Source organism: Pezoporus occidentalis, unplaced genomic scaffold, assembly GCF_034315485.1.
Source record: "Pezoporus occidentalis ecotype Australia unplaced genomic scaffold, CSIRO_AGI_Poc_V1 ctg20, whole genome shotgun sequence".
In the NCBI taxonomy this organism is placed as follows: domain Eukaryota; kingdom Metazoa; phylum Chordata; class Aves; order Psittaciformes; family Psittacidae; genus Pezoporus; species Pezoporus occidentalis.
The window spans coordinates 3,614,059-3,675,006 of record NW_026913856.1 but is presented as its reverse complement, the minus strand read 5'-3'; the positions used below and the strand labels follow the sequence as shown (position 1 = coordinate 3,675,006).

Genomic DNA, 60,948 nt, shown 5'->3' with positions numbered 1-60,948 from the left:
GTTATGGATGTAATTATGAGAAGCTAAAATAAAAATCTAATAATTGGGTTTTCTAGAAAATCATAATTAGCTATTCAGGCCATACTTGGGAAACACTTGTTTGTAAAAAGGATAAATTTTCTGAAGTCATGGCCAATTTCAAGCATATTACAGAAGCTGTTTAATGTAAAAATCTGACTGCTGCTCAATTACAGCACAGTTCATGGCAATTGCCAGCAACTTTTTTATCACACTTGCATCTGTTAGTGAATGGGGGGGAAGCACAAACTGCAAACACCCAAAAGAACAAGTGAGTGGGGTATTTTTTTCACCCGATTCAATACTAACACTAGAGCATGTGATCCTGAGGGACACCAAATACTTTCAGCTCATACATGCTACTCAGAGAAGACCAACTATTTAAGGACCATAACTTATTTAATTCCAAACTACACCTCAGATCCAGCCAATTTTGCTTTTAAAAACTTAACCATTTGGCAATGAGATCATGACCACTGTGAATAAGCTTCTAGTTCACCAGCAATGTGGAAGCAAGGATTCACAGCACAAAGAACCCCATGTATCTTACATTGCCACAGTGACTTCTAAACGCTCAGCTACAGAGAAACATTTTAGTCCTTATGAACAGTCAACTCCACATTTCTTTCCTTAAGATTACTTCCTCTAGGAGCTGGGTGGGTGATGCTAACAAGGTGTTGAGGAGCAAATTCAGTACTGTTACCTGTACACTGTCTTCCATAGCCTACAGAATCTCCTCGAGCAAAGCTAACAAAACCCCATTAAATCTTCCTCTTCCATGAGCCCAACCAAAACAAAACAAGATTGTGAAAGCATGTGCCACCTTTTAGATTTTTATTGTGTTTTGTAAGTGCTTAAAGATACCACACAAGACTGTGCATTGTTGTCGTATGTAGTATGCCACAGATAAACCTCCAAGTCCTCATATTCTAATTCAAACACACAAAAAATAGATAGAATAGTATTATCTCATTATACAGAAGGCAAACCACAGAGAGTGTCTTAGGTCCCATAAAACAAAGGCAGAAAGTGAAACACATCTTCCAAAACTGTATATTAAGTCCATCAAAAAAACCATGGTTTTGGCAGCTCTAAACCAAATCAATAGTTGTATTAATCTAGCTAGGGATTGTCAACTTAAGATGTTATTTAAAAGTCATTTTTAATCAGTTCCTAATTCAGAGGAAATTCAAACTAAGAACTGGTATAAAGGGGATAAACAAAACCTTTTTTCCTCCTTTAATATAAATCAATTGCCAGACTAATTTGTTATATATTACTCTTCTTTCTTTCATACACAGATGCATATAAATTCATGAAGTAATTCTCAGAGGATGAAGTTAAGTTGTCCAGATCATAATCAACTTCAAAGGTAGGTCTCCTTCTAAAAATTACAAGAGCAAGAAATACAGCAAAGTGGGCAGTAAGTCCCCATATCCTGAATGACATTTTATGTTCCGGGTCATCATATGTAAAGGAGTGCATCCGACCGTGGTAACCAGATGAGGTTTTATAAGGCACAGTCTGGTAATTTAAGGGCTTGATAAAGTATTCCAATGGTATGACAAAAACATTGCTCACTTCATCAGGATTAGGAGAGGGCTGGAATGTATCCTCTATAAATCCTACGACTGGTGTTACCAAGTAATTCATCTAAAAGGAAAAACAAAAAAATAACAAAAAAAAAAGCCAAACACTGAGTTTGTAACAAGTAAAAGAATGTTCTTTATTTTAAAAACATTTCAGAATTATAAAATGAGTGTAAGAAACCTAAGAAATATGCAGTTAAACATAAATAAACTCCATGCATTCTCTCTCATGAGTCTTCCTTACTTTGGTGATTTCTGATTTTAATTCAGATTTTCTAATTCATCTATGCTTTATCATATCTGTGTCTATTTTCCCAGTATATGTAGCTATATAAGTAAACTTTTTCTAATAGCTCATTTATAGACATTTTTATTTTAAATACAATCCCTTTTTCCACAGGGAGGCAGAATCTATTGAAATGATAGCCTGCACAAAGAGGGCATCAACAGTTTTAACATACATTCCTAGTTCTGCTTATTCTTACCAAAAAAGCATCACTGTTAAATAGAAAGCAGTAACACTCTGCATTTGGGCTATTTGATGCAAGTCTGGACACACTACACCCAAGTCAGAATCACCTGGAATGTATGTACAGAGAAGAAAGTAAAATCTACAGGTAAAATTTCTGTGGTCCAAAACCACACAATTTTTTCTATTAATTGAGGCAATTTGCTGGAAAACACTGAAGAGAGTTATAAAAACTAAACTGATTCTTTTTACATATAGCCTCTGAACTATGTGGCTTTAATGTTATCTCTACAGAAATTACAATTGAAGGATTAAATAAAGCATATGCAGTACAAGTTTAAAACTTTTCTTTTGTTTTTTAATGGGGGCGGATGATGTTACTGAGTAGCTACGACATACAAAACCAAGCCTTAGGCATATTAACAAAGAGAAACTGTTACCTGAAAAATAAAAATAAAGTCTTCTGAAACAGTAACCTCTCTGTGCCATGGGAGAACTGACCCCATGAAATATTGTTACTGAAACTGGCAGCCAGCCAATTTAGTTACTTACACTCCAAAGACACCCCCAGAAGAGAAGTCTCCTTGCTAGAGTTCCATACAGAATCACAGTCCACATAACCTCCAGAAGTCCCTTTTCACCTGAATTAACCCTGCCTTTAGCAGGATATTGAACGAGAAGACTTTTGAGGTTACATCAGGCTTCTGAGGGGCTTGTCTGATTGAATTCTGCAAATCTCCAAGGACAGAGATTATACAGCCTGACAGGAAAATCAGTCCCAGTGTTAAGCTAACCTTATGGTGAAGACACTTTCTTGCATCTCATCAAAATTTCATTTGTTGTTGCCTGTGTCCACTGTCTCAAGAAGAGTCTGGTATTATCCTCTCTAAAGCCACCAGGAGGTACTTGAAGTGAGCAACTAGATCCCCTGCTACCTTTCTCATCTTCAGGCTGGGCAAACACACTTCTCCCAGCCTCTCCTCATATTCCACATGCTCCAACCTCCCTTATTTATCTCTGTGGCTCTTGGCTACACTATCACCAGCTTGGCACTCTTTCTGTGCTCTAGAGTGTCCGTAACTGCACATAATACACCAAACATGCTTTCATAAATACTAAATACAGAACAAGAATTTCCTCCCTTCTCTGCTGGCAATGTGGGCTGTACACTTTAAGAAGCAGTGGTTATTTACAGTTACAGGTTTTAAGAGGTCATTATCAACCCCACAAAAAATAACCCAAGCTTATTTTCTAACCATATGCTGACTTACTCAGTTTATTCCTTACTTTATCAATTCCAGGGACAAGCCTACAGATGACTTCCACCTTCTCTGGCTGGAGTCCCACTTCTTCCTTAGCTTCTCGAAGAGCAGTATCGATTTCATCTTTATCAGTTGAATCACTTTTACCTCCTGGAAAACACACTTCCCCTGGTGATCTTCTCAGCTAGAATTTAAAGGAGTACTGCTGTTAAATATAACAAATTTACATTTCTTCTTGGATACACACAAATGCTTGATCTTACTGCAGATTCACTTTACATTTACCAGTCAAAGAAGCTGGGAGTGGTGGTGAAGAGGTTTCTGCAACCTGAAGAAGTGTGCCTTATCAAGAGCTACACAAGAGAAAGCTGGGCTTATACCCAACTAATCCATAAACCCTCACTATCAGGATTACATATATCACTTGTGCAGTACTGTGTAATTCCTACTATACATTCTAAATCTAGACTTTTCATCATCCTGCTAGCATGAGAGATTGACAGATTAATCTAGGCAGACAACCTGAATACTGAGATTGAAGTACTTAAGGTGAGAGAGAGAGAACTTATAAAACACACAGAATAGCCTGGGTTGGAAAGGACCTTAAGATCATCCAGTTCCAACCCCCCAGCCACAGGCAATGATGCTTCACACTAGACCATGCTGCCCAAGACTGTCCAAACTGTCCTTGAACACTGCCAAGCATGGAGCATTTACTGCTTCTTTGGGCAATCTGTGCCAGTGCCTCACCACCCTTACGGTAAAGAACTTCTTCCTTATATCCATCCTGAACTTCCCTGTTGAAGTTTGAACCCATTACCTCTTGTCCTATCCCTTTAAATATATCATAGTAATAGGCCTGCATATGAAACATGAGTAAAAAGACCCTTTACAATCAATTTATCAGCTAAGTGACTGCAATTATTACGGTCTTAAAATTTCTAAGACCCCAAAAACATCCACTTTTAAGCCACAGAAAAACAGGCAAGTAAATAGCCCCTGGATAGAGGTAACTGATCAGGGAGGGGGTGGGGAAAACACTGGCAGAAATCTTCTGGGGACTTAGGTTGTTGCCTTTCACACATGAATAGGAGAGAAGAGTAACAGCAAATGCAGACTGAAAGTCACATTAATAAAAGCTGGACTGCACTGTGTTTAAGTCATAGGAAACAATAACAATTTCCTTTTCTGATCCAGAAGTCATCTTTTACTGTCATACTCTTCTTGGTATCCAGCATTTTTGTGGCATCTAAATACCAGAATCATCAGCATAGAACCACAGAACAGTTAGGGTTGGAAAGGACCACAAGATCATCTAGTTCCAACCCTCCTGCCCATGGGCAGAGACACCTTGCAACTAAACCATGTCACCCAAGGCTCTGTCCAACCTGGCCTTCAACACTGTAGGGATGGAGCATTCACAACTTCCTTGGGCAACCCATTCCAGTGCCTCACCACCCTCACATTAAAGAACTTCCTCCTTACATCCAATCTAAACTTCCCCTGTTTAAGTTTTAACCCATTACCCCTTGTCCTATCACTACAGTCCCTGTACACTACAGCACAGGAATATCTGATTGTAACCTCAGGCACACTGCCTGGCATTAGAGAAGCAGACACCGCGGGAGGCAGCACACAGGGAGCGAGACTCCAGCAGCCATGTCGCTCCCCGGCACCGGCCCACCTACCTGCATGGACCGCACCGTGAGCAGCAGGTGCAGCTTCCCCGCCCTCACCATCAGCGGAAGGAGAACAGCGGCTCTGGCCAGCGGCAAGTGGGAGAACCTATCCCGCACATCGAAGTCCCTCAAGCGCAACCTGGCCTTCTCTTTGATACTGTTTCTAGGAGCAAAGAGAAAGGACCGCCATGACACAGGGCTGGTGTCTGTCAGCCGCGCTGAACCCAACAGCCGCGGTGCCTAGGCCGCTAACACACAGCTCACAGCCCTTTCTCTACCCGGACCTGCTTCTGGCGTACCCGGGCAGGGCTTGTAGCCGGCGGCAGCCCGGCCCGGCCGGCAGCGGAGGAAAGCCGTGGATGTGCGGTACCTTTCCAGCTCCCCATCCTGCTCCTCAGCCGCCATCTTTGTCACCCCCGACCCGAACGGAGACCTCCCCTTCAGCCCCGCTTCCCGCCCACCCGCCGTGACTGACGGCAGGTTCCGCCAATCAACTAGCGGGGGTCCTTGACAGACGGCCGAGCGCAGCCGTTCCGCTCCGGGGCCGCTCGTTGAGGGGAAGTTCGGGCGAGCGCGGCTTGGTGGGAGTCATCCGGTCCCGGTCACAGCCGTCCCGGGTTGCATGTACCCGGAGAAGGGCGGCAGCAGCCCGCAGGCCTCGCTACAGCTGCGAAAAGCAGGAACCGCGGAGCAGTCTGGGATTGCGGCCCTCCCGCAGGTCGGTGGGCTCCGGTGTGAGCCGGTCCCGTGCCTTAGGTACAGGGTCTGGTCATACAGGGAGTCGCGTGCTCGCTCTCACCTGCTTTAAGGGATGGATGAAGTGAGAGGTTGCAGCCTGCAGCTGCCGGGGGACAACGGGAAGAGCCATGGCACACGTTTGGGAGCCCGACCACCTGCAGCCTGTAAGAGCTACAGGGCATCAAAAGACCCTCTCGGCTCAGTGCTCTTAATTTACAGTGGAATAAAACCAAAACAAACCAAGGTCTTCGAGCTTATTTTAATCATTCAGTGCAAGTAGGAAACAGTGTCAGAGACTGCCTTCAGCTTGGTGCAGTTTCTGGGCAGTAAAATCGAGCTTCCAATTCTTGTTACGGATGCACAAGTAGCAGAAGTAGTTTCCTGCTGCATTGGTTTATCATCTGGTTTTAACTGCTGGTAATCGGTGTTGCCTGCATTTAAAGGGCCACCACCATAGTACAGTCAACATCGCATCGTGCAAAACCCAAGGCACAACACCCCAGTTACATGGAATGTACAAGAACTAATCTCCGTCTAGCTACCTTAGTGGTTATATTTTAGAATTTTTTTTTCTATGTTTACTTGTTTTATTGCATTAAGGTAAAGAGCCAACTGTGTTTTCCACTAGGTATGCTCTTTGTACAGTTGACTTAATCTCAGGTCCTTAAATGCGTACTCGGCCTATTTGTTAAAGAAAGAAATGTGTATATATTTACACACACAAGCTCACATTTAAAAATAAGTGCAGTTTATATATAGTACGCCTAATGTGTTACATCACGTAGTAAGTTAAAACCCAAACATAATGGCATACACATGTACATGTCCTGGCCGTGTCGCAATCTGCTGTGATTCCAGCAGACTATAACGCCCATTTTGTGGCTATTGCTCTGTCGAGGTTTCACTGGAACTTGGACAAAACTGTTTCACCTTTAAACTGTTCTATATAATTATTATAAGAGAAAATATGTGGAATAATATCTTAACAAAATGTAGTTCTTCAGTGAAAAGAGTGCAATTAGTAGATTACTTATTATTCAGACATTTTAGTGTTCCAGAAGACTGATGTTATCAGGTCTTATACTTCTCTTTGGCTTTCTCTTTCAGAATGCAGATGTGCTAAAAAACATAAAAATAAAAATAATTTGAAAAAAGTAAAACTTTAGTCAATCTTTACCTTCAAAGGAAATGCAAGGATGTCTTTCAGTCGTATTTGTAGCATTGTAAGCAAAACACAGAATAGTAACCTTTGAGAGGTTGGTTGCAATTTACCACTTGCAGTAAAATGGAGGTGTTTAAATTACAGATGAGCTTGGAAGCAATACTTAGATTTGTATATTCTGAAGAGGTCAGGCCTGTTCAGTTACTGTATTCTTCATATCACTTTGCAATAGTGTGGATCCAATATGTGTCTTATTAAAAAGACTTTCAAGTGAAAAGCTTTTGCACTTAACCAGATGTAAGAAGGTACTTTTGAAAACTAAGGAGGAAAAAAAGGTCAGTTCTTTTTGTCAGTTATGGTCCTTCCAAGTCTGCTACTCAGTGCAGCTTAAGGAGAATGTAATGGAACAAAGGAAATAAAAGATATTAACGGACATCTTACATATGATAGGAAAACCTTCATGCACAGTTCACACACAGCCATCTTAAAGAGCTGGCTAGAAAAGAGCAACACAGGATTTCAGTAAGACAGACAAACATCAGTGTAAAGCCAAATTACAGGTTACTTTCTTTCCAGGTAGGGCTAGCAGATTGCATGCTGCCGGCCATCCTGGAGGACTCAGAATACTGTACAGCACGGCTGGACCACAAGACTTGTAGAGTAGATACAACCCTAACTATTCTATGATTCTATGATACATGGAAAGGTAAGGCATAACAAGTTCTGCATTTACATTGAACTATCAGCTTGGCATGTTAGTAATGTTTTGCCCCTTTAGTGGAACTTTTTAATGAGATTTGAAGTTTTGTTAATGGTTGAGAAGTTCTGAGTGTAAGCTATTATTCTTGCTTGTTACCTGAGGTAACAGGCATATGTAACAGTTGAGGCACACATGTATGTACTCACGTTTAGATCTCTGAAGTATTCATTGTAATCAAGTGCATATCCAACCACAAATTTATCTGGAATTTCAAAGCCTATGTCTGAAAGAAAATAGAATTATTTTTATACTGGGGTGGTGTAAATTGCTTTTAAGCACACAGTTTGTGTTCAGCTCATGCTCTAGCTGCTTAATACCTAACAAATACCTTTCTGTCAAGGTACATTCATTTAAAATCAGAGCTGTAATTTGATGGCAAAAGTTAGAATCTGTACCATCCTCATCACTTAGTAATACAATTAAAATGCTAAGAGAATGTGTTTTAAGAACAAAATAATTATTTAAAACCTACTCATGAAGTAGTCTTGGGAAAGGCAGACAAGGAGTGAGTAAAAGTAGTTGCACTGAGAGTCTTCAGTTTGAAAACAAGGCAAGTTTAATGTAGAGTCAAAACAAATTCCTTGTAGGATCCAAGACAAACAATACAAATATAGTGGTTGGTTCTGTTTATGGTACCTGGTAACAAACAGCCAAACCCATGCTCAGACCAATGGGGGTAAAAAAAGGTGGTGGTCATGAAGTTTCAGCATGGGATAGCTGGTCATCAGTTTGGAAATTGTATGTATTTTCTCCCCATTTCTTTTGGCCTTCCTGAAATTTATATGCCAATTGTCAGACTTCCTACATGAAGTGAGATTATGAGACTGTATTTTGGACAACCAGAAAAATGCAATGCTTACAGTCTGGTCTGTAACCTGGATTTCTGTGTGTCCTTTTAACAAGCAGGCTGTAAGGCAAAGCCGAGAAGGTTATGTTTTTTAAAATATGTCTTGCTTTAAGAGGTATGCTTCACTTCTACCTCCCATCCCTATAAACTTCTATAATCATGCAGTTAAATTAAAACAATGAGACTGCAACAGGAAGAAGCAGTGTTCAGCCTTGTAACTGAGGAAGAAGTTAAGGCACTGGTCTAGGTTCAGTCTGAAGGTCCAAATTACTCCGTTGTTTTCTATTTAATTATGTTCCATTCTGTATCCAAAATCGTGTAGCCATGTATCAGCAAACTAGACTAGCACAGGCAGGTAAGCATGTTCAAGTGGCATTTAGATTTTAGCAGGGAGGGAGGGAGAAGAGGACAAGCTATGGATTTCTTCCACAAAGTCATATCCATACTTGCTTTTCCTAAGCACTTCTGAACAAACTGAGGATCTCCTGGACAGTCATTAGGAGAATCATAAATGGTACATCAAACAAGAAGTGTATTTTCAAAGTACTGTGATTACTTGACAGACAGGTCTATTCCCCAAGAATTCCTTCTAGAGACCATCTAAAAGCAGATCTAGAGTGCCACTTGAAGTAATCTTGCAAGTGCTGACAAACTCTTAGATTCTGAAAACCAGTATGACTGAGGATATTAAGGAAAATTCTGAGTATTGTCATTCTAGTACTGGGGAATTACCTGAAGTGTTAGGAAACCTATGGAAAGAGCTGATTTTTTTCAGACATAAGGAGGTAAGAAATGGAATCTATCGCACTTTATGGACTATGCAAAAAGAGCCAGGAAACCATTTTGTATTCATTTTGAGAATGAAGGTGGTAGTAAATTTCCCAGTTTAATATATACTTAGTTTTTAGCTGCATAAAGATTGCCTTCTGCTTTTACTTCCTCTTCCCCCAAACTTCAGACTAAACAAAACCAAGCAAATACCCACCAGCATACACTGATTATTCACCTAAATGATTTTCCTCTATCTTACATTACAATACATTATTAAGTGTCCATAACAATTATACCTTACAACTTTTACCATCTTTGGTTCATTGTCTTTTAGTTTTGAAAGTAGGGCTTTCATTGTTCTACCAGTCTCAATAATGTCCTGAAAGAGAGACAAAAACAAATTGCCCTCTGAGACTGAAAGAAAAACCCGGCTGTGAGTGGATTAATTTAAAGCCCCAAAACCAGTCAGCCACCCTGGCAGCAGAGTAACATAATAAATTGTTTGTTTATGTGCAAAAGGTATTAACTTGCAAAACATGGGGGAAATGTGTTTTTCCCCACTATCCCTTCCTTCCCTCCTTCTCCCGCCGCCTTCCCTCCTTCTCCCCCCCCCCAAGTCTTACCTCTACTACTAAAACATTCTGGAAATGATCATGTAGAGAGAGAAAAAAAAAAGAAAAAAGGTATTTACATGGCAAGTGAATTACAGAGTCAGCAGAAATTTGCACTACAAACCTCAGTTAACAGAGTTTTCAAAGGAGCTTGTCACTTTAACTACTTCGGTTATTTTAGTGCTTTCCAAATAGTCTTCAGTTGGTATTTATGGACGCATAAAATATCTTAAGAAAGCTGCCTATGTCAGGTTTTACATATTATTCTATGTATAGCAATAGCATTCTAGAACCATACTGCAAGAGTCAGTTTTAAGATGGTTCATTTCTAGGAGCTGTAGGATAAAATGGGGAATAGAAGCATTCAGTATTGATCATGTTAAGTTTGCACTGAGACCAGTGGGAATTACTCACTGTTTGAAAGGATGGCAATTTAAACCAGTGTTAAGTGGCTGCAAGTAAGTAGTGTCAAATTTTAATAAAGATGGACTTACTGGAAGATACACAATAACTGTTCTTTCCCCTGTAAAAGCTGAATATGCTAATCATACCTTCCCATTTAGTGTACACAGTTCCTCGCCTACAATACTGATTTTTTCTGTAGGTGAATCATTCTAGAAGGAGAAAGAGCAGAGAGAAGACACATAAAACATTCTCAGAAGTGTTATTTTTTTATGTGTATGAATGGTATGTTGCTCTTGCGTTTTGCCCACCAAATGACACTTGCAAATTTACATAGCACTCCTTCAAGTAAAAACAGCTTTCAAGCATCTGAGAGCAAGCACAGATTTGTTTTATAATTCCATGAAGAATTTCTGGGATTTTGTAAACTGTTATATTTAGCAAAGGATAACTTTTGATCAGTGCACAGAGTTGAAGTCTTCAAAAAAGGGAGAAGATAAAACAGAAAAAAATGGCATAAGTCATTGCTTTACAGTAGTTGGCTCAGGCCAACTACAGTTGGTTCAGGTAAAAGATACCTGTTCTCCACACACAGATTATGAAAACAAGGCTCCAATATTATCCATAGGAATAAAAAGTAATGCTGAGAGAGACAATAAGCAAGTCTGTGATGCTAAACTCTCCATACTCCCTCCCACCAAAGGGTGCCATGGTACAGACAGAACAGAATCTGTGTGGAAACTGTTGGCTGGAGAGGAGGATGTTGGAAACTTGACCCTGGTTTTGTCATATTAAGTGTTCTACTATATGTTCACTCCAGTGACTATACAATATTCATCTGGTCGTCGGGGCAGATCAGTAAATCAGCATGTAATAAATTGAGTTGCTTTGAACAGGATATATACATAAACTCATTTTGAGGTGGACTTTTCATGTAAACTACCAGTATTCAGAATGCAAGTCTATAGGGAGTCTATTTCCAAAGAAAATAAAGTTGCTTACACAGTAGCTTTTTATTCTAACAAAATCCACAGTAATAGGCACAGATTTATCACCATTTTGATTTAGTGCTTTTATATGGTCCAGCAAATCAGCAAAGAATTTATAGCCTCCTTTAAGGACACAGAGTGCAACAATATGGTGGCTTCCCATATCTTGCATTATATCTCTAGCCAAGCGTTCTGTTCTGGAAGGGAAAAAAAAAAAAAAGAAAACAACAACCCCTCCTAAGTTTTATAAGACCTGTAAAGTGTTTTATATATCATGTTAGTTTGTCCATATATTAAACAATGTCCATATTAAAATGTTGATCATGCAAATCGTGGCCATGCTAAGACATGGAAAAGCTAGTTACGTACTTCCAGTTCACAAGATGGTGCCTACCTATTCCACTTGTCATACTGCTGATTTAATCTATTTATCTAAAAAATGCAGAATATGAAAGCTTAAAGATATTTGACATAAAATGGAAACTTAACTGGGATTGTAGAGGAATCCTCTAGAATGCCCTTTATATTAAACTCCAGAATACAAGTAGTATAGCTGCAGGGTTTCCATGTTTCTCAGGACTATACGGGGTAGGACCTCAGTCTTATCATTTGGATGGAAATGAGTCACTGTCATTGCTATCACTATTTTTTGTTGTTTACCCTCATACCTGTCCAGGATGAGTCCATGAGGAATGAAGACTCTTTCTAAATCTTCTTCATAATGCTTAGGAATGCAAAATAGATTTTTGTTATAGCCACTTTCTTCATCTTTTATCTGCAAGTGAAAGGGAAATAGTTCTTAAAAGTAACAACTGAACCATACAGGAAAAAGCCTTTCAGTCTCTGATAATGATAAAAGACTCCTGTCCCCACACACCCCAATAATGTGTCAAAAGTGTATCTGAGAGCTTTTGAACTTTCTGATAGAACAGTTCACAATCTGTCTGATAATTCAGGAGCTAGTGTGCTTGTCTGAGATTTGAACAGCTATGTAACTATTTTACCACAGTCATAGTAAGAGAAATTCTCAACCATCATAAACTAATAAAAATGAACCCCAAAACCAAACCACCCTCTTGTATTCTCTTTTTCCCCTTCTGTGGAGCACAGCAGCTTGCTTCTGTGCTAGACAAGCAAAAATTAAAATTATGGCTCAAAGCTTCACTAGTGTGAAATAGGTGAGCTACACACTAGTTGCATTCAACAGAACTCAATACAGTGGCTCGTTAACAGCACAGAGCTGTGGACTTGGTAGTAATAGCTTAAAGTATTGCTAGCAAACAAGTTAACACCTGCAAACTCTTTAGACAGGTGACTTGGTTTTAATTCTTCTTTTTTGGCATGTGGGAGATGAGCACATAGGTAGAAAGGAAAAATGAATGTAGGGAACAGGAATAGGTTATCACTTGCAAAACTTACAGCAGCCACAAAAATGAGATAACCAGTTACTGCCATTCATTTTTAACTTGGCCACAAATAGCTTACTTAATTTAAAGATAAATCTAAAGAGGCAGATGTTAACAAGAGTTGCAAAGAACAGATAATTGTAATCCGAGGCAATGTATATAGAATCTCATCCTGGCTGAGCTAGGGGTAATCTGCAAGTATTCAAAATTGATAGGCCTTGGTGTTCCAAGTTAAAATTACAGAGCAACCTTGCAGTTGAGCACTGTTTAGAATGTCAGCAACACTATTTTGCCTGGTTTAGTTACTATTCATGGTTGAAGTCAGCAAAGTGAAAGCTTAGTTGATTGATTGTTTTAAATTAAGCCTGTGCTTTATTCAGCTTGGAAAAGATATGGGCTGTTACACTGGTGTCAGCTGTAGATCAGGCTAGACAGTAGCATCTATGAACAGGCTTTTATACGGTGCAGAACTGGTTATTATTGTTGGAGTATTGGCCAGTTTGAAATGGGCTAATTTCTGCCTGTGTGAGGTTGCTAGTGGTGACAGACAGAAAACACATACAGGATATGGGGTTCTGTCAACATGAAGCTGTGACAGTGGGACATAATTAGAAGCATTGGTCAAAGTGACAAGATGGCGCTTATTTGTTTATTTGGAACATAAAAGCATAATTTTCATTTGGAGTACAGAAAAAGCACATTTAAGGATAGTCACTGACATGATAAACAGTTTAAAAAGTGCTGTAAGGTGAGTTGTTTATTTTGTCATTTTGTTGTTCTGGTTTTGTTTGGGGTTTTTTTTTGTGTTTTTTTTTTGTGTGTGTGTGTTTTGTTTTTTTTTCTAACAAGAGTCCCCATCTCTACTGCATTCTGCATAACTGCAGCTGAAATATAATGACTGTGCCACCTGTGAATTGAGCAGTTTTTCTTTCGCCAAGTCATGATACTGATTGCCATATTTAATGGGTATCAGCTTTACAATTTGCTTTTGCAGCTATGAATTGGTCTTTCATCTGCACAGCAAGGTAAAGTTCAGCCTTGTTGATGAATTTCACTTCCTGCTGCATTTGATGAGAGGCAATACAACTGGCTCAGCTCGAGTGAGTGATGAGCTTTGTCCATGTTAATGTAACTATTGAACAAAGCTGATCTTGATGCATATAGGTGTGTGTAGTGATTACTGCTTTTAGGTACTCTGACAATGCAGTTTAGTACCTTCTGCTTGGCTAACAACTATGCTTATTGAGATTATTTTGCACAATGTCTGCCACATTAATATCTTGTTTGTTGCTATGTGTGAAACATTTTTAAGTTCTGCTGAAAGGTTCATGAACAGAACCTAAAGGATTGCATCAATTTGAGCTCCACATCACCATAGCAACATCCTGCATATGCCTTATAGGCTCATAAAAGCATTTGTATTGTGGCACATGCTAAATAATACAGCAGAACTGCATTATAATAGAGCAATCTACTAAACTATTACACAAAGCCATTAAATTTTTAAATCATGAGCTTATAAGGTGAAGAATCAATTGTTTAATTTAGATTCGGTCTCATCTGTTGTTCATTTACTGATGTAGTTTTTTGAGTTTAAGGAGGAAAAAAGAACAACCCAACAGCAATTTTGTACACTAAAGAGACTCATAAATAAGTATTGTTTCATCAGCACTGAAGGAAAGAATATGAGTATAGGTATATTAATGTCAAATTAATAGTATCATAAGTTTGTAAAAAAATGTAGTCTATTAATATGCCTCTGTTCTGAAAACCATTTTTTCTAGTGAGTAGATATAAGAAACAAGGCCTTTCATTAGTCAGTATTTCTAATGTTCTAGTATTTTGCTGAAGCTAATTTCTTACCTCATGCCCAAAGCTCCCTTCAATTAAGTAGGCAAATACGAGTGCAATATGTTGTCTTACCTGCAGTCCACAAGCCATAATCTTTCTTTGAACTATGGTACTGGAGAATGAGTTGGTACTGTCACTGCAGTTTGTCTTGCTCTATTTTCATCTTGGAGTCAAATCATGACCTGCTTCTAAAAGGTCAAAACTGCCATCCTTCCTACACGAAGCATTACTTCTTTCTGCTAATGCACTGACATCACAATCCTAGGTTCTTACTTAATCAGATTAATGAGACATAAAATAGGCATGAGCCCTGCTATGACCAATCACAGAAAAGGTATGGGGAACAAGAGAGATGCAAAAGGGAAGCTCATGAATCAAATTAGTAGGAAGGGCTAGGTAGGGTAGGGTTTTTCTAATTGAAAACACAAACTGGATAATGAGTTATAACAGATGGTAATTACGTGGTATATGTGCACAAGGTAATTTTACATATCAGTTTCTTTATTATATCTGCACATCCATTGTTGTGATAAAGCCCACAGCTTTTTAAACCTAAGATGTGCTAAGTTGCTGGAAAAAAAAATCAGTATTTGAATAAACAAAGCCATGCTTTTAAAGATGACCTGAAGCAGGGAAGTCTGGAGCTGTTGAGACATTCTGAACCCTGTCTGACATTCTTCCAGGCCATCGTTTCATAAGATGAAGGGGTGATAGTTTGAGTAACATGCTTCACATCATTTAAAATCAAATCTCACTGACATACACTGTAATCTGATTAGGGTACCAAACTGCACTATTATCTGGGATTAACATGAAGGTTTTAGATTTCTAAAAATTAATCCTACTAACAAAATGAGCTAAAGCCAGCTTGCATGCAACGTTACAGAATGTTCTTACCAGGTTGGGTACATTTTCTTAATTCATCAAGTATTGTGTTTCCTTGGGGAGAGGGGATATTTATGAAGGAAGATTTTTCTTTTTTCTTTGTAGTCTTATGGATGCTCTTCAAATTGTGTTTGATAACACTTGGTAACACAGATATGCTCTTCCAGGTGGATTAATGGGCATATCCACAACTTTCAGTGATACATTAAATAGCGGTACTATTTGGAAACTACTAATGCCTTGAGGCTACTTGGCTTCTGTTTCATGCAGTTAGCAACACTTTCCTTCTACAAATTCCCACTGTATTCCCTACCTTACACGTGTGAGCTCCCTATCCTGTGAAAAGCCTTGCTTTTCTAATTCCTAGTGTAACACAGTCCTTTCTAGCTGGGAGTAAATTGTGTTCAAAAACCTGGAGAATTTCCTCAACAAAATCCTGCTTTGAAAGGAAACATTAACAAAACCCATACATGTAAAGAGCAATGGCTTGAGCAGATACTCTCCATTATTCTCAGAAGCCAAAATGAAGGCGAACAAAAGCACTGCTGGGGAACTCATGCAAACATGCATTGCCTTTGTAAGTGTTTGTGGAGAAAAGTAAGAGAAAAGGGGGGGAATCTCAGACTAGTTTGTGTGTTTTCTCTCTCCTGAGCTTTTCAACCCAGAGTAATTTAAATTTAGCTATGCTGAAAGGATGTTGGAGCTCTAGAGAGCCCTGAATGGACGATGCCATGGTAGAATACTAAGTGTAGCAGTATTGCTCATACAGATTGCCCATATATCACACCTACAACTTTAGATTACTAGTTCTAGTATTTGAACTTTTTTTTTCCCAATTACAGGCAAAAAAGACATATCTAGATTTCATATTTGTTGATTCTCCTGTAATTTTCTACATTTAAACAGAATTTAGTGTAGTTTTGCTAAGATCAATAGTATGTGTGAGGCTAGTTGTTTAAACCTCTTTTTAATGAAGGGGCTAGTTATTGGTACTATCTCAGTTTGCAGTTTCCAACAGCCTAACTGAGCTGAGTTACTGAAATTAGAGTGAAGAAATAAATATTGTGTGCATATCTGATATGATCTGTAGCACCCAATTTAGCTCTGCCCTTTTGTTAAATGCTCTGTTCTCTATATTATGATTTTTTTTGTGCACTTGATCTCTGTATAGTAAAACCTTGACTGAAGAGCATACATCCTAGGCAGCCTTAAAATATTCTCCAGTGTAATATGGTTATTAGACCACCTCTTCTGTGTAAATTACTTTTATAAATCTTTGAAGTCTTTACTGCAGGCAAGTTTGATTTTACATTACTCATAATTTTATATACACTGGACCTTGCAAAGCTTTGTCTCCTTTAGCACTGTAGTGTTTGATCTCATTTGAACTGTGTCCAGTTCTAAAGTCCCATTTAACTCTGTTTCAGAAAAAGGTTTCAGAAAATCCCTCCCACTGACTTTATTTCTGAGTTTTTGCTGCACTGGGAGTATTGTCTGAGCTACAAATAAGTGCCAACTTTTTTACTAGAATCCATGTTTAGAAAGAGCAGAAGAATTTCATTTATAAGTGGTACATGCATATATATGCATGTATTATATAATTATGGTATTATTACATTTTCTTAGCAAGTACTGATTTCTCTTTAGAGAAACTGACAACAAAAGAAACTGTTGTGATATTGCTTTGTGATGTGGGCGTCTGTTCAGCTGGAATGAGATTCCTGTAATTGAACTGGGAAAATAAGTGTATTCTACTAAAATCCCCATAGACGGAAAGTGTCAGACAGGCCACCATGTAGCCTCCAAAACTTTATGAAAGGATTCGTGAGAAAAAGTCAACAGCCCACCAGGGAGAAAAAAGAGCAGATTTTAGAACTCTGGGAGACTTGGAATAGAAAAGTTTAGTGTTGGGAAGAATATATGCTTTCATTAAACTTTAAGCTCCTTCAAGAAGCCTCTGCTTACTCTATCTAAAACTCAGAAAACTACTTCCCAAATAATATTTGATTTAGGATTCTCAGTAAATTCCACAGAACTATAATAGTAGCCACATACCACTATCAGCTGGCAAGTACTTGAAAATCCAGTAAATGTGTTAGTGGTCTCAATTAGTGGGCTGAGATTTGCATTATGAAAGTTACTGCTACAGTGACTATTTTTATTGTCCCATTCTAAAGGAAGAACAATTCACAGGTGAAAAGTTCATGCTAAGAGAGCCCTTTGTCATTGCTGAATAATGGAAATAGAATGTAGCCTGTTGGCGTCCTTATGTGGTGTCTCAGTTATATATTATGTGATCATACACCCATAGGAGAGAACAAAAAAGTGCATGTGCATATGTATTTGTTCCATATAGGAGTCCCAAGTGCATCTTCTTTAAAGTAAAATGTTTTGTGTAAACCACCGAGTGAATCTGCTGTCGATCTACTGCCCTCCTCTAAATAGCACAATACTGAGAGAGCCAGTAAGGTAGCCTGTACAAACAGACTGGAGATTAATTAGATCAGCACTGATAGCTTGATGAAACATCATCTGGTCAATACAGAACAACATTGCTCTTGTCCTTGCATCTATTCTCTGAACTATTGAATCAATAATTTTTTCAGGACATGATTTTTGCTGTTTACATACCTAAGTTCATTACAGTTTGAAGTAACTGTTCTTGAGACTAATGTAATAATTTCGAAGGTCCCCAAGAAACATTGTATAATCACTAATTAAGTCCTGCCATTTTCTTGTAGTTACTTTGAATTGGAAAGCAAATTGGTAGTATCATACAAATATTCCATTAGATTACTAAAACCTTACAAATAAAACATCAGAGGAAAATGTCCACTAGAGGGAGGTCTCTACCGTGGAAGACAGTACTTGCCAAAGGGGAAGAAAAGCCTACATTTTATGAAGGAGACTTTCCAGACTAAGAAACTCTGTGTTCAATTAATAACTGCACAGATATCTCAAAGAAATGCAAATACAATCAGGTAATTTAAAACAGGCGTCTTAAATATTTAGACCAGATCTGAACTTGTATAATTGTGGATTAAAGGAAAACTGCTCTGATTTCCATCACTGGAGACTTGACCCATGGTCTCCATGTTCCAAGTGGCTAATAAAACCTTAAATTAAAGCTGATAGTTTGTATTCAGTGACTGATGTGTTATTAGGAAACCTAATTAATACACTTTGAAATGGCTCAACTTTAGTAATTTGGAGCCCATCCTAAATCTGTTTTTCGTTTGGCACTTTTAAGACTAAGATAAGACCAGCTGCTTAATTGGTTTTTGTTTGGAAAAATCACACTGCACATCCCCTGGTAAACAGTGCAAGTTTATGATTAGAAATTAGAAACACTTTTGCTGTTTTAGTCTTTATCACATGTACTCTTTTTATTATATGACTCTTATGTAAAAAATTTCATGGGTAAGAACCTTCATACTTTACTTGGCTCTTTTCTGTCTGGTCTGAATATGAGATTTTTCTTATTTTACTGAAGCAAAAAGGTGGTAGACATCTTGACAAATATTGGATATTTATAAATGTTGTGCTTGAAAATGTCTGCTTTTACAACTCTTCCAATACCCCCAACATCTAGATATTAAGCAAACACAGACTGATTGATGGCAGAGCTTGAAGGAAACGCTCCTGTAAAAGGTGACTCGGATTTAAGTTTGGATAATTCTTGAAAATACACTAACACCAATTCCCAAATAGACAAGTTACAAATTCTGTAGACTTAGGCATTCTGGTTGTTGACCTGGAGGAAATGCACAATGTTTATTAGCAATGTCTTTCCATCCATAGCATCAATGGTGGAGTAACTGTGTGAAGGAAACCTTTATATAGCTTTTGCTACATTTGTTTGGTAGGTAGGAAAAATGTTTCAGTCTCCTGTATTGTCTATGTTAGGAAGTCATTTTGAGAGAGGTTCTGGTTAGGACTGGGGCAATAGGGCAGAGAGAAAAGGAATCAGGACTTCTGGATTTTATTCAGAGCTCTGACATACAGTTTATTTGCTGTACGACTGTGGCCAATTTATTTTCCTGACTGCTCCTGTTGTACCTCTGACCTTCCTATGTGCCTGCTTTTCCCCTGGTGCCTCCTGTAATCAGCTGACCTTAGTTTTCTGAGACTCGTCTCCTGTGGACTACATAGGTCATGGTTATTTTTGGGAAGGTGCCATTTAAGAAACGCTGTTGCGGTCATTAGCTAGTGGTCAAATTAATGCTTTGAAAAAAAGACTGTGGTCTATTTATTTGAATGTTAAAATACAGTTGTTATAGTTTAGTGTGTCAGTGGACAGGCGTGAGCTGCTCCATGACTGCCATAGTGTCCAGTGTGCCTGATCAAGTTCCCCCCACCCCCCGACAGCTGGTTGAATTGTTTTACCTAGGGAGCAATGGGTGGTCCAGGAAGCAGCCTGCTCTGCTCTTGGGGAGCTGGACTCATCTTCACTGCAGAGATGTTTAATAAAAATATTTGTTAAACAATGGCTTTATCTGAGTGTGTGATCACAGCTGTTTTATTTTAGCAATGTAACAGCAATAACAATTAAATCCATATTCCTCCTTGGATATTTATTTTCCTGAACTCATTCTTAGCGTGGTGTAAGAATTTGGTGTGAATTGCTGTTTTAAAATAGAACTGCATGTAGTGGATTTCAGATTACTTGTATTACCTTTGTATGATTTTTCTATTACTTGAGAGCTTGAAAAGGTATAAAAATACATACCACAGAGAGGCCACATTTAAAAATACTCTAAAATTCTTCCCTCTAGTTTTTTCTAATCACTATTTTTAATTGTTAACAATGTTCTGTTCTGCAAAGCCATGCCTGACTATTAGAAAAGCTAAGTACTATCTTCCCATAACAGCGTGTAAGAAAAATGTGGATTATGCATTTTGATAAAATGAAAAAAAAAGCTCTTTTAAGATACCATGCAATTAGTGCATTCAAATAAAGATAGCTCATCTCTAAACCTCAGTTTTATAAAACCAAATATTTCAGTGTTGCCAGTGCCTTTTGTTGAGATGTTGAATAATGAAGATGATGCTTTTGTATGAGCTTACTTAGAAAGATTTTACTGCTGCTACTCTCGTTTACTTATTCCAGTGGTTGGCAGCTTGCAGTGAAAACCACAGCTAGTGGCAGCTAGCCTTGCCCACAATCAAAAGGAAATTTAGTGCTGGTCAGTACAGTTTCTTAAGACAATGAAGGGAAGAAAATGAAAACTGCTTTTACTGATTCTGAAGGGTTCAATTATTTGCTCAGATCTCATTTGCTCAGAATCTACTGGCATAGATGACTCTTTGGAATCTGTTTACCTGGTTAAGCCTCTCAATTCCATTGAGGGCCCATGCCATTGTGAAGTCAATAAATCGCAGTAAAGATTTTCAAAGAATCCTAAAACAGCCCAAGTTGTAAGGGACCTTGAATGACCATGTGATCCAACCTTTCATGGGAAGGGGAGCCTAGATGAGATTTTCTAGCACCCCATCTAATTGCACCTCGAAAATCTCCAGTGATGGGAACTCTGCCACATCCCTGGGGAGGTTGTTCAATTTCTGATATCAAGATGAAACCTCTCCCAGTGCAACTTGTATCCATTGCCTTTTATCTTCTCCATATGGCACCTTGTGAAGAATAAACCTCTATCCTCTTAATGGCTACCTTTTAAGTACTGGAATACTGTGATGAGGTCCTCTCTGGCCCTTTTCTTCTCCAGGGAGGAAGGGAAGAAGACCTTAACTCCTTAAAAAGACCATATCTCCCTAAGTCTGTCTTTATCTGCTAAGTTCTCCAGACCTTTGATCATCTTTGTGGCCCTCCTTTGGACCCTCTCCAGGATGTTATAATATACCTTTCTCATATGCTGAAAACTGTATTTTTCCACTTCCACCACTCAAGTTTCATGCCTTCGCTCTCCTTGCAAGTTTCCTCTTATTCTAGTAATGACAGAAGAACGTACCTTGTCCTAATATCTTGTTATCCTATTCACTAAACTCATTTCCACCTGGTTTTGGCATCTCACAAGTAGTATTAGAGCTTTTCATTGTAAAATTATAATTTAATTCTCTTTATTATCTGCCTTCTTTCCATTCTCCTATCAGACATCACTTATAATTTCTCTCCATTCACTGAGTTACCGTCACGGAAAATGTTCGGGCTCTCATTTCCTAATTCTGCATCATGGCAGCTTTTGACCTGGTTAATGTTTTCCTCCTTGAATGCTTGTCCCTGTTTTGCCTCTAATTTCATTGTCTCCTTCCACTGAACAATTTTTGATCTCTTCTAACATATTTTATTTTCTCACAGATATTTTTTTTTATCAAAGAAAGCTGTAGCACAAATGTAAGCAAAGTCTGCTTTTATAATAATTCACTTTTATCCTCATTAGAGATGGGGAGACAACTCAGAGTTAAAAGCTTGCATGCCATCAATAGGATCCTCCTGTTAATAAAGAAGAGCTACGCAAGTTTTTAGGACACAGTGGACACAGCAGTTGTTTTTCAACCATTCATGAGAGTATGTCATAATGAAGATAAAAACTATGGCTGAATATTAATGAAGGGAAACAGCATACATTTTTCTCCCCTTAACTAGTCTTCTCCATATTTAATTTGAGTCTATGCCAAAACTGACATCAAACTAATAACTAGGAGGGAGCCGTTATGTTATGTAACGTTGTGTGATGCCCTCATGTGACATAGCAGCTTACTTTTCATTTTGTTTTGTTGCTGTTAACATGCACTTCAAAAAGTGCCATCCAGCACTGACAGAAAAGAGAGGATGACTTTGTAGAAGATATAATGCAATGGTAATCAAGAAAAAACAGAATATAAGACTGTGGGCTCAGATTCTGGCTGAAGTTTACTCAGTCTAGCCACAAATCTGAAAATACACCACTGTATGGTGAAGCTGGAAAATCTCTAATGTCTTCACTTTTACTGAGAGAAAAGAAGAAAGTTAAACTCATGGAAGACAGCTGCAATAACTTTGGTCATTTCCAGACATGTTAAGTTTTCATTATAGAAATTACTCTTTTAATTATCTTCTCAAACAGCTTCCATTTTAAAACATCATCCACCATGACTGGCTTTTCAAAAATTCATTTTAATCAGTAGGGGTCCAGTTTAGGAAAGTGCAAAAGTCTGCATCAAGGACTATCTCTATTGAAGGCAATAGTTAAAACCATTCTTAATGTCAGGCCTGTACTAAGGTTTCAGTCACAGACTGAAGTCACTGGCTTCAGTCATGGAACTAAAGAAGTTTGAGTGATTCAGGCATAGAGTAAACTGGAACTGAAAAGTCCCATTTGCAGCTTTGCAGCCCCTCTCTTCTCAGAGGTTGTCTGATGGCTGCACTATGGAATTGCAGAAGGAAGGGTTGTCCAGGTGTCGTGGGTATAAACTGAGACATCTTCACATTTTCAGTTCACAGAATTCCTCAAGGACACCGTCAGTGAGAGGCTGTAACAACAACGTTTTTGAATGGCTAATATGGTATGTATAGTGAGTCTACCCAGGAAAAACAAGGCAAACTATTAAAAGAAAAATAAGTCTTGGACAGCTAGGGTGTATAATAGTACTCTCACACAGCTGTGTCAATGGGCTGAAGCTCAAGCAAAAGCTTCTGTGTTGAGTTAAAACATGCAGTATGCTGTTATGCTTAAGTGTACTTTTTTAAAAATCCATCATCTCAAGCTGTGCTTCATATCTGGAAGCTAGAAAAGGTTAAGGAATAGGCTGCCAGGGAGCAGCAATGGAAAACTGCTGCCTAAAGGGCAAGGAGTCAAGCATGGTGACACAGCGGGCAGAGCAGGGGACTCACCAGCCAAGTACCTGACTGAGGTGAACAAGACAGACCTGGGGATGGGACTGGAGTCAGCCAGGAGTCCAGATCACCAGAAAAGGTTGTGGTGATGCAGCAGGTCCAAGGGCAAGCTGGGAAGTAAATCCGCAGGTCAGGCACAGTGGTCATCACACAAGTCCACAGCAGCAAAACAGATCTGACTGAGCTGGCAACAGCTATACATATGATACAGCTCTGACAAGGACTAACAACCCAGTCCTGAGCTTAAATGGAGTCTCTGGGCCCATGAACAGGGGTGTTGGTGGAGGCCCCAGGTGAGATTAGCCATGGCAAGTATTTGTCTTGCCTATTTGTGCACACAGGGCCCTGACACAGGCCACATGTCATGAGAACCCAAACTACAGGGGATTTTCTCTTTAAAGAAACCCAGAAAAATCATGCTTAGGGTTAACCAGAAGAGAAAATCACGATTAAGACCCGCTTTTGATAGTTTTATACATAATAACTGTGCATGGTTGATATGCATACCTGAAAGACTGGAAAAGAACAGCAAAAAGAAGTTTTATTTACTCTAACCAAAGAGTTTTGAGATCACACAAAATCTGTTCAAACCGTACAGGAAACAGTAATATCCAAAATCTCTCATATTACAGTAAGCATTCAGGTTTAACACTGAGGCTTTGAATTGGTTAACAATTCAATTCAAGAAGCTAATCTCTTTCCATCAAATGCTTCCACAGCTGTGCATCTTCAGAGGAAGTGAGAAGATAAATGGCATGATGTAGAACGGGGCAGCTGGTTTGGATCCTTGTCTCCACATAGGCTGAAAGAGCATTAAAACTATTATTCTTACTGTAGGCATGTTCAGACAGCCCATCATCATAAAGTTAACAGAAAGCATATATAACTCTGAGGTATCTAGTGAACTGCATACCTCTCAAGCATTGTCAGAGATGTTATTTATATTCCTATCCCAATTCCTTTACTTTTATCGTTATTCATAAAGAATGTGAAAAAGGCCAGTTTAATCTTTCATTAACATAGACGTTTCCCTGATGTAGACAGGGAACTTGGGATACAACAGAATCTTACGTGGATTTTTGCATCCTGCATCTGTGTATAGCAACCTTTAAGAAGAATCTGGGGGAAATTACTTGTTTTTCCATGTTTATTTGTGTGAGGGAGTAATCTGTCATATATGTGCAGTCAGGTGTATTAGTCAGGATAACAGGGAACTGGGATAGGGCATGTAATGGAAAACAAACGTCAAGCAGGTATCAAGCAAGATGTGGAATCTCCATGCAGAGATTTCCCAGGAGCTTATCTCTGTGCAGTTAGTTCAGTTTTGGTGCAGCTTAGCAGTGACCCTGTTAGAAATAGGCTGTATGCAACCTCTTGGGGAGTCTCCACACTGTGTATTCTCACTTCTGAGGGTTCTTACTAGCTTTGATCCACAGTAGAGAAACGTACAAAAAATCCTTTTCCGTTTGTTCTATTGCCAGCCCAGAGACACAGCCATATAAGAAAAATGTCTAATCACAGAAATCATTTCAGCTGGGAGGTAGGCAGGTTGTCAGAACAATGCAAACTTCAAAACTGAAATAGTCCTAAAAAGGAACTTTGCATAGTGCCTTCTGAGAAATGTGAGATAATACATAGAAAAGAGAATTAAACTCCTGGTATCTAAGGAGCAGGAATAAAAAAGAATATCCAACAAATAATTTATATGGTGACCAGTTTTTCATTCAGTTCTGAAATGTAGCTTGTCACATTTTATGACATTAATTTTTTATTCCCTTTCCACGGCTTTTTTCAGTGCTGATTTGAAGGTAATGAAAGGTTTTTCTTTCTTTTTGAATTGTATGTCTGATTGTCAGGTTTTGCGCATAGATATTAATTTGAACGTTTTATTGTACATACCTGGATAAATTGCCTTATTGCTATGCAAAGGGAAGACTCTGAGTGTTACAGGTGGTTTCTGACAAACCCATAGTGTAATACAGGGTCTGTCGTAATCCCTCTTAGTCATAGTTCATGGTAACTGTGGACCACATACTAATATCTTTATTTAACTGGCATTGCAGGTGGCTACAGATTTGTTAATATGTCTGCTCCTTGAACAAGGAGTTAGTCTGCCTGTGTACCAATGTACAGATGTGGACTCAGTACCTGGTCTTATAAAACAGATTGAAAATCCTGTCTGAGGAGCAATCTCTGACTGTGCTATGAAGACTTTACTGTGTTAGATACGTGCCAAAGGCAGATCAGGTTCTTCTCTTGTTGCAACAACAAAAGGAAGCTAGTATTTTTTTATCATCTTTTGAATGTTTGCTTTTCCCCAAGGGCCCACCTACCTCAGCTTTTCAGCATACAGTGAAATTTCTATTCCTTTCCCAGTTTGTTCTGTTCCTTCTCTATGCCTGCACTGCACCCACTGTATTGCTCAAGGTGCAAAGATGAATTTAAAACCAACTTCATACTGTCAGGCAGGAAGTCAATGTCTTTCTTTCCTCTTGCACTGCTTCAGAAAGGCCAGCAACAAGCTAACAAAATGGAATCAAAATAAATAAATGCCAGCTTGCTAATACCCAATATAAAGAGACAGTGACTAAATCTAGGGAGATCAGGCTGATGTCTTTTGGGTCAACTGATATGATAGTGACATTTCTAAATTTGTCTTCTCATGTACTGTGGAAGTTGGGCTTACTAATTCAAGGTTAAGTTCTTAAATATATGTGTGTGTGCCAGGCTCATTGATTTCCTGTAACTACCTCTGAAAACTTTTTCTTTAGTCGTTCTATAGGAAGCCTCTTCCCTCCTCACAGATGACAGTGAACTTCTTAGCTGGCGAGTAGATCATCATAATGTAAGGTGATCCTACGTCATAATGCAAATAAGTAATGGCAAAAATACTGCTCTGGATGCTACTCAAAAGCAGGAAACTAACTGTCAATGTATCAGGAAAAAGTATGGAAGTTCCTTTGTGCATATACTAATTTTTTCTTGTTTGCAATCCTTAGGAAAGAAAATTGAGCAATATAAATTAAGCAGTATTTTATAGTAGCATAGCTGTGAATGCAGTTAATTAGCATTGAGAAAAAATGATCCTAAAAATAATGTTGGAAATAAAGTCTGGTTAAAAAGATGATAATGCTTTTGCTGGCTCTGTGACAAGCCCCAGTACAAGATGTCTAGTCTGTAGACTTTACCACTGAGTACCTCATTGCCATACTTCATGTAAAAGAATAGGATTTTATCATTCCTCCGATAAAATTAACTACAAACTGAGCTTGTAGTGCAGCATTTATTCTGGCCTCTATGCCCCAAAGGTCATTGTATTGTCTGCATAAAATGTTTGAGTCATATTTGAAAGAAGAGTAATAGGATAAAAATGTCTTTGTTGGAAGTGTTTGCTTCCCTGGAGTGTAGGAGCTCTTGAGTACTTAACCATAGTTCCATGCACATGGTGAGCGGCCAAGCCACTATAATGGGATGAGAATCTCTAATGTCAACATTGGCTTCAGGGATGAAAAAGACCCAAAGGTCTTCCTTTCATCTGCAATGTAGCAGTAAGTCTTAAGCTGCATTTTAACTAAATGGTTTTGTTTCCTACAGCAACTGAAGTGTCTGTGTTAGGATAATAAGAGCTACCATAATTAATTCCTTTTATGCATAAAAATCTGGTTCTGCTGATTAGTGGTAAGACTACTTGATTTCAGTGGAATTGAGGCTTCACCAGTCCATTTAAATGTCAAATCACAATGGCAGGCGTTTGTGCTTTGAGCAGCATCAATAATATTCTGGATATGATAGTGGTTTTAAACTAAAAGAGGGAATATTCAGGCTGGATGTTAGGAAAAAATTCTTTACAATGAGGGTGGTAAAATAGTGGCACAGGTTGCCCAGAGAGGTGATGGGTGCACCACCTCTGGAGACATTCAAGACCAGGCTGGATGTGGTTCTGGACAACCTGATCTAGTTGAAGATGTCCTGCTCATTGCAGGGGGATTGGACGAAATGAGCTTTGAAGGTGTCTTCCAACCTAAACTACCCTATGATTCTATATTCATCTATTCTATGATTCTATATTTATAGATAGAATCATAGAATTCTATATTCATAGATAGAATCATAGAATAGAACCATAGAATAGTTAGGGTTGGAAAGGACCTTAAGATTATCAAGTTCCAACCCCCCTGCAGGGGACAACTCACACTAAACCAAGCCTGTCTCCAGCCCGACCTTGAACACTGCCAGGGATGGAGCATTCACAACTTCCCTGGGCAACCCATTCCAGTGCCTCACCACCCTTACAGGAAAGAAATTCTTCCTTATATCCAATCTAAACTTCCCCTGTTTAAGTTTTAAACCATTACCCCTTGTCCTGTCACTACAGTCCCTAATGAAGAGTCCCTCCCCAGCATCCCTATAGGCCCCCTTCAGATACTGGAAGGCTGCTATGAGGTCTCCATGCAGCCTTCTCTTCTCCAGGCTGAACAGCCCCAACTTCCTCAGCCTGTCTTCATACGGGTGGTGCTCCAGTCCCCTGATCATCCTCATGGCCTCCTCTGGACTTGTTCCAACAGTTCCATGTCCTTTTTATGTTGAGGACACCAGAACTGCACACAATGCTCCTGGTGAGGTCTCACGAGAGCAGAGGGGCAGGATCACCTCCTTCGACCTGCTGGTCACGCTTCTTTTGATGCAGCCCAGGATATGGTTGGCTTTCTGGGCTGTGAGCACACACTGCCAGCTCATGTTCATCTTCTTGTCGACCAACACCCCCAAGTCCTTCTCCGCAGGGCTGCTCTGAATCTCTTCTTTGCCCGACCTGTAGCTGTGCCTGGGATTGCTCCGACCCAGGTGTAGGACCTTGCACTTGTCATGGTTAAACTTCATGAGGTTGGCATCAGCCCAGCTCACAAGCGTGTCAAGGTCCCTCTGGATGGCATTCCTTCCCTCCAGCGTATCGACCGAACCACACAGCTTGGTGTCATTGGCAAACTTGCTGAGGGCGCACTCAATCCCCCTGTCCATGTCAGCGACAAAGATGTTGAACAAGACCGGTCCCAACTCTGATCCCTGAGGGACACCACTTGTTACTGGTCTCCGGATGGACATTGAGCCATTGACCACAAGTCTTTGTGTGCGGCCATCCAGCCAGTTCTTTATCCACTGAGTGATCCATCCTTCAAATTGATGTCTCTCCAATTTAGAGACAAGGATGTCGTGTGGGACAGTGTCGAACGCTTTGCACAAGTCCAGGTAGATGTCATCAACAGCGTATTAGCATCAAAATTAGATGTCATTGTAAATGACTGTATATCAGCATTCACTATATAATCCTTGTGCCTAATGACTCATTTTGAAAGTGGGTCATAGTAGTTCTATGAGACAAATCTATGAGACAATCATAAGCCTGAATCTATGTGGGCAGTATGGGAACAGAATTATTTTTCTCCAGAATAAACAATGCTAGAGGAGTTGAGCTTATGCTGAGTCTTCATTCTACCATTTAAAGAAGAAACACAAAGTGGAATTCATGCAAAAATATTGCAAAAGTGTAGGAAGACTCAATTGCAAGCTGGTTTTGCTCCCTGACAACCCAAATAGGGAGCACTGTAGTCACTTCCACGCAGAGCTCACTCTTAGCTTGCTGAGTCAGCTGAGAGCAGTGTCCCCTCTAGCAGTAGTCCCTGCACACTGGGACTATCACTGTTAGAGCAGTGTACATTGTGTGGAAGTGTTTTCTGAACACTAGCTCTGCAGATAACAGAATCTACCTGCTATCCAGTTTAAACGGGACATGTGGTATATGTAACTCTGTCCTCCCCTTGGGAAAATACTTTGTTTTGCTCTACTATTTTACTCTTTGCCTATCAGCTGGGGTTGCTGTTTTCAGACTATGATGAAATGCTTTATTCTGGTTTTGCAGCAGAAATACCTACATTCCCAAATCCTATCACACACACACACACACAGACACTTTGACTGCTGCCTCTTTAATTAAAGCTGGGCATTGAAGCATTCTAACATCAGTATGCTCATAACAACCAACAAAGTTACGATCAGTACTCAGAAGATAATTCTGTCTGCGCAAAAGCTTTTTCGTGTGTTAACTAACAAAATCACATTTTACCTTAGTTTCTGAGGTGATGGGAAAAGGAATTATGCTTGATGTGTGAAATCTGAAATGGTTTTACTCTGAACCAGCTGGGAGTCACAGAACTGGAATGACAGGATCGGTAGAGCAGAGACCATTCTGGTTTGGCATGAAAGAGGAGACAGAGACAGATGAGGGACATGGAAAACATCAAAATGTCTGAATAAACAAAAGGGCTAGACCTCAGCTGGAGTAAATCTGAGAAGATGCAATGCATTCAGTAAAACCTACTCTGGTTTACTCTAAGCCCACAGACTTTCCAGGGTTTGGCTGATCTAAATCATATAGTCATTCTTTCAAAGTTTATTGCAGCACTAATTATTTGGTGTATCTAAGGGCCCGACATTCATTTTGTGAGGCTTTTTAAGACCTGGTTTTATGAAGAAACCACAGGATTCAGGGTAACATTTTTTAGACTGCTTGGTGTCAGTGGTGGTTTTTTTCTTCGAGGTTTGCTTGATTCCACAGCTGTGGTTTTATTAAGAAAAGCTTCATGTGGCATCTGGTTTTTCATTGCCTATTCCTGGTGATGTTTGCTGGAAAAGAGCATAACATTTCCAAGTTGCAAGTGAAAAGTGTGTGCACTGTCTGGATCCTCCCCCCAGACTTGTTAGAGAGCAGGTATGCTACCCAAATCCTACTCAGAGCTCTGATATTATAAATAGTGGCTGAAGTACAAAAGGCAAAACCTAAACAAACCTGAACATAAGTCTAAAAGCTCTAAACCCAAACAGTCCATAAATCAAATGATAAGATTCCACAAGACAAAGAATTCATGAATAAAAAACATATAAGTTTGCTTGGTAGCAAGTTGGAAACATGCCACCTCCAGCAACTGGTAATCAGATCCCCCTGAACTAGTGGTTTATGGCCTAAATAATGTGAAATATTTTCCATTTACTGTATTAGAAGCTAGATTAGAGAAATCAAAAAGAAAAGTTTAACTACTCTAAAAAATAAGAAGAGAAAGTTGTGTTTTCACAGACATTTCGTTCGTAATAAATCAATGTTTGCCTCCTTTTGGTGTCCTCTTCGCTTATGGGGGAGGAAGTTACCTTTCATTTATCAGAGGCAGCCAGATATTTCTGCTCTTGGAAATGTTGCTGTGAACTAGATGTGTCTCAAATGGAGTCTAATTTCTTATTACCTTTCTAACCTTTCAGCCTTTGCTGATTCCCAAAGTGAGGAATTTTTAAATGTAAGCTCAGAAGCAAACTGCATCTTTTCAACAGCCCTCTCTATTTAGTCAGATAAGGACATCTGTGCAGTTTTAACAGAAACCTTCCAAAGTGTTAGTGATCCACTGATTTTTTATTTCAGTTAGCAATTGACGTAAATAAACCCAGATCTGGACCCAAATGCGTATTTTTTTGAAACTTAATTTTTTTCTTTTTTGAGTTTCTACATTTGGTCTTGTTGGTGAGAGATAAAAACATGTCTATAGATGAGCACCTTTTATGGCTTAACTTGATCATCATGTGAAACTAGATAAAGTGCACCTAACAGGATGTAGATGAGATGCTGAGCACAACTCATTCATAAAAATTGCAAGTCTCCAAAAGAAGGCTGCAGTGTTATTCATAAAATTCATTGCTTTTTCAAGTGTATTAATTAGTGCTGTGAATGAATGCAGTTGTTGGCACAGTGTATTTATTTTTTTGTTGAATTCAAGAACAGAATTGAAGCCATATTAAAATCTCCCATCATGATAACAAAATTTAAGGAGCTCATGCTGTGAGCTGCAAACCACATCAACCTCCAGAACTGGAAACAGCCAGTAATTGTCTTAGATAATCATAAGAAAACATGTGGTATCATGCATATCACTGTATGGTAACGATTGTTGCTGATTTTTTTTGCATGTAACTAGCACGTTCTACTTAGCTACTTATGCAGATAGTTTGATTTAAGTAAGTTGTTTAATTAGATTCAAATCTGAATTAGGTTTAGTTGCCTCACATTTTTCCAGATGTTAGTCTTCCAGTGAAATGAATAAAAATTTTAAATGGTGTGCCTTGTATAAGGTAGAGGCATAGGACGGAAGCTTGCTCAGGATCCTTCAAAATAGCTGCACTTTTATGTAGTGATAGGAGAAAGCATTATTCCCAATGTATAAAGAACTGACTACGAAGTGTACTCTTTTGAAAATCTAAGGAGGGTAATAAAAAAAATTCCTTCTTGAAAATCTTCCAAATAAGAAAAATTAGCAACATGCCACAGGCTGTTCTAGATGTTGTTGGTGGTTTGTTAGACCTCTTGAAAGATTCACTAAGGGGAGATGAAAAAGGGCAAGTTGCCTGAAAAGAGTAGCTCTAAATCTGAAGTAGTGTTTAAATGGAGCAAAGATCTGTAACATGTAGCCTATTAGCATTATATGGATCAGTGACAATCAGCTGTCTTTGGCCAACTGAAATAAAGAACAATGTAATGCAAAGTAAATTTGTAAGTTACTTTCTAGTGAAGAAACTCTATATCAAAGCCAACCTCATAGCAATGAAAATTAGTATAATCTTTGCCATGCCAAATAGTCAATCCAAACCCAAACTATTGTTTCACTTTGTTGGGTTCTGGAAAAATATTTCCCAACCATTAATTTATATCATGAAGTACTGAATACCGTGTAAAAACAGTATACAGACTTGTACTATTTAAGAGATGATATCACTTTCCCCTGCAATATTTATTTTAATTTTATGGCTTTTTCATGGTTTCCTAGTAAAGTGCTGCAAAACACTAGGGGAATTATCAGAGAATTGGCATAAATCGAGACTGTCCCTATATTCCTTTAATTCCAGGTTTTTAAAGAAAAATAAATAATAATAAGAAGAAAAGCAAGCTCCTTATTTGTGTGGTGGTGTGGTGGGCTCAGATCAGGTCAAGTCAAAAGCCCACTAGGCTTCATTTGCTCTTGTTCTCTATAGGACTAAATGTATTGCATTTACATCTTTATATATAGAAGCCCAAACCTATTGACTCAGTTTCTAAACGGTTGTGCTGGGAGGGGGTCAGCCAGATAGCATCTCTTCCCAAGCCTGCACTCCATCTCAGTGAACTTAAAACACTATCAGCACTCTGGCACAGGTTGCCCAGAGAAGCTGTGGCTGCCCCATCCCTGGCAGTGTTCAAGGCCAGGTTGGATGGGGTTTGGAGCAACCTCCTCTAGTGGAAAGTGTCCCTGCCCATAATAGAGGGTTGGAACTGAATGAGCTTTAAGGTCCCTTCCAACTCAAACCATTCTATTCTATGATCTTCAGGTGCTACAGACCAAGAAATATCTTGACTTGAGCACACCTGTCAGCTCTTCTCTTGACCAAGCCCTTAAATAGCTATTGTGTGCTTTTAGCCTCCTTAGTTTCCAAAAGAATGTGGGATTTTTTTCTTCTCACAAAGCTTCTTCAGCTTACTGTGAAATGATCACAGGTATAAACACAGTTTTCATTTCTAAATGTTTTTAACTCATCGTTTGGAAGAAAACCAGCAAAAACTGAAAGATGACAGCATCTATAGATAATTAAGAATAGAAAAACCATGGTGATACATTCCCAAAATAATCAACTGCCAAAATTATTTTGTATTCAGGGACTTTCTGAGCTAGAGGATAATCTTTGTGTTTAAAAGCCTTTATTAGATGTTTCTTCAACAAATTTGTTCAATCCCCTTCAAGCCTTTGCAATCTTCCAGCATCCACAACATCCTGTGGAAAGAAATTCCATGAAGCAGTCTGTTAGGCTGATGATTGTGCTGCTATTGTGTTTCTACAATGAGTGGAAATTAATGGTTCTGTTATATTTTCCTGCCCATTATCTTAACACAGGAAATCGCTCAGAGCACTAAGCTTGGTTCTTGACTGATACAAATTGAAATCATGGAACTAGGATAATTGATAAAATATTATGTTGTTATTGCTGTGCAAGAGCAGTCTTGAGTTTCAGATGAGGTCACATTTTTCCATCTATCCACACAATTTACCTACAAACATTCTTATTAGTTTGGCTTTGTGAGCAACCTGCTGGTACTCCCAGGAGGAAGTAATTGGGTGAGTCCTCTACTGTGGGGAGTGCTGACCCTCTGTGTCGTGGTTTAAACCCAGTCAGGTAGCTTGTTCACTCACTCCCAGTGAGTGGTGCCGAGCTGACAACAATCAAGGTCCGTGTCCGTCTCCCACCCCCCGCCTCCCCGCACCGGGGCTCTCCCCTTCCCCGCTCCCGGAGGAACGGGGAGGAGGATCGAGAGAGAGAGTGCAACTCCTACGGGTTGACACAAAAACAGTCCAGCAACAAATCACCACCGCTACTATCAGCTACAACAATGATAAGGGAAAATAACAAGGGAAGAGAATACGATACCACCGGCCAAGAGAAACGAGCTCCACCCGGAAGCCCCTGTCCTTCCGGGTAACTCCCAGTTACCCCTCACCCCGGGCATGACGTGCTGTGGTATGGAATACCTCCCCGGCTAGCCCGGGTCAGGCGCCCCGTCTCTGCTTCCTCACAGCCTCCCCTCCTCCCTGGCAGAGCATGAGCCTCACAGAGTCCTTGGTCAGGGTAAACATCATTTAGCAACAACCGAGAACATCGGCTTCACCAACACTGTTCTCAAACTGGAAGTCAAAACACAGCACTGTACCAGTTAACACAAAGGAAAAACATGACTGCTACTGCGGAACCCAGGACACTCTGTCAGGACTGTACTTTGCGTGGTGATCTAATCTATCCTGTCTGACTTTGCAGTGCTTTCAATGGCAAATATGCAGGACATAAGGTGACACAAAGTCTTTCTTAAAAAAGTCCCAGAATTATTCACCCTATGACATATGACATCTGCAGAAATTCTACATTCTGGTTGCTTGGCAGTGAGAAAAAGAACATGTGGAACTGTGTCTTGTAAGGATTTCAATCTGCAGTATTCTTGGTATCCCTCAGATCTTACAGGTAAGTATAGTTCCATTGCATAGAACTCCTCCTTTCTACTCTCTTTAGGATGGAACTTTCTTTTCATCCTCATTAGTAAGAATGCAACTTTATGTGCAGGGATCTTGAATCCTTGAGAGACTTTGTCAGGCCAGATTCTGTGAGAAGCTTCTCAAGGGAACTTACTCATGAAACCAGTGCAGACAGCCTTTCTAAGTGGAGTTAGGAGTGTGAAGAGTATATCAGATTGGGCATCTTTTGAACATCCAATACTTAGAGGATTTCATGCATAATTTACGATACCTCAGTGCCAGCAGTACATTGGCTGCAGAAGCAATGTGCTTAATGCTGGCTAACTGCCCAAAGATGTAGACTTTCTGGGCAAATTTTGCAGCCTGTGATCATATCTTGAAGCAGGTATTGACCTGGATTGAAAGCTTACCTCAGCAAGTACCTTTTATCCTGCAAATTCTGCCTTCTATATTCCATAAACTCAGCATGTGTCCCACCTGTCTTGCTTCCTCCCAGTTTTAATTGCTTTTAATTCTGAGTATCAGATAATCTTTTCCCCTTATTTTCCCAGAAGACAGTTATTCATGGAAAAATTGTTCCTGGTGTCTGGCTGTGGGATGGATCATATTCCAAATACAAAGGGTGACCTAGTTTCGGTATGTGGTGTGGCAGTATTCCTCAACTCTGACTGTATTTCAGTAGCACTTAGCACCCTCACCTAACTCCTGCCTGCAGACGGTTTCCCACTAAAGGAGTGTTCATTTTCAGTATAAAAATATCCCTAACAAAATGACAGATTACCCACATTACTGCTTTTTAATGAAGCAGACTCTCTAATGTAAAATAATCAGTGTGGTTTTTGGTTTGGCTCAGAGGTGGCTTACAGTAAAACATTGAGTAGTAAAATGGTAGGTCAGAGTAATGCTAGAGTAATACCAAATTGTGCATGCCTATCACATTTTATTCCTGTACTTGAAAGGTTGCTCTGGTTTTACTTATATGAGGGCCTTTTTACCGCATTGGAAAATGTCCATTCCAGGTTCTATCTGCACTGACTTTCGGATGACTGAATTTATAACCTGGCTCTCATTTCTGATCATAATTTTAATTCAACATGAGCTTCAAGTTTTAGTTCAACATGAGCAGCTCCTATGTTCAAGTCCTTTGGACACCTTTGGTAATGCTTCCTGTGGCAGCAGGATGGAGACTTTCATGCCACTCTGGATGCCCTCCCTCACAGAGTGCTAAGTGACAGTTGTTTAATACAGTGTGTAAATGATGGAATACCAGTCATATGCTTACATGTGCATATGCGTGTCAGCTACATGGATTTCAGGGAGCTTATCTGTCTTGAACAATCTAGAACCCACCAAAATGCTGATGTAGGAGATGCAGTTACAGAGCTTGTTATATAGGCCCTAAAAGGTCCTAGTCAACTGTCTAAACTATTTCTGATTTGAAAACCTATTCTACTTCTTCAAAAGTGCTATGTCAGTAGTTTCATGTCCTGTCCTCAGAAGTACTGCTTCCAATTAGTATCTAAGTTCCCTTCTGTTCTCTGTCTGCATGCTAATGTGGTTCAAACTGCTTAGAAATATGCAAGAGCAAGTCTTAAATTTTTATCACCTCACCTCATCGATTAATATCTGATGGCAATGTCTTCAGTGTCAGTATACATCTTCTGAAAACAGCACCAGGTCTATGTACTTCTTAAGGTCTTCATGAACCCTCTGTTTTTATTGTGATTGCTACTCACCCTTGTGGAGCAACAAGAAAGTGTGTCTCATTTCACAAAGCCATTAGGGGATCTCCTGTTGCTGCTAATGTTTTTAATTCTTCTAACTTCGCTGACCTGACCTAGATTAGGTAATGGCAATGAGAAGCATGTTTTGAAGATTACCATCCAGGTGGCAGAATGAATTTTTGTTTATTATGAGTTGATAATCAGCTATTATTTAATTTACACAACAGCTGCAAAAGTAATTACTTGAATATATTGAACAGTTATGTCTATAAAGGTAGACTTATAATGACAGCTGCATTCTGAAGTTCTTACTTATAAACCAGTAACCAGAGTTTGGAAAATTTAGGACAAATTCAGTGGAAACACCTTGTCAAGGTTGTCTTAAAGAGTAAATTCTGTTCAAAGTCATTTAGTGCGACACATCTAAATTTTTGCTGCTTCTTCAGAAATATATGCATTATTAAGTGATGGAAGGACAAAAACTAGGTTAAATTATTGTCCATGTGAAGACTAATGTATTACGTACATTGCTGAATGATGTAAATACAAGAAAAAATAGTACGATTTTATTTATTCAGATGGGAAGAAAGCATAACAGTTGGAGGAAAGTATTTGCACGGTAACAAAGGATCTAAAATATGGCTACTTGGTGATTTGCAGAACACTTCTTAGGTTGTCAAAATATATGGGGCATGGCCTTACATTCATAGGCATTTTGTGTCTTTGCTCCATGTTGGAAGATATACAAGCTGTCTTGTTAATTCTTTCGCTGATCTTCAGTAAGATTATATCACAGTAAAATATAAGTGTTGTGCCTTGCTGAGAATCACACAGGTGGAAAGGATGGCTGAATAGAACACTGTGTACATTCTGAACTCAGTTCCTGGAAGGATGATAAGAGTATCAAGGGGGCAGAAAAGAATTGGGTCAGGGAAGCTGTCTTGGGAATTAGGATAAGAAAATATCTCTGGCAAGTGGAGGAAGGAAAGATGAATGAGGACTTGAGCTGTAAATGGACTAGACCATTTGGGTAAAGTTGGAAAGGAGTTAATAAAAAGTAAAAGGACTTACTTGGGTAGATCCAGTTTATATTTTGTTGGAATCTCAGAAACTGAGGCCTTTCATCTCTTGCAGATCTTTCTTTTTCTATAAATAAATAGCTCACAGACTCCAAAACACTGCACACTATTTACCTGCACTTCATACTTGTAAAATCTTTTGGTTGACTTCTGTGGAAGTGGAAGTATCTGTGCATCTTTAGTCTATAAGCACTGCAGAACTATGATGATTTAAATTGTTTTATGTCCAGGATGGCTGGCATTGAGCCATTTTCTCATGTTCTGTGTTCATTGTACACGTACGAGTCCAGAGTGACTAGACTCTTCTGCTTTTCAGAATTTCATTGAAACTGTCTTACAATGGAATGCATGTATTTTTCCTTTAAAACATGATCTTCTGCATTCCGCCTTATGGCATTTTTATGTTTGAGACCTCCTCACTTTTTAACAATTTATGATAAATGTGATTCTGTCACTTCATAAAAATTATGGCTTCATATGATGTAGCATAATGTCCTAAATAGCACTTATATCAGCACTGATGCAGACTCCTAGCTGCTCTGATTGTCAGCATCGTTCTTCATAGGGATGCCAAAGTAGGTAATTTTTGTGCAACTTATAGTGGCTCAGCAGTGCATCACACAAAGAATTAGAGAAGAAGCAGTGTTTTCCAGTCTCCACGCTTTAGGGCAAACCCAGACTGAAATTGAGATTTGGGCTGTAAGTCTGATAATTCCTATCAAAGAAGGAGAACAGTAATTGTTCATTGCTGTCAGTTTTGACAATATGCTTTCTTTTAATTGCATTAATTTGAGCCAAAACTTTTTTGAAGTCCAAGTTTCATAAGAAATGTTTTCACAGGCACATGACAGCAAATGTCAGGTTGACCTACAGTTCTACTTTTCTGAGTGTCTTCAGTGCTGCTTTTTGCTCAGTAAGGAACACAGCTGCATAGTAACAAACTATTTTTTCATTCCATGGAATGTGGAACAACCTGAAGTGGAACTGGGATGTGTTTTACAAAGGACTGCACAAATAGAGCACAAAACAAGCAGTAATCCTTACCTAAGTTCCAGTCTCCAGTTTTTATGAGGGATGAGTTGGGAGGCTGTGCAGTTTGATAGATAGGACACTGAGCTAGGTTACCAAGATTTACATTCTTGTTTCAGCTCAACCCTTGACTGTCTATATGACTTCAGCCAGGATTTTTTATTCTGGTTCTTTAAGGTCCTTTAGGACTTAAAGTTGTAGAAAAAAGCAAGAGCACAATTTTTCTCGTCTCAAGCACCTATCTTCCTGTCTTTTTCATAGGGAACTTAACATAATTCATCATTAATGATAATGCACTACCTAGATGGGATTTACCTAAACAGCTTTAAATGCCGGAAAATTCACTGGGGAAGTGTTGACTTCAAACTCTTTTATGTAAGCTTGTGAATGTTAAGCACCTAGGTCTTAACTAGACACAGTAACTAGTGCCTATTAACAGGATGGACTGCTGTGGTACTGTGATTTTAAAAGGATGCAAGTGCAAACTTTGGTATTTAACTTTTAGACATAGAAATGTAATAGAAATCTAAACTTTTTTCTGTGTGTCTTTTACTATACTCCTGAACATTGTTTGTTGCCATCCTTGCCAACAGCTACAGTTTTAGCTGCTTGTATAATGGTATATGCTTGCGGTGTGTTTCTTACCCTCCCCTCAGCTGGGGGCCCTAAATGGTCCTGTACTAATTGTTAAGAAGGCTTCATTTCTGTATATATTTCTGACATGAATGATCCACTTGAGCATCAGGCAGCTCTGCTAAAACTTCAGGCATCCCAAATGTGAATGGCCTTAGTCAGCTGTCACATTTGCCATCTCTATGATGATTTATTTCCTCTTCATTCTCTAAAACCTGAGAGATAGCGTCTTGTCTCTCCCTGATGTCAGTTTATTGATTGTGACAATTACATCCATAGTTGTTTTGCACTGATCATTCAGACAGTTAACCTGGGTATGTAATACTGCAGGTCTTGTGATTTTGTTACACATGGCATATTAGATGGCTACTTTTCTTTCACACGAGGTAAAAATACATTCCCTCTATTAATGTTCATATTTGCAAAGATGATCAGTTTAAAGATAAAGATAGTAGGTTTTGGTTGACTGTGTTGGTGCATGTTTGATCTAAATGTTGATAAAGCACTGTAAGCCGTGATGTAAGCCATGATTGCTGCAGTGTACTCTCTCTGTGTATAATTTTTAAAGACAGCATATTTCAAAAAGCTGTTAAAATATTTTATTTGTAACTTGAAGGATATATACTATGAGCTCATTAAAATCTCTTACATCATTGTACTCATTAAACTGTCTGTAAAGGTCAGGGCCTGTTATCTTGATACAGTGACATCAATGACAGCATTATATGGTTGAGCAAGAAGCATTCGACTCTAAATCATCCCAACTAATAGGGTAGATAGGTGTAAGAGCTGTTGAAAAAACCCTCCTAGGTTCATTACACTGTTAGTTCAAGCTTAGATTACTTGTCTTGAGCCTATGGTTACACAAAGTCCAATGAATTTAATGGAGAGGCTTCCAACTTGGTCCATTTTGCACTTCTGTATTCCAAATAATGGCAAGGAATTCAGGTGCTTAAGTGAGCTTTGAGTATGCAAAATGTATCCCTTGTAACCTGCATGCAGTTTTACTGCAGCACATTTCATGTAAGCGTCTTTGCAATTTATAGACAGCAGATTCCCTTTCTTAGTCAAAAACTTTTAAGAAACTTCTGACTCCAAGTTCCTTTTCTTACAACACCAGAGTGTTTGCAGTGTGAAAAGGACTACAGTGCACATGTTTTGTGAGGTGAGTAGCGTATACTCAATGTGAATGATTATGCAGTTGTTCTGTAGAGGATATTTTCTGTGGGCTCAGCCTAATGAAACATATGCTTCCTATTATCTCAAATATATTTTTTACAATAACCATTTCAACATTATAAAAACGTTTAGATGTTTTCTCTATAATTTATATCCTTCTTCAAATCTCACCTCTTAAAACTCATAATCATTTTATGAAAAAATATTTCAGCTCTTTTAACAATTATTACATTCAGAAAACAAAGGAAAGCCAGTCATATGCATTCCATCCCAAACTGTGTTTGACCTCATTCAGAACTAATAGGATATTTTTTATAAGATTTAAAAAAATAATAACATTAATCTACCACTCAATTCCATTATTCTTCCTTAATTGTCTTCTTTAGTTGCTCTGTCTGTGTCTGCCCTTCCAGCTTTTTTTTTCCTGTAAAATACTCTAGCAGCCTATTATGGAGGAGAGGAATGAAGCATGTGAAGACTGAGTACACTCTGGCTTTCTTTATTCTGTGCAGGGCTCTACCAGAGTGTTATGGAGGGCAGGAGTGAAACACATGATGAAGCAGTGTGTGGAACCCTGGACTTCTTGATTTGTTTTCAGAAAGGACAGTGTAGTGGTAAAGTGTGCTTTAGAATCGTGCGTTTTTCTTTGCTGGAATGTGTCCTCTGGATTTCAAACAGATGGTCCATGAATACACATTTGGACTGGTCTATTTTCCCCCTTCCTGTATTCCTTTTGTCTTCTAGGGCTTAGTTCCCATTTTCCTCAAAGGTCAGTGGATCAGGACTTTACAATTTCCTATAAATTTGATTTTTGTATTCACTATAGTTGACTGCAAAACAGGTTTGAAGGGGGAGATTTTTTGATGAGTAAGTTTTAAATAAAATCAGCCATATTTTGTTAGTTATACTACTTTTTTCCCCGCTGTTTTGCCCTCTTTCTTTCTGGCACCTTAAAATGCTAAAATACGCACCCAACTGTAAATTGAGTATCTTTCATTTATTTTCTTACTATGTAACTACCAGTATGTACATGGACTTTGAAAAAGCCACACACTACTGAAATGAATTGCTGTACTGTGGGTGTGCATTGCCTCTGTAAGATGATGAGAAAAAACAGCAAGAAGCAGTCATGTTGTATATAACAGCTGGGACATACTTTCAGTGTTTTAGGGAGAGGAGAGGCACAAGATCTTTCTCTTGTTAAGCAATATGTTTCTTTACAAGCAAATTGATCGCAATGAATCTACTCATGCAGTTTGTTATTACTGCTTGTGTCAAAGTCCAGTTCTAACGTTGGAGGATTAAAAATTGTCTTTATACTTCTGGTTTCCTTGCAATCCTTCCGATTTCCTTGAGCTAGATTAACACATAAAATATGACTGAAAGTGAAGACGCAGGGCAGAGGGGATCTGTCGGCACACCATAAATTAAAACTCTCTTTGAGTTTTGTTTTGTGAGAAATCTCACCAATATAAATGAAGGTGCAATAGCTGTAGGCCTGTGGCAATACTAAACCAGTAAAGTGGGTAAAGAAATAGCTTAGTTTGCTAACAGGTAATTCAGTAGGACTGTTTGCATATTGCAGACTGCTTACCTGAGCAAAGAGCTCAGGGTAAGGTACATTAATACTTCCTTTGCCAAAAAAACAGAAGTAGGAAGTTGTCTGAAATATATTTTAACAAGGTTCTTTCTTGCTGCCCAGGCTTCTCTATGCTTCTCTGTATTCAGCGGCTGCAACCATAATGCAGTTAGTGAGAGTACAGCATTTACACAGCTTCACACCAAAAAATGCTACTGCTTTATTGCTGATCTTCAGTTCTGCTTTTACTCTACCTTAACACATTTGCCATGTATTTGTCCAGATAGATGGGACTAGCATTTTCATTTAGACTAGGAGCCTATGTCCAAATAAGGACAGCTACAGACATTTTAAGGTGTAGATGGTAAAATTTTGTTGAATGTGCCTATGCTCAATTTTAATTGCATGTTCAATCTGCTTACATGCATTTGGAGATCACATTTGGTTTCCATGTGCCTCTCAAAGTGCCTAACCGCTGTTGAAAATTGTCTGCAGGACATATTTGAAAATGAGACATAGAATGTCTATGGATGTTCACAACCAATTTAGTTACCAAGATTTAATGAGTTTGTAAGCTGAAGTTTTACTTTACCACTGGGGATGACTAGGAATGCACATAGTCTGTGAAACTTAGTTGATGAGCAGAGGCTTACTCTGAGCATTTGAAATCATCAGTGCACACCACAAAAATGGTATTTCAGGCTCCTGTACATGCTGTGACAGAGCTATGTCTAAAAGACAACATTGTTTTCGCTGCTGCAATTGCAACCAAATGATGAAAAAATAGACACCTAACCCCCTTTCTGGTCTTCAACGCTTTAAAAAAAGAGCAAACCCCTGAATCATAAGCTTTAGTAGCTAGAAGATGCTATCACAGGAGTCAAGCCTCTTTCAGCTTGCTGTGCATGAAATTGTAGAATGGGATCCTACCCAGTTTTCACATTCATAAATACTGATTAACTAACAAAGAATTTTAATTTCCAGATACCTTATTATGATAACATTTGGAATATAATTACTTTAGTAATTTTCCTGCCTGAGGCAAATGTAAACCCTGACTGTCCTACACCTTTTCTAGATATGACATGTGATGCTGAGATGTATTCCATATTTTCATAGTGTTTGAGGACTGAAGCATAACAGAGACCATATATATATGCTTTCCTTTTCTGTTTCTGATTCCCAGACTTCAAGGCTCCTTTGAGCTTTTTTTATTTACTTCACACAACCTGTGTTGCTGCTACCTTGCCACTTTGGTCCTAATGTGGGGACACTAATGTGCAAAGTGTAAGTGATGCGTGTTAGGGACATAGTGATATTTAGTGGCGTGGTGAGAACATAAATGCAGGAAGAGTGGCTCAAGGTCCTTGGCAGTAGTCTAAGCAGTGATCAAGTGTATGTTCTTCCCCAGGGTTTACAAAGTCAGCTGCCACTTCTGTATTCCTGCTAATCTGGTTAACAGCAAGGCTTTACTCGTTAACTGAAGGTAAATAACCATATATGGCACTGTTTTCTGTAAAGCTAGCAATGCTTTTTCTCATCAGTGATACAGGGCAAGTCTTAGGAAGATGACAAAAAAATCAAATTTTGTATGGACCTAGCTAATGAATTACAATATTGATTATCTCGTGTATGTGTGAGTGAGATACAGCTTTTGAAAGGTGCTTCCTAGTGCTTTCTGAACTAGGAAAATAGCAGATAAATGCTCCTGGATGGGAGACAGGAAAAGAATTCCAACTATTTCTCTAAGTTACAGAGTGTGAGATAGAGCAGGCAAAAAAATAAGGGATAAAAAAATGGTCCTCCTTTCCTCTTCCTTTTGCTACAAATTGTTGTGACTAAAAGTAATTTAAAGGTTCCGGATATTGCAAGAGTTCTGTGCATTTCTGTTTTCAACTGGGGTATTGTAAATACATGAAATTGTTAAGAAATTGTTGAAAGCAAGCTAGCTTTTTTCATGTTAGTTGTAAACACATACAATATGGTGAACTGACTTTACCGTTACAGCAATTAGAAAACATGATCAGAATGTCCTGTGAGTCTAGTACAAGTGCACTGCTTTGGTATTTTGTGCTCTTGCCACATGGACTTGCTAACCGTCTGCATGCATTTTGCATCTTCATGCATTTTGGATTTGGGGAAGAATTTTCTGACTGGCTCAAGGACAATCTTAGGGTAAAATGTTAACCATTCTCAGATATGTATATACATAACAGCAGGCTCAAGAACACATAAAGAAAGATTGTCTATTAATTTTTAATTTCAAACTTATAAAACAATCATAAAATTACAAAGGTCTACCTATATATGTGCTAAGTTGTGCATGTTTACTGTATCAGTTTTCCTGTACCTTCACCAGTCCAATATATATATAGAATATACAATATTCTATTATAACAGTTTCTCACTGGTGTGAATGTTAAATTAGTGTGAACCTTGACAACAATAGAATTAGCCTGGTGAAAAAATGGTGTATCAGAGTCAGGGTAGACCAGTGCTTTCTATACCTTATATATTCTCTGTGAAAGCTGGTACGAAAAGTAATAGAGAATGATATGGAATTTCATTCCACCTTTCATTGAAAGACTGTGACATGTTTGGAAAATATTAAGAATGGCTCCCAAGACTGTGAAAAAGGTGGCACTCACAACCACCCGTTATCCTGCTCCACATTATAAACAAATGTAAGTAAAAAGGACTTGGGACATTTCCAAGCTTGCAAAAGCATGATCTGGAATCCTGGGACTGGATTTATCCTCCATTTGGATAGCATCAGAATAAATCTGGCTTTCAGTCTGTTCTGGGTCTTGACTTGAGACTCTGGAAATGTTGAATTGCTGGAAATGTTTTCAAATCTGAGACTAAATAATCACTTCTCTAATAATTAACACAATTGAAAGAGTTCTGTATAAAGACAGTTAAAAATCTTGCATAGATTTAATTTACATAGAAACAGTTCCAAACAAAGCAAGCATTAAGGATGATAATGTCAATTCCTGTGCACAGACAGTAATTATAAAGTGCTAATATCTGCTCTGATGGGTGTTGGTAATTCTTACAATTTGGTTAAATGAAGATTGGAAAATCAATCCACAGAAAGGCATTTTCTTCAACAATCTGTTCCTAACATGAACTTCATTTGTGAAATTCAATGGCAGCATAAGAAAACAAGTCTTTGATATGCCCTCGTATACATACTGTCGGAAGGATTGTTTTGCTGTAGAGGGTAAATTTGTACCAGCAGACAATGTTATGCAGTCAAACTGCTCATTATTTATCTGTGGCCTAACATCTAACATTTGATGAATGAATTTACAGCAAAATAAGGTTACTGGAGCTTGTTCAATTGTTTCATGTGGTTAGGACAGCTGTAGGCAATCTGTGTAGGCTCTTCTGCTATTAGAAAACTATACATGTTTAGGCAGTATGTATTTCATTTATGATCTGCCAGAAAATATATTAAAACTGAAGATCACTGTAGGAATATTCCACTATGAATGCTTACAGCATAAGAGGAATTTCCCAAGACTAAAAGTAACCACAGTAATTTCATCTGAACATCTCATCTAAATGAAGTCTGTCTTGAACATGTCTTCTACATGTACACTTTATAACAAGCAGGTCAGTTAACACAGATTGTGTCACTAGGTCTGATCTGCTCTTAAATTCCAAAAAAGTCTTTACCTTGTGTCCACATATGTAAAATCTCCTGTTTTCTTAAAGACTTGATTCAAGGCTTTGGATTTTAGCCTTTTAACAAACCAGGATTATTCAGCCAGAACCAAATATCACAGTTCTGGCACTCCAGATGATGTTAAATGGAAATAAATGTAATCTGAGGTCGAGTCACATAACAATCAAATACATGTGAAACACAGTCCCAGGAATCAGACTCTATCTATTTTACCCATCCTCCTCCATCTCCCCATAAGACATTTTGCAGACATATGCTGATTCTTTCAGTTCTGCCTCTCTAACTTTGCATCTGTTGTTGATTATTTTGTCTTTGTCAGCTGTTCAAACAAAATCTAAAAATACACTAAAACATCCACTTGCAAACCTTTCTGTCCAGAAGGAACCAGGAGGTTTTCGCCAATGGTTAGCTCATCATTTATTCCAAACCAAAGAATGAACCTCCACCTTTCTTCCCTGCCTGGGAATCCTTATAAGTAAAAACGTAATCTGACAGCCTCTGAGGTTTGAAGTGCATGAGAGTACAGAGGGGTTCTGACTTACATGGATATCCACAGGCAAAGTTATTTAATTCAAGAAAAACGGGCTTCCTCACAGATAAAGATTTAGCTACGTTAAAATTCCTTGGAATTTTAAGGATTTGCTAAGGATTAAAAAAAAAAAGTCCCATTTTTGGTGAGGTTCTAATTGAAAAGAGAACATTATGTCCTAAAAGCATTAGTTACGAATTATTGCCTATCACATGACTCGGAAGAAGCTATTTTGACATCCAAGAATTCAGGATGCAAAAAAAAAACAAAACAAAAACCCAACCAAAAAGCATCATCAAACCATGCCATTTTGAGGAGTGTTGCTGCAGTTTTAATTGCAATCCACAAGATGGTACAATAAAAAGAGCAACAATGTGCCAAATCTGTCCATAGAGCTTGCTTTGCTTGCCTGAGGGGTTGAATGCCTACTGCATTTCCACATGCCTGTGTGTTCTGTACTGACAGTTAAACAAGTGTATTGTGTTTGTTTATATTTAGCTCTTAGTGGTATATAGCATATATGTTTCTATAACGAGTAATTAGAAAATCATACCACTACTGCTGTGCATGTACTTTAAAACTTTGTGATGATTTCTTCTGTTGTACAAAATAACCATAGTTGTATACTTGCTTCCTCTTCTGTAAGTAAAACCAGGATTCACCTGACAAATGAAACCTCAGTGCAGCACCCATTTAACCTCTGATAGAGGAAATTACTCCTTCGCTTGCAATTATGTAGACATTCCAGTACATTGGGGACTTTGAAATTACTTCAGAACATGTAAGGGCACACAATGACTGAGTAGCGCTTAGCCTTAGTTAACTCTAACTCACTGTGCCTGGTGTTGCTGTATGAGTTTGCAACTGGAATACTGTTGAAACAAATAAACAAGAATTCCTGGGGCATCTTCAGATAATTAGCAGGAATGCCACAAACCACTGTAAGGTTAAAGGTATTTATTTTCTTAAGTCCCACAAGCTGTTGTGAGATGCCATATTTCACCATGTCTCTTGGTTTGACATGCGAGGCAGTCCCAGCAGCATCTCAAAACTTCCCTCTGCATGGGTAGTACTTGTTATTGATCAGCTGGACCAGCAGGGAAAAGTGAAAGTAAGATACTGGAGTATAAAACAAAACAGGAATACATTTTATTAATTATGTGGAAATTTTAGCTGAACTGCTTTGCTTTCTTATATTCATAGACTATATTCATGCTGCACACTCACTGCTATGCACCTGTCTCAGCTGAAGACTGCAGGAGCAAAACCCATATTTTACTGATATCAGTTATCAGAACTTTATTTGTTTGAAAATGCAGAGTGCACCATACCAGCAGAGATAGCACAGAAACAGTGAGAGTCATGACGCAGGATCCGTTCCCCTGAGTGGTAGGATGTGCACCTGACTTGTGTGCAAGTGACTTCATAACCACTGGTGTAGTCCACATGGCATGTGATCTCATACTTATGCCTATGCCTGTTACCTGAGCTGATGTTGTCCATTGTATAAGAGAGGTTGCCTAGAGCTGGGTTACAAACAGAGAAGGAACTCTTAGACCCTGTTGGAAGGCTGGAAGCCACTTCTTTCTTATGTCTAATGTGCTGTCAGGAAAGGCAGCAGCAAGCACACCCAAGGTCCACCTTGTTCTGAGGGGCTGACCTTGTTCTCTGGGTTGTAGACCATGGTTTAGCCTCTAACTTTTCCATTCCATTTATTACCCTACTAAGTTATGCTTGTATTCATGCCTATATTCTAATACTTCTGAATTCATCTGCAGGCTTCGAAAAAAAGAAAACATAAGCATGGACCTTTGGATTCTGCACAAGAGAATCAGGCACATTGTCATATACTTATAGAATATTTTTCTGGAATTCTAAGTGGGTTCCCATACACAGAGTGAGCTGGTGTGTCCATGGGGGTTGTCATTAACGCAAGTTTTTTATCAAAAAAAAACCAACCCACCTTGCCATACATATAGCTAGTGCAGCATTTATTACAGTGATTGCCTTTCCAGTTATCCATGTGTGAAATTTTTACACAGTTTGCTTCATGAATTTCTTGTTTTGCAAGTTTGCACAAAACACCAGAAATGGCTCACTTAAAACATATATCAAAAGGGAATTGGTGATAATAGATGAATGCTTTTATAAAACTAGCCAGCGACAAATTCAGCTACCAGCAGCTTGGAACAAGGCAGATGCAGCTCAGATGGGAGTCTCTGGGCAAAGTTCATAGGTTCTGTCTATGGCAGGGTAAGTTACAGAGTTCAGTTCTGAGGACATGTGCTGAATATAGAACCACCGGTGCTAAAACGTCATGCTTAATGCCTGGAGTACTTGTCCATTCATACTTGTAACCATGAGTCTGCTATTTGGTAGCTACCAAATAACTCTTTCTTTGGAACAAAGTAGGGTCCTTCCATGTGAGGTGTTCATCCTCCCTCATCATATAAGACTTTGGAGGGTAGAATCAGATGTAACATACAGTATCATTCCAGGCAAAGCAGAAGCCAATAGCTTGAAGACCTGAAGATTCAGAAGACAACACTTAAAAAATATTTAATTGCCTGACTTTGAAGGTCCAAATTTTAAAGACACCTAAAATTGAGGTTACAGAGTGTCCTGGGTTCAGCAGTAGCAGTCATTTTTCTCCTTCTTGGTAGAGCTACGCTGAGAGCAATGGCTGGGGGGAAGTGAGTGAACGAATTACCTGACTGGGTTTAAACCACGACACAGAGCTACTAGGATTTCCAACCCCCCCTAAAATATCTACTTCATAGAAAAAATTAGGATCCTGGGAACCTTTGGGAATCTTACTGCCTATGTAACTACAATTTCAGGTGGTTAAATACCTTTCCTTAAGTGAACTGGGAGCTATAGTGATGCTGTGTTTCACAAAAGCTTACACTCCAAGATCACTTAAATGATTCCAGATGACCACAGAAAGGGTCAAAACCAGTTTTCCACATTCTTAGCAGAATATATTAAGAAGCCTAAAAAGCATGTAAATGTATTAATGCTGAGTTACTGTTTGGGTAGATGGTGTAGGGAAAAAAAGTTGGAGGCATGCAGGCTGTATGATCTGTATTTTCAGTTTGCTACCTTTTGGTTTTTTACTTTCACTCTTGTTTTACTTTGAACTTAGTTTATGTACAGTATTCAATACTTTGAGTGGATTCCATTTTTAAATGGACGTTCAATTGACATGCATTGAACATACCTCTAAGATCATATGTTTCAAGACATAGCCTGAAGAGTCAAGTGCTCTTTAGATCACAGCAGTGATCTTAATCTAAACTTGAGTACAATGGAAATCAAGTGGAAACCTACAGGAGGCTGGACTCCCTAATGGTGCCGGTTTTTAGAGATAACTTAAATCTTGCTAAGTTGAAAAAAGCTATTCAGTTGGTACAAGAGTTCAAACCAAATACAGACTGTTATCATTAGCAGTCATCTGGAAAGGAAAATGCTCTTAATGCGCTGCCAGTAAAGGATATTCCCTTGAGCTTTCTTGCTCTGAGCTACTGTAGCCTGTTTATGTTCCCCAAAGAAACTGTGTGAAATCTTTCACACATAAAGTCAGACCTTCAGAGAAGCTTCAGGTAGGATTTATGTATTTAGAATATTCTGATGTGTTTTCCTAAAAATTAACATTTTAACCATAAGAACTTCTGGATCCTGCTTCCTCTTTTCCTCCCATGTATTAATGACTGCGAGAACCATTAAACTTCTAGGGCATTTTATACTGCGAAAGTTGAAATAAAACTATCTAGCTAGTCAAGGCGTCGAAAATAGTAGCAAACACCTGCTGCTTCTACATATGGATAGATTGTTCACTTAAGTGGAAATCACTTAGCTGAAAATCAAAGCACTGGTGGAAAGTGTATCAAAGCAGTTAAAACCAGAAAAGCTCATAGAAGTGTTTTATGAGAAAGCATGTTGATTAGAGTGTTGAACTTTCACAGATAAATGTGCAGAGTTAGTTAGCTATTTTGTGTCTTTCATTTACTAATCAATTTTCCCCAGTACCAGCCTATGACAACTAGTAGGCCTTCACATTTGTTTCATATGGTCAAAGAATGTTAACCCCCTACTGACCCTCCAGTGTTTGCTCTCTTTCCCTCAAGGCACGGAAGGCTTTAAAGTAGAAAACTGATGAATGAAAAGAATTAATCTCTTGGGGGCTTTTGTCATGAAAGCTTGAAAGGGGATCAGAGCAGTCTGACATGTTGACAGCTGAAGTCAAGAGGAAAATTATGATATAATACAGCAAGTCAAAAATGTTCCATGCCATCATATCCGAAAGGCAAACAAAGTATACTTATTGCCTATTGCTTTTTTGACTGCTCTTGCTACTGGTAACAACAGTAAATTATACACTGGAACCCCTTGAAAAATAGGAAGGGTATTCATGGCTGCTTTTTAAGAATAAGCTGTTGAGCTCCTCAAACATGGGTGCAAAGTGTAATGAGCATCTTCTGACCCTTGTGTCTTAACCTTTTTACAGTCTGTGATGGATCTCTGATGGCTGCCTCTGTTCTGGACAGTTTTGTTTATGCTTTGTCTTCTTCTGACTAGCTTACTTTGTTTGGAAGGTGTGAGGCTTCAACTTGATAGATTTTAATTTTTCTCCCTGAATACAGCATTGGTCAACTCCTCATACCAAAAGTGACATTGCTTACTGTGCATATTTGTTGTTGGTTTTGTTGGGTTTTTTTAAAATGCAATCTTGCTCAGATACCTTTCCATATATTTTTATTATTAATTTGAATTAGTGATTTCCCTAGCAATTCTAAAAGTCATCAAGAGTGTGTTTGTAACTTGAATGGCAAGCCAGGCAATGTTTGTGTACATTTGCATGCAAAGATGCCAGAAGATACGAGAAGAATATGACAAGACAGCCATATTCTTCCCTGTTGTCTTCAATCTAAGCTCCTGGAATGGCCATTATATCAAACAGAAAGGGTTGATAAGCTACACCAAACATAACACATGCTCCTGTGTCTACTCCCTTTCACTCTGCTCAGCATGGAAAGCCAGATACAACCACAGCTATTCTCTACAGCTACTGGACACTGACATCAAACCCAATTAGATTTTTATATTGGATTTTAAATCTGGCTGACTTGTTGGTTAGTATAATTTTAGGTGTCTCCTGAGCTCCCAGCAAGCTTTGCCAGTTAGGGCCAACTGAGAGGCATTGCTTTTGAGTTTCCAAATCATATTACAGTGAGCCAACAAGAATCTTTGCTTATAATTCTGTTAGAGGATTTTCTATTTGCAGTAGAAGATGTGAGAATAGAGCCTGTGTTATATTAACAACAGGACAGTCTGGTCACACTGTGAACTGTGGAGTCCATGCAGCTCCATCACTGCATTGTATATCCAGACCCACACATCATCAAACAGATAGGGGCAACAGTGTCTCCTCTAGGTATGTGTGAGTTACTGCGAGGGAGGTTATGGACCTATTTTTTCTCCTTCAAATCTGCCTCTTGGTTTATGTTATTGCAAGTTACTACTGGCCTGCTGGAAATCAAAGTACTATTGGTAATATAAAGAAATTCTTTATAAAGAAATATCTGAAGAAGTTCTTTACTGAGAGGGTGCTGAGGCGCTGGCACAGGGTGCCCAGAGAAGCTGTGGCTGCCCCATCCCTGGCAGTGTTCAAGGCCAGGTTGGACACAGGGGCTTGGAGCAAGCTGCTCTAGTGGAAGGTGTCCCTGCCCGTGGCCTGGGGTTGGAACTGGGTGATCTTTGAGGTTGCTTCCAACGCGAACCGCTCTGATTCTACGATTCCTTGACTCTGTGATGACATGCAGTTACCAGTGTAATTGCAGGGCAAGTCTTAAGCTACACGTTCTGAGAAGCAGTGGGAGATGGCGCCCTTTCCAGCTGGAAATATCTCCTTTCCCCGCGGGCCCGGCGCGGGCCGGGGGTGCCCGTTTCCGTGCGGCTCGCTGCCCAGCAGATGGCGCCGTCGCCTCAACAGCGCGGCCTGGTGCTCGCCAGGGTGAGCAACGGGAAACAGCCCCAGCAGTGGAAGTAAGGATGGAGCCCAGGGTTTACAGCACAGGTACGCCCGTATCCTGCACGGGTTGTCTTACCAGGCTGAGCTACGGTACAGATAGCTGACTGAGGGAAGCACCTTGGAAATGGGAACAACGGAGAATGAACAGCGAACCTCCCAGTCCAATACTAGGCTGAATTTGAAGACGAACCCTTCCTTGCATATGTATACAGACCTATATTGTATGGAAAAACTGAAATCAATCAAAGCGGTATAAGCTTTTCAAATTTCATGTTTCAGCTGAAAAGTGTACAGAATTTGTCAGTTGCAATCAGATCTTTGAATTTTCTGGATGGAAATGGAAAATTTTTACCTTCTAAAAATTGTTGGAAAGATGACACATACCTGCTTTTGAAATACAATTCAATAACAGTTTCCTAATTTGACTTTTTTTTTGATGTGCAAACCATGCAGACCTAGATTATAACCCTGCAATTATCATGAAACAGAGGGACAGCAAATATCCCTGTTGCCTTACAAGCCCAGCTCACACTCTGGCCACAAAGGGTAGAGTCTGACCACCTCCTGAAATCACAGGGTGCAGTGATGGAGGTAAGTCATGTTAGGTTGTTTAAAACTGCTTTATGACCTCAGTTTTCTGTGTGGATGCAGAGCACGATTTCAGCCAAGCTTAAAGCTTGGTTAATTCTTGCTAACAAATTTACCCATTGTTTTCAGAGTTACTGAAATGAAATACTGCTGTGTCTCAGTGTCTAAGAGTGTGCAAGAGAAATGCCTCCAGAAAGGGAGCAGGTGGTATTAGAAAATTGGATCGAGCTAAAATGAGTCCCACAACTTCAGAACTTTAAAGATTTTCAATATTTTGTGATTCTTGACAAATGTGATATTCCCGTGTTTGGTGGCAGGTAAATATGAATACTGGACTGGAAAATAAGCAAAAAAAAAAGAACTTTGCATTGTGTGGAAGACTAGGAGAGCAAAATCAAAATTACAGTGTCTTAAAGAGTAGAAAGAACCTCCCTGCTAGCTGCTGACTATGAAAAGACTTGTTAGCTGTATGGCAGTTTGTATAAACTGCCAGTATAGCAGACAGCATTTACAGTGATCGTTGCAAAATTGTTTGTGTAGCTGTTTGGGCACAAGTCATGGGACCTTTGGGCCAATATGGTGTGAGCTTGGAAGAGTCCCCAGGAGTCCTGAGTCTGAAAGCTGGTTCTATGTGAGCCATTGGTCCACTTCTTCATTCTGAGGATGCAACAAGAGAGCTGATATATGTTCCGGTCAGTATACTAAAGCGCTCTTGCAGTGTGACCTATGGAGTTCAACAACATGAAGCCAGGTTAAAACTAGCAAGTTTAAAAGCAAGATGAACAGTAACTCAACTTCAGCCCATGCAGTGAAGGCTGGATGATTGAATGCAATTCTCAACCAATTAAAAAGCAAGTTTATGCTGAAAAGTGGAAGTATTATCAAAAAAACCCAAACCCAAACATGCACAAAAATTAATCAGTCATTCTTGACTCAGATGCCTCCTAGGTCTATGATCCTAAAGCCTTTTAGAGCCTTGCAACTTGTTTTCTTTCAGGTAAGAACGAAGCTGTCCTCAGGAAGAAGATGATAACTCTGCCTTCTTTTACTCATTTTTTTGAGCATGACTGGATGCTCATTTGGGTGCTACCCTATCTGTGGAAATTCCATGGAGTTTAGTGAAAATAGCTCACAAGGAGGAGCTACAGGAGAAAAGAACCTGAAAGCTGGATTGAGCTGAGGTTAATAAACTTAAAACTTAATGTCTGCAAAAATTTAGTGGTTTCTGTTTACATATCCATAGTTACTTGCTATGTATTGTTCCAATATCATTAATTCTAAATGTAACAAGCAGTAAGAACTAAAAAATTACTTTATCTGAATCTCTTGGCTTCTTGAGGATGCAAAGTTCTTTTGAAAATATCCCAAGTGAGTAACATAACCTAGTGTTTATTATTAGTGCAAGAATTTTGTTCATATCACATCTATTCAAAGAGACGCATCAGTAGGTCTTTACGATGAGAAGGCCTACAGTTAGTGTGGTAATAAGATATAAAGAGCCAAATTATGTTCTATATTATTGCTTTTAGCTTTATTTAAGTATTCTAATATTCCAAGTTTTATCTGGGCTGTAATACTGCCTAAAATAATTTCAAAACAAGCACTTAACTGTGAAAATCATTTCTCTGTGAAAAAAAAACCCAGGCACAAATACGTGATTAAAGTTGATCCTTTGGACACATCCAACTCTTACTTGAACTAATATCAGTGTCCCACTAAACTTAATGGGAATTGTACAGTATGGAATGCTGGATTCTCATATAGCAGCAATATGGCAAACACCAACATGAGGTTTTGGAAAACTTGCTTTAAAATGCATTTAAAAATTAAATCTAGATATGCTGACTTCAGAATCTGAAGACAGAATTCTTGAGTTTCTTCCTTCCAGTTTTGGATAGTATTAACTTGGAAATTCACTGTCTTTTCACTGAATTTATTCCAACAAAATAGATTTCAGTAGAATCGCTTTGAAGATCCATGCTGGCCTTAAGAATTTTGCCTGCAACTCTGAGGTCAAGGACAGAATTTTTCACAGAGTGAAAAATTGTACTCTAAATAGGCAATATGCTTAATATAAACATTTTTTGTGATGAAAGATCCTTAAAAACCTGGAGGTTCAGTGAAGTTCTTGAGGTTCACTGGAGCATAAATTTTTCTTCTAAAATGACGCTGCTTTACATGCTTTTAAGTTTCCTTAATGAGTTAAAGTGGTTCAGCTGTAGCTCAGGGCTGATCACATGTAAAGATAAAGAACATAGGAATGCACATATAATAATATTTACATTTTTATGTGCAAAGTTCATACATTTGCAACTTTGCAAGAATGTTAGCATTTACCCCAATTTTAAGTTAAGAACAATGTGATCAAAGTGGAGTTAATGGCATCAGATATTGGTCAATAATAATTGGTCTTTGATATTTGTTGGCAAGATTAAACTAGAAATGTATTTATATTAGCTACAGCTAAGCCAGTTAGCTGAATATTAATTGAATCGACATTTACTGATATTTTGGGATGGTTGAAACATAATTTAATAGTAACCAAATGCTAAAAATATCTAGGAGTTTATGGTCATGTTGCTGAAAAAGTACATGTAACTGCCTGGAAGGTATAGCACACAAATGATGTCTCATATATTTTAGGCAACGCTATGGGTTTCTTTGTATTCGCGTTAAAATGATACTGACAAGCGCCGCTTTCCTTCCAGAATTACTTAATATGTCTCTTCTTAACTAGTTGCAGTGTAAACAAGTCACATACTTTGGTCCTTGACTTCTGGAGTTCAGGCCATCATCTGTTATGTTATCCTTCCTGTTTGAGTGTATTTGGCAAACAAAATGAGCACTGGAAGTAGGAAAGCAATCCATTCACACACCCCACCCGCACACCCCCCACACCCCCCCCCCCCTCGCCCCCCACTACTCTGGCTTTACTTTAGTTGTATCACTCTCATTCTGTCAGGTGAGATCATTATTATATGTCTTGTCCTGGGCAGTTATTCTCATTTGGGGTGTGTAGGTTTTGAAGCAATCAATCAGAGGTCAGATTTGGTCAGGGTGGGACCCTTTCCAAATTACTCCTGGAAAAGGTGGGACCAGTTCCTGAAGTAACATTCTGTGAGTGGAAAAAATTATTTGGTGAAAAGCTGTAACATTTCATGGGTCTTTTATAAGGCAGCACTGTGTAAGAAAGCCTGAGAACAGACAGGCTAAAAAGTAGAAAAGTAGAAAGTGAATAAATTTCATAATGAGAATTCATTTAAGTCAGCTCTTCATTTGGAATATTAAGTTGGATTAAGTCTGAATTGCTTCTCAAGACAATGACTTCCTGATGATGTGATCAGGATTATAATTCCATTATGCAGACTATGTTAAATTAGTCTTCAACAAATGGGACTAAATTACAGTCCTCAGTCAATCATTGTGGAAGTTTGACATCAAGCCCAGCTCTGGATCTGTGTTTTGCTCCTGGAAATCCATCTTGATCAGCAGCTGAAACCTTACTTAAAGTAAATGTAAAATAACTTTTTTAAGACTGGTTAAAGCAATTTATCTTGCTTTGTCTTTGTTATTTGCAGGATATAACTTGCTGTACTTAAGCAGCAAACGCCAACACAGATGATACATGGGAGATACCTAAGCTTAGAAGAAGTCATGGAGGACACACTGCTTTTAAGTTTTCTGAAACAGGAGAATTACTGAAATAATAACTTGAGTGCACTTTTACTAGAGACTAGTAGTTACGAGTAATTGTGTTGCATATACACTTTAGACATTGACCTCATGTCTCAGACATTCAGCATACCAAAAGCTTGGTTGCTTAGCAGTGAATGCTAAGTGACATATTAAGTTCAACCAAATGTCAGTCATTGCAATGATGTCATGTTGTCCAAAACCCATTAATTACTTTGAAAATTCCCACAGTAACTGAAAATCTCAGATTATCTGCCTGAATTAATGGGAGCCCTGTAATTGAATGATGGATCCCATGCTGTTATTTTGTACCCTATGTACTTTAAGTATACATTTTGAAATGTAGGTGGTAAATACTCTTTTTTGATGATCTTTATTCATCTTAGTGCTGATTTTAATATTATTAAGAACAATCCTGCTAATAATAAGGAAAATGAAAGGCCATATTCCCCATGGTACACCTTAAAAACTAATATCCTGTATGAGTGATATGCAAAGATTTTGGTGGAATTACATGGCTGAGAGTTGGAGAGTCTGCGCCAAAAACTCTCCTTCCTGTTTTAGCAAAGTTTGACATTTCAAGAGAGAGAAAAGGAGGTAATTTTTTTTAATATCACCTGCCGATTGAAGTATAATTTCTCTTTTTTTTTCTTTTTTTTCTCTTCAGTCAGGAATGTAGAAAGAAAGTCAGAAAGCTTTTAAGTGTGTTTGTGCACTGAATTACCACGCTGAAGTTAAATTCCAGAACTGTGCATTAGATGCTTGGGGCCTCATGTGTTTGTCAGCCAAGCACTTTCATGATGACAAGCAATTACAAGACGCAGTGTACTGTTATTGTCAGGTGCTTTTTGCTTATTCCAGACCCCTCTTTAGGCCCTCTGGGAGAGCTGGGACAGCCCTGTTTGGTGGCATCAGTAGCCAGCCTGCCCTTCTGTACTGGCTTGCAAGTCATCAGCAGTTATTGTATTTTATGTGATCTGGCTTTGGTGCTGCTGTATTTTATAGGGTAACACCTACAGCAGAAAAGAAAACCTCCAAATTCATAATATGAGACCTGAGGAAATATTTGCTAGTGAATAATATTCCAGACAAAGCCTGTCTCTTTGTTGTTGGAAACTTTGCAAACACTTTGCAATCATTTCGATTTTTCTAAGGCAAGATCCTGGAGATTTTTTTCTTTCACTTTCATTGTGAGCAACTTGTGACTGTGAACCAATATTAAGTATTCAGAATTAGGTTATGTTAAAGTTCTTCCCAATGTGGCCTGACATATTTGATTTGTAAGAAGCAGGTATGAGGAAGAAGGAGAGAAAGATTAATTAAGTTCTGTTCCAGGTTTTGTGATTAATGGTCAGGCCAACTTTCTGCTGGTAAAGTCGTGAGGTTGTCTGGTCTGACAATCACATTGTATTGAAGAAAGAAGCTGCTGGAAAAGAAAGCGTGGCTCACAGGATCTTGAAATTAAACATATCTGCACTTTCTCTTTAATAAAGACATGCATATTCATAAAAAGAACTTTCTTGCTTTGCAACTGTACGTACTGGCAGCAGCAAATGACGCCTTTTCAGTTATGTTTCTAATTTGCATTGTTTCAATCTGTTATTCTTAGCATGTGTACAGGGCATGTTCAAACAGAAGTCTCAGAACGTGGCTCATTTGTGGTGCGGTCAATAGGCTTTGGAAAACAATTTCTAGGTATTTTATTACTTACTTTAATTCTTGTGGTACCCCTGAGTGGAGAGGTAGGACCAGATGGGGAAGTGATATACAGTGTTTCTGTGTTTATTGTGTCAGCTTGTATCTTCCAAAAAATTACAAACTCAGCATTTGCCAGGCTGGCTTTATATATCTCAGAATATTGAGAGTGGAGAATATTAGATTCTTTTCAGTTTAAAATATAACTTTATTTTTTCAGTCTTTGAGGAAGAGTATCTGTCTAAAAAGAAAAAAGGAAAAAGGAAGGATGTTTACTGGAGTCAGTCAGTCTTACATAGCTTATATCAAGCTTAAACAAAATTATGTATTAGACCTAATAGATGTCATATGGTCTGTATTAAAAAGAAATACAAATCTCCAAAACATACACAAGGCAAAAACCCAGTCAGAAGCAGTCAACTATCTAAAAAGTAGAACTACTGAATGTTCCGTGAAGTTTCTGAGGCAGAGTAAAACCCAATTTCAGTTTATCAAAGTTGAACTGAGTCTTTTGCAATCTTGGAGTGATTTTGGCCTTATTCCACCGAAGGACTGGCCAGCAGGGTCTATTTTGGGGATGAGGAATGCCCCAAAATGCTGAATGTAGAAGTTAAGGCCACTAGGGCATATCATTATCCATTTCATGGTGTGGAATGGCCTGTGTAAATTACTTTCCTAGACTAAGGAACCAAAAGGCTTGCAGAAACCTGGCTGTCCAAGCCATCTTCTGCTTTTAGCAAGCTCATTTATTTGCAGCATTTTGCTAACGTTGCCATTTAAACTGACTAAGAACCAAAATCATTGTGACTTGCCCCTCCCCAAAGGGATATCGCCTTTTCTAGTGCTCTAACTCTAGTAAAAATGCAGTAGAAGAATGCAATATCCTTGACATTGCAGTTCCCTGCCAGGAAAATCAGTTTCACTCCTGAATCTAAAAGTTTCTGTTATTATTAATAACAAACATGCATGTAGCAACTGTATTTGCATTGCACGTCACCTAAAGAAACAAGTCATTCTCTTTGCCCCGATTAATCTGCAGGGTAAATAAACAAAACATGGCTATCAATTTTAAATTCTTAGTGGCTGTTTGTTTGTTTTATTAAAAATAGGTTGGTAAGACAGAATAATGCTATTATTCCTACAGGGAACTAAAGCACAAGAAGCTGCTTATCTGGAGTTTACACAGAAACATGTATGGCAGAAGTGGAACCTAAACTGGCACGCTCTGGAAGCATGTTCTGTTCTGACATGTTCTGTTGTCCTGACTGATGTATTTCTCTTGAAATTAGGCAAAAGAAAGCAACAAGGAAGGAAAAAAGTGACTTTAAATGATTTGTCTTGTTGGAAATCCTGCAAGCAAAGCCTGTGAATTCTTTGCTCATTTTTAGAACCTCAGGAAACACCTGTCTTCAGAAGAAAATCTGTAAACCCACAACTCTCAGATGGAATATATCTGATTGTCAGGCTTCTCAGTCATAAAGTGGGGAGGAGAATGTAAAGGAGCATGTAGAAAGATCATGTTATCGCTAATCACAGTGTAGAGGAAGTATTGCTCAAGGCATGGTTTAGAATATTTTAGATGCTTGTTGGTGTTTATTATTCAAGCTTAGTGGTTTGTTTTGTTTCTCTACATGTTTGGAAAATGAATTTTGAAGTTAATATTCCTGAGTACTGGCAAGTTCTACACAACCACATGAGGGTTCACAGTTACAAACTTACTACCTGTGAAAATAGTTGCTGGTAGGAGTCACTCCTACTAACTTTTCAGAGGGAAAGCAAAAATTTAAAAATCAAATAAAGCCTTGCCTTTTGTTCTGAATTCTATAGCATACATACACTCATTTGCCTAAATCTCTGACACATTGACGTCAGTAACCTAGTGGAAATGCAGTAACATGTTGTCTGCAACTGGCTGCATCAAAGCACAATTTCTGAAGTCCAACTCCGTGGTGTTGCAATAAAGAACACATGTAACATTCCCAACTGATTAACGAAACAATATTTTAGGCATACTAACTTATCTGTATACAGGAAAACCAGGCTGTTGTAAGCTTAAACAGGGGAAAATAAGAAAGGCACATGTCTTTCTTGGAAAATGCCTTTATTAGACTGGTTCTGAAAGGGTCACTTTGGATATTGATAGAAGAAAAAGAGACTACTATAATGTACAGAATCTAAGCCTAGTATCTTAACCTTCTTTTTTTCTTCAGCACCCAGAACCATAACACTGGATCTTGTAGACATAGAAGAGTCCTTCAAAATCTGAATGTCACAAAATACATTTTTTTCTACAAAGTGATCATGTTCTATTTTAAAAGTAGAATTCATCTCGTTAGGAATTCTCTGTCCAGCTTCATCTTAACTGTATTAACAGTTTTATATGTTGTCTTAAGTCATTTTTTGACTTATGTAGCTCTTTCTCATTTCAATGTGTTTAATAGGCATCTGTCCTATAACCAATTCCTTTTCTGCACTCTTCCACTAGTCTGTTCTGCTGTCCTGCCAGCTGATAGATCATGCCTTCCACCACCCACTCTTTTCTTTGCAGTTGTTTGCACTTAGAAAATTAACTCAGTCTTTTATTACAATGGACTTGGCTATGCAGTCAGCTAGGGAGGTTTCTGTGATCTCTATAAGCTGACGCTTTGGGAGGCAAAACTACAGGGTTGTTTGCAGACTTTTGATTACAACTGGCTATCATCCAACTAGCTCTGAGTGTGGGCAAAGCAAGCATGTGTGTGTCTGTGAATACCAGGGGACACCACTGTGGGGTTTTCTAGCATTGCCCTACTTACAGCACATTCTTGCAAATCAGCTGAGTGTCAAAAAAGTTATGCTGAAGTCTTGATAGAACATTTTTCAATAACAATAGGAAATACCCCAACTAACTGAACCCATAGGAAATAACTGACCCAGATCCTATGGAAGCTGATAGACCACCTTTGACTTCACTGGGCTTTGGATATAGGCCTTAGTAGTCTTCAACACTTGTAATGTAGAGCCAAATCTGATCACATAAGCGTGCTGCACATTCTCATATTCCACATCATTCTCCTTTCTTTTCAAGTCAAAAAAGAGACCAAAACAGAATCTGATGGGTTTTTAATGTGTGGATGCTCCCAAGCCTCTAGAAAGTACAAA

The 60,948-nt window shown here is 38.8% G+C and overlaps 2 protein-coding genes across 5 annotated transcripts; both read right to left on the bottom strand.

Moving 5' to 3' along the window:
* Nucleotides 1-838: 838 nt before the first annotated feature.
* NUDT7 (nudix hydrolase 7) lies at nt 839-5,453 on the bottom strand. 4 transcript variants are annotated; one of them, XM_062618277.1, is made up of 4 exons: nt 5,388-5,453; nt 5,027-5,180; nt 3,364-3,522; nt 839-1,671 (listed from the first exon to the last, which is right to left on the bottom strand). In XM_062618277.1, exons 1-4 carry the CDS (start codon nt 5,420-5,422, stop codon nt 1,288-1,290), a joined length of 732 nt encoding a protein of 243 aa, XP_062474261.1. In that variant the 5' UTR covers nt 5,423-5,453; the 3' UTR covers nt 839-1,287. The 4 variants fall into 4 exon arrangements, with proteins under 4 accessions (XP_062474261.1, XP_062474263.1, XP_062474262.1 ...); XM_062618279.1 differs by having other exon boundaries at nt 5,302-5,449; XM_062618278.1 differs by having other exon boundaries at nt 5,317-5,449.
* A 1,295-nt stretch (nt 5,454-6,748) lies between these two features.
* LOC134163441 (hypoxanthine-guanine phosphoribosyltransferase-like) lies at nt 6,749-15,410 on the bottom strand. The gene is made up of 9 exons (XM_062618276.1): nt 14,627-15,410; nt 11,966-12,072; nt 11,311-11,494; nt 10,458-10,520; nt 9,919-9,936; nt 9,592-9,674; nt 8,538-8,584; nt 7,824-7,900; nt 6,749-6,874 (listed from the first exon to the last, which is right to left on the bottom strand). Exons 1-9 carry the CDS (start codon nt 14,642-14,644, stop codon nt 6,827-6,829), a joined length of 645 nt encoding a protein of 214 aa, XP_062474260.1. The 5' UTR covers nt 14,645-15,410; the 3' UTR covers nt 6,749-6,826.
* Nucleotides 15,411-60,948: the final 45,538 nt, after the last annotated feature.

Coding starts and splice junctions, on each gene's coding strand:
- NUDT7 (XM_062618277.1), bottom strand. CDS start 5,422: ATGGCGGCTGAGGAGCAGGATGGGGAGCTGGAAAG. Junction 5,181..5,387: donor CAGGATGGGGAGCTGGAAAG/GTACCGCACATC, acceptor CTTTGCTCCTAG/AAACAGTATCAAAGAGAAGG. Junction 1,672..3,363: donor TTGTCCCTGGAATTGATAAA/GTAAGGAATAAA, acceptor TTTTCCTTTTAG/ATGAATTACTTGGTAACACC.
- LOC134163441 (XM_062618276.1), bottom strand. Junction 8,585..9,591: donor AAGATGGTAAAAGTTGTAAG/GTATAATTGTTA, acceptor TTTGCCTTACAG/CCTGCTTGTTAAAAGGACAC. Junction 6,875..7,823: donor AATACTTCAGAGATCTAAAC/GTGAGTACATAC, acceptor TATGTTTTTTAG/CACATCTGCATTCTGAAAGA.